Here is a 70,740-nt window from a genome sequence, read left to right on the forward strand (position 1 = left end):
CTGCCAGCCTGCAAATATATGTGCCAGCTTAGGTACGAGTCCAAAACGCCGATGGCATCTTCTGTAAACGATACGGCCCTGGGCGGATCCACTTCTTCCCTCCTGGCTGAGTTACTGCGTGCCAAGGCGACCGCGAGAAGTCGTTAAACACAGTAAACTAAACTTGCGGGTCATTCTTTTCGCCCAAAAATCGAAAAAGGAGTGCACCGGCATCATCCGGGGATGTCACGCTGTCACGGAATGGCAGACCAGCACAACAACGCGGCGGTTGCTAAGTCCCGAGAGTGGAACTGCGCGCCGTGTCTATTTATAAGCCGGCGAGCGCGTGGGCTCCGAAATCTCGGTTACAGGGGCGTCTTTACATTCGTACACGTCGTCGTCACTCGAAATCTATCGCTATAGTTACAACAGGTCACGCGGGCGCTGTGCTGCGACAAGCACTCCGTCGAGGCCGCGTTACGGGCGGCCATCTTCGTCGCCGGCTCCGTCGCCATCGCGGCGGTCTCGACCGCCGGGCTTGTTGTCACGTCCTTTGTTCTCGCGTCGCGTTGCCCCGTGGCCTGCTGCTGCTTGGCCTGGGTCGCCCCATTCCAGCGCGCGGGGTGTGTGTGCTTCCGTAATAACTCTCTTCTCGCACCCCGACGACTCCCTATTCTTGGCTCGGTCGTCCGTCTGGCCCACGGGGAGGCTGCGTGCACCCCTCAGTCCTGGCGGCGCCACCGCTCTCCCCCTCCGTCCCGACAGATGACACCCGTACTTGTTTGCCGCCGTGCTCGACCAGCGGTTCGACTTGGGCCGGGGCTGTTTATTGGCCGCGAAAGCGATTGCCTGTCGAGCTCCCCGTCGCTTAGGATCCGCGCTACGTTATTATTTGAAGTGGCACTCGCCGTTAGCGGTAGAGGCCTGCATTCATCGCTCATTGCGAAGTAAATTGGCTGCAAAGAATTTAGGGTACCGTACAAGCTATACCTGTCGAGGGAGCTGTTTTTATGCCAAAAAGGTGGCGAAAGCGCTCTCCTTCCTTCCGGAAGGTTAAGCTTTTTGCATTGAGTTCCTTGTGGCAGAGAACTTTTGGCGTAGTCCAGAAACCTTTGATGAACACTACGTAGGGTTGCCACCTGCCTGGTTTTGAACCGTCCCGACCAGTTTTTTAATCAGTGAGTGGGCCGGTTGCCGGTCCATACTTAAAACCGGCTGTCATTGGCCGGTTTTCTGGCCCTCGTGCCGTGATTATGTCCGTTTTGGCGTTTTATAAGCGTAATTCAACAACGAGGACAATAAATATGTGTCGACAAGCTGCGCAAAACCATGCGAGCAGAGAAAATACGCGGCCGAGCACGCTGCCTGAGATGGAGGGGGACCTAACGGAGGAACAAAACAACGAAATGCTGCCACCGCGGTCAGCAATTGCGGTTAATTTTCAGTGAAGCACATACAGAGCAGCTTTCCATCAACAGAAATTAAACATTCTATATACCACGCCCCCACCCTTAGGGGCCGTTTTTTTTTTTTTTTTTTTTTTTCGGGGGAAAGGTGGCAACCCTAATAATGAAGTCCCCCTACTTCAAATTTGTTCTGCGCAGTATAAAGCAGGCCAAAGAGCATAGCAGCAGACTTGGTATGTTCCGTTGCGATACAAGTTATGAATCTTCTTGCTAGTGCCATCTAATACGTCTGTTCTTGAGGAGGATTCAAAGTGTTCCACGGGTAGGGCAAATTTGTGGCATAGGGCAAGTTCATTGCGCACCTCCTCATTGCGCTCACCGCACCACACAAGGTAGTCCTCTGTTGTCTCTCCCTGCCAATATGTTACTTCTCGTCTTGCCCCCCCCCCCCACTCCCAACTGTACTGGGATGCTCTGTGTACATGTTTGTGTGGTGTACCAGCAAGCGTGTTGTTCTCCCCCTCCCCCAGCGTCACGTCCTCTGTGTCTGTCCCTTTTATAGGGGGCGCCACACCAACGCAATCAAAGCCCCCTCCGTTCAAGAGCAGTGGCACCGTGTCAGGTGGGCCGCCTGCCTGCCCAAAGGCTGCTATTGCCTCCTCGCACTCCCCTTCCACACACTCGCCACTGCCTCTCTCCCTTGGGACTAAGAGGGGGCTGCTGTGCGCACTACCACACTTCATGCTTTTGCAGCCGGAGACGTTTCCTTGACCACTGTGTATGGAATGTTTCAGATATCAGGGGGGCAAAAGCAATAAATCGCAGTTAGGTATCTTAAAGGGACCATGAAGACAAATTACAACTGTCTTGGGCATCGGCAGAGGAGTGCGAAAGGGGGACCTGCCCCCAAGCCCATTTGCCCTCAGCGCTTGTCTGGTTTAAGCCAGATGTAACAATTTAAGCCAAAATTTCAATCCTTCCACCAAATTGTGTCTTGCGTGACGTCGACAATGACGTATCCAGGGCAGGTTTATAAAAGAAATGTTAGTATGTTGGCTAAGGCTGCCACCCATTGGCGAAAACATAATTTTTTGTTTATCATGGTTACCGTCTCCCTTCATAGATGGCAGAGTGGTACTGCCGAAGAACCAATGTCTCAACATGTTTTTTTTTTCTGACCAGACTTGTAGCGAGCTTAATTTTATTACGGTTGATAGTAGTGGCTTCATGAAATACTGCGTAAGATTCGACAGGAAGGGTCACATAAGTGGCAGTGCTGCTTATGCCAGTTTTGGTCAGTGTAGTGTCAGACAAGTCCCACACACTCGACAGCTGTGCAGCGTTGGCCAGTGTAGCACGTGCACTAGGGCTTCTATGCTTACATGTTCGTTTGTAAACTCCAATGCGGAGCCCAGCATTCTTACTCCTATAAAAAGAATTGTCACTAAATTTAAGCACCAACAGCCTGTTGTGCAAGCTTATAATCCTTGTTTAATCTGTTTATGTATGTGCATTGGATTTCATCTGCCTCAGCCAGTCGCAACAAACTGCCCATAATACTTCATAGGTTCAGCGCGTAAAAGTCGCCAGCGAGTCGCATGGCTGTTGTCCGTTTTCTTCAGTATGCAGCTTATTTTAGTGAAGTTTGCATTAAAAGAAGTGTCAGTGTTACTCTAACGAGTCAATTTTTCGAATGAATCAAGCTTGCATTTTGTTTTCGTGGGCCCTTTAAGCTTTCATTTTAAAAATACAATCATCTTGGGGTCACATTTGGCCGATGAGGGGATGAACTTGAGGGAGGGACACTGAACGAGCATAGTTGAGCCGCCAACTCAGGATTGAGTCTGGATTGGGAAGTTTGTGCTCCAGGCTTTGTGTGTCATCTGATGACACGCTGATGCACTGGAGGAAATTTGAGGACGCCTGTGCATTCAGTGATGCCTGAACTGACTCACCGAAGGATGTAACAGCAATGAAATTGGTTGCCGTTAAAACTGGGAGCACTGAAACGGCATCCTAGCACGTCTCAAATTTGTAAGCCTTTGTGGTAGTTTGTGAGACTACATTATTTGCTTTTCATCCGATCTTTTGGAATAAACTTGGAGGAATAAGAGCTGAGATGAGTTGGAAATACACAGAGCAAGCTCAAACAAAATGTTTGACATTTATTCTGATGGCCCCCTCTGCATTGAATGCGAGAAATCGGTGTCATGACACAGAGGTAGGACATTCATTGATCCCCAAAATTTAATTACAAACTGAAACTTCTACAACAGCCTGTCCCTGCGTGTGAGAAGGCACAATAAGAAGTAATTTTCCTATGCCAGCATGAACAAAGTTTTCCAATAAAGGTGCATTGCGAAGCATACCAGTGGACCTTGTTCTCCTCACCAGTTCCGAACTCCCACACAACTACAAGTTAGAAACAAACCGTGTTTGAGATGGTCTTCCGATAACCACGTCGTTAAAGAGACAGCCTGCTTCCCGATTGTGCTCAGTGCGAAAGATCCCTGTGGCCTCCTCATCTCTTGCAACATTTGCATGCTCCATTTGCACTTGCACTTTGCACTGCAATGCTCGGTCGCTAACCACTTGTCCTACCCTGCCAAACAACTCTTCACTAGTCATGCGAACGGTTTACCCATATTTCACAGGTAAACCAGCTAGTCTTCCAAGCGAGCCTGTGGGGACCTTCGGGGCCGCTGGAAGTTAAGTGGTACAAAAGTTTTGACGGATGGATACACTTACACGCATAGATGCCTCTGGGGCCAGTCTTTGTGCCTGTCTACACACGGCTACGGGCAGTAGAACGTGTAATTCCATATGACTGCTAGGCAGCCAAATCTTGACACTTAATGTTCCCACTCTACTGGACGTACTGTGCACTGTAATGTTGCTAATTTCTTGATGGACCCAGTAACAAATGCCTGGTCTGGCATTTAAAGGACCATTTTGTCCGTACCGCACACCAGGCATGGACTGGAGACGGCTGTTCTCTTTTGTGTCCTGCGTAGTTCTCCGGTCGTTGCAAACAAACATGCGGCGTGAATGGTGGAGATTTTTTTTTTTCCTTAGGCATTACACAAAGGACACGAAGAAGTGCTCATCTGCTTCGACTGCATTTTGGCATCATTGAATGATTGCTTGTTTTTTGTAGCAGTTTATTTACGTCTGCCGCTGTGTAGATCACTGCATGCATTTCAATTTGCCTGGTTGGGATGTTCTGCTTGCTCAGAGTTGTTGGTTCTAATTAACACTAACTTGTCTTTGTTTTACAGAGGTGTGTGTGCTGATTTTTTAAATTACTTAGTTTATCCTTGATTTGTTAGTTGTGGCATAACTTTTGGATGGAGCTTACATCGTTATGTTATATCATTCCTCTGTCAGTTTTTCTCGCTAGCTGCTAAACTTCTAGTATCAAAAGGTAGAAAAAAATGCTGCTTTGAGCACAATTCCCAGTTTGTCAGCCATTGGCTTAGTTAAAGTATGCCTGGAGAACCAGCAGTTGATTAACGCTGTCACATTTTTTTGTTATGGGGGTCATCTTGCCCTGCATAACTGACATAATTTCTTGTCTTTTGTGTGATTCTTCCTTGCAGTTGAGAGGTTCCTTGAGGAGGCGAGGAAGTCCTTTGAACAAAAATGGGCCAGCCCTAGTTCGGTAAGTCCAGCTTCCTTTCCTCTGTGATCGCAGCAGACGGTCTGAACAAGCACACGCGTAGTTGGTGTTGCTTAGCTGCGTACCTTAAAAGAGCCATGAAGACAAAATACAAGTTGGGTTTATTAGAAAGACTGCTTAGTCCCGATAACAATGATACCAATATCATCGCAATCTTCGAACAAATAACGGAGATATTGAAGAAAACGTGAAGCAGTCGCGACCGCCTAGCCAATTTCCCGCAACTTTTCTACGACGTCACGGAACCTTGTTTGTGCGATTGGCGGCCGCCTAACTGAGCTGTCGCGACAACACGACTGGACATCTGTAATGGGGCCTCTCTAGTTCCATTTGACCGCATCACTTGAATGCTAACGTGCAGTTAACGCACTGAAAATTGTGTTTTATTGTTGGCCCGTATGACGTCATTCTTGCTTATAACACTTCACTGTGGTGCAAAACTTGAAAGTTTTGAAATACTTCTTGCTTTTTTTTTTTTTGTTTCGCTAAAAAAAACATCTTTTGTGGCTCTAATGGAGCTGAGTGAGATACTGAATCCTAGTTCTTTCAAATATAAACGAAGTTGTATTTTCTCTTCATGCCTCCTTTAAAGGTCAGCTGTGTTCAAAATTCCACCCTCTTCAAAACCGTACAGTTTGCCTGAAAAGACGGCAAGAACACAAAATATTACAGCTGAAATGCATGGTGTATGCGCGGCGCTAACAAACCATAAAAAATCGCTAGCTTTGAAACTGAAATAGAGAAAAGCGTGGCCATTACAGCCAGGCTGAAATGTCGTGCCAGCTGGCGAGTGGGCGACCAGCTGGCCGTAGCAAACCTGCACGCAAAGCGCTTCATACTCACATCAGCCCTGGGAAAAGTGCACCCAGCGGAGCTTGACCGATTCTCCTGGCTGGCCGAAAGGGGTCCGGCCAATGCAACTTCATTTACTTTCACTTAACCAGCCCCACTTAATGACTGGCTGGCCGGAGGACAAGTACCCGGCTGGCTGCAATGTCGTTTCCGCTTCATGGCTGTTCGCGCGATCAGCCTGCAGGTGTGGCGTTGTCTGCGACGGAGCTATTTTAATAGTTTTTTGATAAACGAGGTATTTTACGGGGCTAGCAGTCATGTTCCGCTTGGTTTGATGGCACGTACTGCATGTTCAAAATACATTTGGTTGAGATGAAATTTGAGGTCAGTAGGACTTTAAATTAGAGGAGCTAGCTTTTTCGCCAGCGAGACACAAGAGAACGGGCACTGAAAGGGGAACGCAACATGAATCCTGCCGCCGATTAAAAGCCCACCCACCGTGCATTTCCCAATTCACGAGCAGCTGTGGTCCAGGGGGAGAACGGCCTGTTGTGGCAGTCCTGAGGGGATCGGAGCGTTTCCTTTGTATCTGCGCAAAGCTAATCACGTACTCTTCTTGCTGGGCAGGTTTTAAATACGGCTTTCCTTTTTCTTCATTGATTAACTCTTGTTTGTAGTAGGACATGTTCCATGACCCTCAGGCCCCCAGATACTGGATGCTTGCAGCGTTAAAGGAGCCACGAAGAGAAAACACAAGTTTGGTTCATTCAAAAGATTGTCTTGTTAGAATCATACTGACACCACTTTTAACGTAAACTTCGCTCAAATAAGCTACATAATTAGGAAAAAAAAAAGGGAATGGCCATGCGACCCACTAGCTCATTTCGAGCAACAGAACCTATGATGTCGTACCAGACAGCTCTGCGATCGGCGGAGGGTGGCAAAAGCAAACGCAAATTAGGCAGAGCTTATAAGCTTGCCAAACGAGCTATTTGCGCTTAAATTTAGGGCACATTATTTTTAAAGCCCTAAGAATGGTGGGACAAACAGTGGAAGTTACGAAAGTACACGTAAACATAGAAGTACTGATGCGTACTGCTGTTGGTACTGCGCGCACTATGCTTGGTTTAGCTGCGCAGGACTGCGGGGCTTTGGGGTTGTTTCAGATGACATTGGCCGATTGACGCAAGCGACGATATCTTACGTGTCCGTATTTGTCGAGCGAGCACCATGTTTCACGAAATGATTGTCTCCATGAACAAAACAAGCCGGGTACAAATACTTTCACAAACAAACCAAAGGCAGAAAACGGCTTGCCGCGGTGTGGTGGTGCCATCTTGGTTCACTAACGGTAAACAAGGCCCTGTGATGTCATTGCAGACCACGAGGGCTCACGATTTAGCGGGAAAATCAAAATTTTAACTTTAAGTTAATTAATTTCTCAGTGAAAAAAAGCATCGTTTGCATTCGGACAGGCACTGGGGGCACTATAAAACACGAATTCTTTCGAATAGCACACACAAACTTGTGTTTTGTCTTCATGGCTCCTTTAAATAGCATTTGTATACCGCTTTGTTTTAAATCATTGCAACCAAATTAGTTCATCTTTGAAACTTTGCTGTTCCCTCTGCTGCTGCAAGGGAATGTACACCCTGACAAAATGAAGAGGTGTTGGGCAGCTAAGGGGCAGCCACTAGTACAAGGGAAAGGCTGTGCGTGTCACCTTTTGCGTGTCCATCAGGAGCCCGTGTAAGAATCACTGCTTTTGAACAAAAGCTTTGTGCCGTTCATTTCAATGCTTTCATTGCCGCGAAGGGTGTTTAAAAGAGAGGCGGGTGGGAGCTATCCAGTGTTCAACATGGCAGTCTTGAATGATGAAGATTTTTTCTCACACCAATGATTTTTAATAGAAATTTCGTTTCCTGAATACGTCGCACTGCCCTTAATATCATATGGGTTGCAAGTACTATAAACGGCTGTTTAGTATGCGCTCAGACAGGATGAATTCATGCACATGGTTAAAGGAGCCATGAAGACAAAATACAAGTTGGGTTTATTAGAAAGACTGCTTAGTCCCGATAACAATGATACCAATATCATCGCAATCTTTGAATAAATGACGGAGATATGAAAGAAAACATGTGAAGCAGTCGCGGCCCCCTAGCCAATTTCCCACAACTTTTCTATGACGTCATGGAACCTTGTTTGTGCGATTGGCGGCCGCCTAACTCACCTGTCGCTACGACACATGACTAAACATCTGTAATGGGACCTCTGGTTCCATTTGACCGCATCACTTGAATGCTAACGTGCAGTTAACGCACTGAAAATTATGTTTTATTGTTGGCCCGTATGATGTCATTCTTGCTCATAACACGTCACTGTGGTGCAAAATTTGAAAGCTTTTAAATACTTCTTGCTTTTTTTTCGTTAAAAAAACATCTTTTGTGGCAGTAATGGAGCTGAGTGAGATACTGAATCCTAGCTCTTTCAAATTAAACGAAGTTGTATTTTCTCTTCATGGCTCCTTTAAGGTGAACAAACACTTTGGCCTTGTTAGGGATGCAGTGCACAAAATTACTGCTTAAAATCAACCTCTGCTAAGATCGGTATAATTATTGTCTATTTAAGTTAGAAGACCTACTGTATTTTTATTTTTTTTATTAGTGCGACATGGTCACAGGGGACGCCACTGCGCTTGAAAACTGTCTTGTGTGCCAACCATCCTGCCAAGGCTGCTTCTGTGCATAACTGTAGCCCTTGTATTTTGTTTTTTTTTTCGTCCCTTGGCACACGACATCCTTATCGTTTACTGTCAGCGTACAAACAGAGTTAGCCGGCTCACATTCCTTGTGGCATCTTTCTCAGTACTACCACTTCCCAGTTGCTAACATTTCGGCAGAAATGCAGCCATGTGGAAATAAAACCTGGTAATGTGCTCCCACGTTTGATTCGCCTACTTGGGAGTAAGTGCTTCATTATATTGCCCCGGTGGTTCATGCCAATAAGGAAGTTACTTGAAGTTACCTGACGTTGATGTTGCGCATGGTTTACACGCTTAACCTGAAGGGTGTCGAAGCTAGCTAGCAAGTGGGCCAAACTTATGCCTTGCGCACCAGCAATAGCTGTGCCCCATTAAATATTCCGATATATCACCCTAGCCATGGCATTTTTTAGTGCTAGGGGTGAAGCAGGTGCCCGGCACGTTGCTACACAGAACCGTCAAAGGGTGGTTGATTTGAACAACACCTGTACACATTCCTGGGACAAAATGGATAGTTGGGTGAGTTTGTGGGTGTTCACGTTGAAGTGGTACGTCGAAAAACAGACAGAAGCGGTATGGCGCCAAACGGACGTCCCCGTTTTCCGCTGTACCACTTCGGTCTTTTGTCTGTTTTGTGCCGTACTGCTTCTGTCTGTTTTGCATTGTACCACCTCAACGTGAACACCCACCAAAACGGACAGAAGCAGTGCGGCGCAAAACGGACGAAGGATCAAAGTGGTGCAGCGGAAAACGTCAGTTTTGCGCTGTATCACTTTGGCATCAACGCACCCCAACGCGCCCAACATTTTGTTACAATACATTTATTGTACCATGGGTCTTTTATGTGTTTTACCAACTATTTCACAGCGTCCATTTTGTGCTTTCTTTCTCTGTCCTTTACATGTTTTGCGCCGTACCACTTCAACATTTCTGGGTTTCTTGAGGAGTATAGTGTGTATAGCGTGCTTTTAAGATACTGCCTAACTGTGAATCGTTTTACAGAAACTTCTACCAAAGGCCCGCGTAATCGTCCGTACTGTTCTGATGTTGTTACCCGTGAGGTCACTTGCCATCTCGTTTCCTTCTCGCAGAACACAGCCAGCCTCGATGACTTTGACCGGATCAAGACGCTAGGCACTGGCTCCTTCGGCCGGGTGATGCTCGTGCAACACAAGGCGCACAAGGACTACTATGCCATGAAAATATTAGACAAGCAAAAGGTGAGGGGCACAGGGTGCAGCCCTGCGGCACACCATCTTTCACTCTTATTTCAGTGGTACGTTTTGTTGCAAAGCTGTTGCTTATAGCAGCAGTGGGACGTGGCGTGGGGCCAGAATGTGCTCGGCCCTGCCGACAAAAAGTCTTTTTTTTGTTTTTGTGTCTGAATCATATTACCAGTACATTTAAAACCATTCTGAGGAATTAGAAATGGTGATAATGAAATGCATTCTGCTCAGAGTAGGGTCTGAGGTTTGCACTAGGCAAGTGTACACAGTTCAATCTGGTTCACTGATTTCCCCTAACATGCACTTTTTCATGATTGGCATCTGTGACATGTGTGTCCTGACTGCGGCAGGACCATTGTTCAGGGTCAAAAGAAAGAAACAGGAGACACAAGGGGCCGACACTTTTGGAAACGTTTATTTCACATGTGGCGTTAAGTACAATCGACGATAGAGAGGCAATAAACAGCACTGCATCGATTGAGATATCTTTACTAGCTTAACAGGCGGGTAGGCTTGCACAGAATGCATCCCCAAGTATCGAAGAGCTATGTCTTTGACCCTGAAACTTTCTAATGATGCGTCTTAGTAAGCTGCATTTACTCAATAACTGTGTCATAGCAGTACACTGCGGTGTTTAATCTGGCACAGAACTTGTACCTCAGAGCACATCGATTACATTTACTAATGTCGTACAGCAGGTATTGACACTCTGTTGTTCTGTTATCACGGCAGTGTGCAGGCCGCCCTTGCATGTGTGGATGGGACACAAAGCTCTCGAAAATTTTACGAAAATGGTTGGTAGGATAAGGCAAGATGATAGCAGTGTCCGTCAATGCTTTTTTGGTCGTGAAACTTCGCCGTCACGCTATGGGAGAGCTTCGTACGCTGCTCAGGGAGGCCGCGCCGCGGCGCTGGCGTTGATAGGAGGGCAGCCGGCGAAGTGGTCGGAGGGAGTGCGGCGCGTACCAGACGCTCCTTGCGGTGTTAGCAGGGCTGGTGGGGTCTTCTAAAAAATCAAGCACAGATAGCAGTCGGCAGTTTTGAGCGTGCGTTCTGCCACATACGGCTTCCCTGCAAGGGCTGCAATCCTGACGGTTTCGTTTCGTAGCCACAATTGAAGGCACAACTACCAACATTCCGTTTCTATCCAGAAAAGTGCCGCCAAACACGTACGCAAGTTCTGCCGCGCACAGCTGAACGCGCGCTGCAGCGGCGGCGGCCCGTTGCCCTCCGTAGGATACCTCGAGAACAGACCGCTGCACAGGGTGGAGACACCCTTTGAACGATCCCGTGCTGCTCCTATTGGGTCGAAGTGCTCAACGCGCTGTTCTTTTTGTTTCCCACAAGACGAAGCAACACGATACAGATACGATGGTCCAAACTTCGCCAGTAAACCGCGTTGTGGAGATAATTACGGTGCGGTTTTGTTACAATGACTTGCTGCGGCGGCGAGCGAGCTAACCAAAATGGCGGCGCAACGCATACGTGTCTCCACTCTGTACGGCGGACGCGTGTCAATGTAGGTACTCTAGCCCTCCGATCTGCGGCGGCGCCTCTCGCGGGAGCCTTCGTCCTCAAACAAAACTCGGCCGGGAGTTTCATGACCAGAAAAGCATTGACGGACTCTGATGATAGTCTGGGATCAACATGACTTAGTACATGTTACGTTGGCTTGCCAACCCAGCATGAACATTTGTTGAGGTTTCCGAGAAACTCTTATCGATGACGATGAATCCTACCAACTGAATACCACCTAAAATTATCTCATGCCGGTTAAGATATCCTGTGAAATATTAAGTGACCGTGGCAGAAACCAAGATGCTGGTAGTAGAAACCATACTCTTCCACCAGAGCCTCTCTTTGCTTGTGGGCTGCCTACTCTATATTTTTTTATTACATAAATATTAAAAACTGTGTCCTCCGTGTTGTCAGATATGTTAAGGTAAAACAGGTGGTTGAGTACTGCATGTTGTTGGACTAGTTGGTTCATCATACTTATACGTAAAACTGCTCATACGGATGGGACAAAGAAAAGAAGAGACTGGACGAGCGACGACTCACAACTAGTTTTATTGAAAAAGGGAGCAACACACGTCACCATCCTTATCACATGATATAGCGGTTTAAAAATTCACTTATTTCCATACAAAGACATGGATGGTTCACTCGCACATGGTTCACCATGCTTCCGAATGAAGACGGCCTCGATTAGTTTCCTTGGCACCTGTATGTACGCTCGCATGCGGGCATACATACATCAGTCAAATGGGCCGCTGTCTAAACGACCGATTACGGGAACACCAGCTGAGTATGCGTAACGAAACGGGCTCCCACCTTCCGCACCACTGCATGGCTGGTTGAAGGCAAGCCACCCGAGCCGATTCTGACTCGGACGAAGGTGCTGAGCAGAAGTTGAGCACAGGTGTCAAGGAAATCAATTGAGGCCGTCGTCATTCGGAAACATGGTGAACCGTGTGCGAGTGAACCATCCATATCTTTGTATGGAAACGAGTGCGAATTTTTAAACTGTTATATCATGTGATGAGGATGGTGACGTGTGTGCGCATGTGCCGGTGGGGGAATATTAGCATGCTGCATTTTCCAATAAAACTAGTTGTGAGTCTGCACTCGTCCTGTCTCTACTTTTTCTTGTCCCGTCCGTATGAGCAGTTTTATGTATAAGCAGGTAGTTGTATTAACGTAGCCCCAAGTTGGTGAAGGAGTCAATAATTGCCTGATGACGATGGCAGATCAAGTTAATGAAATTATAAAAAAGATAAACACGTGCGCACTTCCTTATGGTAGTCGCAAAAATATTTATTCCATAATTTTGTTCCGCATTTGGACACGGTGTTAGTTATGCATTCCAGCTGTACTGTGCAATATTGTTGTGTAATTCACGTATAGTAGGTCCTTAGGGTCCTACCTGGCCCAAGTTGGAGACGAGAAGTTCACCAGCATTACTGATGCTGCGCGGGATTTTTTTTTAAGAATGCACGTTGTTCCACTTTTCTAACTTGCAGACCCGTTACTATTGTTTGGTCTTTGTTTCACTTACTTTCACTCTAAGCTATCAGTGTGGACATCTTTAATTGAGTTTGCTTATAGCATATCAGGGTTCCGGAACGTTGCACTGGGTCTAACCGTGTAGCATGGCCCACAGTCGAAGAGAAAGCACAGCTAAGAAGTCATATCTCATCCCTACTGTGTGGCTTTCTACGACACGTGTGATCTAAGCGAGACCGCAATGATTGACTGGAGCAGATTTTCGTCGCGAGGCTAAACCAGCCTGTCACAGTACTGGCACCCCGATCCACTGAGGAAATAATGTGACGCACTCGCACCTGCCGTTCTCATTGTTACCGCTCATGGGAGCATCCACTATAGTAGGCTTTTTTGTCGGCCTTTGAGCATGCTACCAACCTGCAATTCTTTTTTCCACATGTCGTAAACAACCGCCAAAGTGACCAGGACACGACGTCTTTGAGGGCGCATTGGGGAGGAGAAAGAAACGCCCCGTAGTGTCTCTGTATCCCCGTGGAAGCCACAGAAAGGGGGCGACATTCAGTGCCCGGGACCTGTAGGGGTGCCCTTTAATTCCTAAACCTTTTCCTTGAGTAAGGCAGCGCACATACGTTTGTGGGATCTCGGCAAACTTTGATCGTTGCTCCTGCACGGCAAGGAATCGTGCAAGGCAGTGGACACTGTTGCTTCACAGTTCCTGCGTGTTCAGAAGCTCAGAATTCCGCCATGCATGCCCTGTTCAGAAATTCAGAATGTCACCATGCGTGCTGTGGTGCCACGTACAGTAAAATGCAGCTGATGCGTCCCTTTTCTGGCCTCTTGTGTGGCTAATTTTATAACAGGCTATGATGTAGAGACAGCGTTTGTTCGGGCGTGCGTGTCGCCAAGTCCCCCCCTCCGCAATTGTGTTCCTCTCCTTATAGCCTTCGGCTGTGCTGTAATGGCTAAGGTCAAAAAACATACGAGACTCGTGCGATGTTTGGCTTCTGCACAAGTGTTGTACGAAGCTTGCTTATGCTGCTACTTTTGTTTTTCAGAATTAGAATGTTAACTCTAATCTGTGGTGTATGCTTGGCTCCGGGAACATACCACATGGTCATCATCAAGACCCCGTCCTTTTCCTGACTGGGGCATGAGCCGCTCCTTACAAACGTGGTGGTGTGAAGTGATGAGCAGGATCGGAGCAGTGGTGGTAATCCCTCCAAATCGGGAACAGGTGAAAGAAACGTGGAACAGGGTTGCGTCTATTGAGAGAGGCGGTGAAGTTGAACGACGCGCAGCGGTCTTCGTCGAGGAGGAGCGCAGTCGCTCCATACACGATTGGGGAGGAGGAGTGTGCGTTGATGAATATACCTGTCACCACATTCTGTGCGCTTTTCCCAGAGGAGGCGTGGACCCTGACTGCTTTTGTTGCTCTCTCTCTCTGTGTCTCTTTTCAGGTAGTAAAGCTAAAACAAGTAGAGCACACCCTAAACGAGAAGCGGATATTACAAGCTGTCGAGTTTCCGTTCCTGGTCAAGCTAGCGTACCATTTCAAGGTGAGAGGACGTGGGCTGTTGTTCCCAAATTTGACGGTGTTTTCAGTGGCAGCTTCTGTAGTGGGTCATGTCACTGTGGGCACTGGATGACAACCACTGTGGGCCGTTGACTGCTGCTTTTATTGTCGCATCAACAGCGTAACAAACGTAGATACAGGTACCTAGGTTAGTGTGTTAGCGAGTTAGTATAGCTAGTTGCGCCATCTCACAACGGCTTCCCAAAAGAGTCCATCCAGGAGCCGGGGTGGCTGTTGTATTGGCTGATATAACCTGGCATAGTGTGCCTGTTTACAGCGTTCATTTCCTTCACAATACTGGAAGAAAAAATTCACTTACAAGCTTTGTGATTGTGCCTTGTGATACAAGCTTTGTGATAAGGAGTGGTATGCTTCTGCTAAAGGTCGTACAGTAAAGGCCACCTTAAGGAGCTTCGATGATGATGACGACGACCTGAGCTCACTTTCGCAGGTCTATGGGTAGGCCACGGGTGGTTCGGCTGGCCAGCAAGCTATGTGCTAAGTGTTGTACAGTAACCCTTTCATCACCACGCCTGTTCAAAATCGTTCAATTTGAACGATACCTTAGGAGCCCCGTTTCGTGGCATTCCAGGCGTTTCTAGAACAAGTATAGCTATAAGGGTGAGCCCAGAAAATGCCCTTTCGAGATCAGTTTTGTTTTCATTTTTGCAAAAGAAGCGCGATTTTTGACACACGTTTGCATTAGTACTTGGGTGTGGCAAAGGGGCGTGGTCATCGCACGTCACTGCTTCCAAAGACGAAGGCGTGCCTGCCTTCCCTTGTAATTGTTCTGCATCAGCGTTTGGTTTTTGTTATCAGGACACGAATGGGGAATCAGAAGATGATTTTCAATCGTCAGGTTTGCACTGTGACTGTAATGATCCCTGAAATCGGCTGAACGTATCAAGCAGTGCCTATTTGCAAGGTCATTTTATGATTTTAGGCAGTTTTATTGTCTTGAAAACCGTGAAGAAGGAATGGTTCTAGATAAGACAATACACACATCGATCGTTAAGGAGCACAATGGTACACCTTTATCCCATGGGCCACGTATTGGTATACATTTAGATCGTTCAAAGATGCGGCTGCTTAGTGCACAAAATGTGGTCACATGCTTTCATTCTTCGTTTGCGAATGGGGTCTTTGAGGGTTTGAAAATCAATTGGACGCAGTTTCAGCAAGGTTTTGACACACTTTTGATGCACTGTTGATGTCGTAAAGCCTTTGGGATGGTAAAGTTTTGGTGTATGTGGGTGCCATTTTGGCTCCCATGGCTGTGCTGTTAATTAGGAGGTAGTGGGTATTTTAGTGACTAGGGGCTCGAGCTTAGAAGTTTTCATCTCAAGCCCTATAACCACGTCTTGACTTGAGAGTTCATGGGTAGCACCAGGTAGCAAGCTGAACTAATATTGACGGTTTAGGTTGCAAAACAGAGTGCGTGCTTACTATTGAGATTTGCTTGCATTCTTATTGTGTGATAGGGGCAGAACGCATGCTTAAAATCATTAATGGCTGATAAGTTCTGTGGTAGTGCATGAGCTTGAAGTCTTTTACTGGAATACTTGGCCAACTTTTCACTCCTGTACTTGAATTTACTACAGTCTTCTGTATGAATGGGTGCAACAAGTCTAGCATGCCTTCAAGCTGTGGCTGGAAGCTCTTGTGAATGTTTGCATGAGTCCTTTGTTTGTACCTAGGGTAAACTGCACTTTCAAATCATGTAAAACAAATTTCTATGACAATTCACAGCTGTTTTAAGAGCTAAGTGTATTTTAAATGGTCACATTGCGATCCGCGCGTAGCTTTTTACTTTGCAGATTCTTAATGCAAGTTCTCCAAGTCATGTTCCATTAATGCCAGTAGCTTATAATAGGCCAGGGCAGCAATGATTCGAGTAAATTTATCTTGCCTATGTGGTAGTTGCAACTGACCTTTTTTTTTTTTTTTTTTTCAACGTACGGGTAACCGATTGTTCACTTGCTGCAATTAGTGTGCCAAGAACAAACTCCAAGCTGTAAATTGAATGGTGAAGTCAGCTTCATTCTGAATTTTTGGGGTCCGTAAACTTTAACTGCTGGCTGTACTCCTTGGCACGTGCGTTCCTTACGTATAGCCACGATCACAAGCTTGTGGACCAGGAAAGCGGCAATTTTAGGTTATCTCTCTTCCGGTCGCAGCGCGACCAAGTGCCGTGTGCATGCGAGATGTATAGTTATTGAGGTAATGGAGAATACCCCGGGCTGCCATGCGGCTGAGGAATAACCCGAAATTGCGGCTTTCGGGGTCCATGAACTTTTGGGTGTACATGCTTTACGTGAAAAGCTGAAAGATGGCCCAAGTCACAGACACATGGGGGAAAAAGACGTCAGGTTATTGTAGTATAGAGTCGTTGCTGAATTCAGCATGCTTAGTGCAGTCTTGCCCACCACTCGGGATGGAACTTTCAAAACTCGGGTTTGTGCGAAAGCTTTTCTGCATGGTTAGCTTATGTGTCAAAAACGGCCGGGATATTGGCTGTATGGGATCGAGTGTGCTTCCAGAAAATTTTGCTAAATGATTGTATTTCACTGATGTTTGAAACAAAACCCCCCTCTTCTCCCAGGACAACTCAAATCTGTACATGGTACTGGAGTATGTGCTTGGAGGCGAGATGTTTTCGCATCTAAGGAAAAGCGGGAGATTTTCGTGAGTATGAGCCTCCGTTTTTTTTACTCCCTCTTCTAGGCCTGGCAATCTCGTCAGTCTTCATGGCACGAGAGGCATTGATAAGAACGAGTAATTGACACTTGTTAGCTTCTCGATTCCCCCCATTTAGTTCTAGCAGAAGACGCCGAAACTGCAGCTTTGGTCATACTGGAGCTCTGATAACGGCAGTCTTTTGCTGCACTTGTGACAGGATAAGCTCTAAGATCATACAGGCATTCTGTGAAGTTTAGGTTGGTTATAAAGCTGCTGTTTAGGTGCCATTTGAGTCTAGATGATGGCAAGATGTCCTTAGCTAAAATGTTCTAGTAATGAGTGACCAGCCTAGCTGGATGTGTTCAGTACCAAGGTAAAGCTTTATTGTGCCTGGCGTTTGGTTGCTGCACTGCCGCACTGCAAAGGGCAGCCTCCAGATTTGATGTATCGCTGTAGTGTAACCTTGGTGGTTGAAAGTAGCATAGTTGTTGCAATGCCAGTGTCTTAGACTTAAATCCGTGTGAATCGCACCTGAAAGGGCAGCGGCTAGTTTCAGGGCCTTTGATGAGGTGAACAGAGCCTTGCTATTTTTCACAGTTTCGAAGTATGTCTTCAAACCAACCAGATGAAGCAGCAACCGATGAGTTCTTTGCATAGTGACGTTTTTGCAGCACCAGCAGAGTCCTCGCTTAGTCTGGATGTTTTTATTCCAGTTTTCCGTTGGTTGCTACGGAGTACTCATGATAATTGAGGAAATGTTGCGCTACAAAATGTAAAGCATGAAGCAGTCCTTATTGCAGTTCATCATTGTGTGCACGGATTTTGTTGGTAAATGGCTCAACTAATGAGCACAGGCCTTCATTTTTTTAAGTTGTTTTGCTCCAAGACACAAATGCAATGAACAGACATTTGTCATCTAAATGTTTACCATGCTTCATTTTCTGACCACCTTGTCAGGTCCAGTGCATTACCAACCTACCTCCGATGGTTTTGTGGGAAATTTCTGTTCATTCCGAGCTATTAGTTATGAGCCTACACAAAAAGTTGTGACATCTTTGGGATCAGCATACTGTACCACATGTCTGCCAATTGGCATGGCAACAGCTGAAATATTTAAAAAATATTCAGACAGCTGAGCCCCCTTTTAGGTACAAAAATGTTGTACGAAAGACTGAGTACGCAAATTTTGTTCCTTTAGTAAACCGATTGCGTCTATTCCTCATGATGAGCAACAGTGTTTCACAATGGTAGGGTCCGTTCCTCTGCATGTGATGGGGAAATTTTCTTGATAATTTTATTTTGCGGACGTAGTGGAGTGCCTTGACTTCTTAAAAGCCCGCACAGGTAAAAAAAATTTCTTTTAACCGCATTTAATCGGATGTGATGCATGGGTAAATTCATTTAACAACTACGCGGATAGGAAAGTTCAAATTTCAAAAAAAAAAAAGAAAAGTGAAATAGACCTACCTACCTACGTTTTGGTAAGGGCACGCCCTCGCTTGGGAGCGAAAAAATTGAGGACAATGCCGAGGTTTTTAGGTGCTTGGTGATGTTGTTAGTCATTGCACACTGCACGAGTTGTCAGGATCTTTGCGTTCCAGGGCAGTAGAGCTAAATTCTGGCTAGCGTGCCTCCTTTCCTTGTTGCCAAAGGTTTCGCTCGCTCCTTTCCTCTCGTGCAGTGAGCCGCATGCGCGGTTCTACGGCGCCCAGATTGTGCTGGCGTTCCAGTACCTGCACTCCCTAGACCTCATCTACCGGGACTTGAAGCCTGAGAACCTGCTGATCGACCACACGGGCTACATCAAGGTATACCCAGCCCCTCGGTCTCCTCCTCTTTCTCGGCTTAAGTTGCGCGCCACCCTTGGCTCGGATTGGCTTGGCTTGGTTTGATGAGGAAGGCACCAATACCTCCGTCGAAAGGTTACATTGACCAGCTTAGGGGAAGACCCCAAGGTGGAGTGTGTTTCTGCAAAGGGTAAATTTGACATCCACTGGAAACGCAGCCGTGCAGCTTTAAAATTTCACTGCTGCAATAAAATCCGCTCTAATTCAAGAAGAGATGAGCCAGCCCATCCAGCCGTAGTCGTACGGCTGCCTTTCAGGTGAATGTCGAACATTCCCTCACACCAAAACGCCACATGCAAGCGCAGTTTTTTTTTTTTTTTTTTCCTTTACTGCAATGGCCATTGGGTGTTGTAAGTTAGTTGTACCAGAGTCCTTCGATGCTTCTCTGGTCATGAAACTCCCGGCCAAGTTTCGTACGGGGACAAAGGCTACCGCGAGTGGTACTTTAACAGAACGTGCTGTTGGGCGAGTTGGTACATACTTAAATGGAAGGTTTAGCGCAAAAAGGACGAGGACGGTGGCACCTGTCCCGTTTGCCACCGTCCTCGTCCTTTTTGCGCTAAACCTTCCATTTAAGTACCGCGAGTGGCTCCACCGCAGATCGGAGGGCATCGGGCGGCCGCTGCTGCTCTGTAGCCAGACCGGCAGGCAGGAACGCAGTAGCAGCATGCCCGTTCGCACCAAATTTTTCCGCCCCTCACAAAATGATAAGTCCATTTGAGCGGCCCACGACACGTAAAGCGAAAGCGCACTGCTGATAAGGCGGTGAGCGTCTGTTTTATCTTACTCCGTGGTCCGTTCCCTGCCAAACGCGCTCTGACCACGCCCCCGGCTGCCCTCTGATCAACACCAGCGCCGCGGCGCGGCCTCCCTGGGCAGCGTACGAAGCTCTCCCATAGCGTGACGGCGAAGTTTTATGACCAGAAAGGCATTGAAGGACTCTGGTTGTACCTTTGGATTTTGGATTTACTCAATCCTTGCCCCACGTAATAGCAGCTTCCAGGCGCAACTGCGAATACAAAGCCTTAGGAGGCACACGTGCAGTTTTGAAGCGGCTTCTTTGAATACACCTGCATGCTCGTCCATCTATTGTGAGAGCGCATTCCATCTGAACCTGTCCAAATTGTGAGAGAAAGTGTGGCCCTTGCGCAGGTATGTGTTTATGCTTTCTTTTTTTTGAATTAAATTAAAACTGCATTTTTCAGTAACTTGCTGGACAGGAGGAGGTAATACGGAGGGATGGTGCCTTTTTTTTTTTTTTCTCATGAAGTGAACTCTAATTGGGATTTGAAAACCTACTTACTTGTATCTAAATATGGTACCCCAATTCTAAGCTACCACGATTTTGTACTGAAATTTGAACCTAGCTGAAATCACACCTCTAACTATGAGCAGATTGTAAATTTTGATTCATGAATGTTTTTTTCACTGGAGTACAGATATATCTGGAATTAAATTTAATGAACTGCTTGCTGCTTATCTATGTTCACTGGCTTAACTGAACTAATTTGTTGAGTTATGAATGGCTTCTAGGGAAGTGGGAATGTTTAAAGGAGCCAGGAAGAGAAAATACAACTTCGTTTAATTTGAAAGAACTAGGATTCAGTATCTCACTCAGCTTCATTACAGCCACCAAAGATGTTTTTTAATGAAAAAAAAGCAAGAAGTATTTAAAAACTTTCAAATTTTGCATCACAGTGACGTGTTATGAGCAAGAATGACGTCATACGGGCCAACAATAAAACATAATTTTGAGTGCGTTAACTGCACGTTAGCATTCAAGTGATGTGGTCAAATGGAACTAGAGGCCCCATTACAGACGTCCAGTCGTGTTGTCGCGACAGGTGTGTTAGGCGGCCACCAATTGCACAAACAAGGTTCCGTGACGTCATAGAAAAGTTGCGGGAAATTGGCTGGGGGGTCGCGACTGCTTCACACGTTTTCTTTAACTCTTTCACGACGGCGCCATAGGCGATCGGAAGCCGGCGTCCGATGATTTTAAATGTCCCGCAAAATCTGAAACCCGCGCTCCACAGACAACTATCGCCATCTGGTGTGTTCATTGGCAACGTCTCTTTCAATTTCGGTTTCGTTTGTTTATGTGTCTCGTGTGGTGGCGGCGTAGCAAGAGTAATTTGAACCGAAGGGGGAGGGGAGGAGGAGGAAAAATGGCGTTCGGTTCGCGCCGCGCTCCGCACAGTCGGACTGCTGTAGCAAGCACTTCGGCTGCTCCTGCTGTCGATTTTTCTGATTCCAGCAGCAGTGAGGGATCAAGCAATGATGTGGGATCTTCAGATTTCAGTTAGGAAGACGAAGCTCCGGTTCAGGTGCCTCGAACTTCAACAAGCGCTGGCAGGTAATTTCGTTGTGACTCCGCGCTGTATTTATAAACAAAACGTGCTTCTTATCTGACGACTGCGGTTTTGATTTTGTGTTTGGGGTCTCGAGAACGTACGGGCGGGATATTTTGCCAAATGCACCGCGCCGTATCGCGCTATCACCTTCAAGATAACCTTGCGCTCGTGTCAGATTAGCGCTGCAGGGTTCAGGTGCGATGCTTGTCGAGAGCGCTCGATTTTTTTTTCTTGTTTTTTACCACCGAACTGATAAGGATTTTGTGCGAGGTCACAAAAGAGTATACCGTAATTACCCGATTCTAACGCGCACCCAATTTTCCTGACAAAAAACCGAAAAAACTTGCACCTCCGATTGTAACGCGCATGGAACTGTGTGAGCAAGAAAAACAAATGCGATAGAAACGGGTGATTTATTTCCCGAAGTAATCTCACTCCTCGTCGCTCTCCGCTGACCACAAGATCTCGTCCTCGGTGCCGTCAAGCACGTTCGCGATGCCACACTTCTGAACGAACGTTCAACCATGGTCGATGGGATCGTGGCCCACGCCTCACACGCCCATCCCGCGAGCTTCTCCAGAGGCGCACGCTTCAGCCGACCGCTCGTTTTGAACACGTGAGAGCCGCTGCTGCCATTGCTGTTATCAAGCGCGCAAGTGGAACGATCTGACTATTTGTATGAACTCCGATGGAAAGGCCTAGGCGCCTATGCTTCCTGCGTGCGAAAAATTGTTGCTAAAAGCTTCAGCGCCATCTTGACATGGCGATGGTGATGGGTGGGACGAAATTTTCGCTGTTTCGGTTTCGTATCCGATTCTAACGCGCATGTGATTTTTCGACCTATTTTTCCGGAAAAAAAGTTCGCGTTAGAATCAGGTAAGTACGGTACTTGGATGCACATTTTACATAGACTCACTCACCTTTGAGTGCCCTTGCGGCGTGGCACAGCCGTCAGTTGCGCTAGGTTGACGGGCCCTCAAAAATCCAAAACTTGGTGTAGACTGTTGATTTATATATTGAATCATAGCCAAGGAACGTAGGAACAATTTGTATATCTTAAAATACCTGAAATAATTTTTAGTCTCGGTAAAAGTGCCGATTTGTGTTTTTAGTATACTTTTCTTGGGGGCTTTTTTCTGATTACTTGACAAATAAACTGTAAGTAATTGTACTTTTAACAAAACTGATGCTTTGTGTTTGGAAGAGCAATCTATAAGCTACAATTTCATGCATAGCAAGATTACGTGTGTCCAGTAGCTCAAGAGAAAAAAAACGTTTTGTGGAAGCACTTAAAATCGGCCGTTTTTCCGCCGTAACGAAAGAGTTAATATCTCCGTTATTTACTCGAAGATTGCGATGATATCGGCATCATTGTTATCGGGACTCAGCAGTCTTTCTAATAAACCCAACTTGTATTTTGTCTTCATGGCTTCTTTAATGATGCACACATGATGTAATTGCAGGTTACAGATTTTGGCTTTGCCAAGCGGGTCCGGGGAAGGACTTGGACCTTGTGTGGGACGCCCGAATATCTGGCTCCAGAGATCATTCTCAGCAAGGTCAGTTCTCCGTTGTGTAATGCTTTTTACCCACCTCGAAACAGTACAATGCTCCTTTCAATTTTCTTGACACCGAGGTCCTCAGCCTTGGAAAGCGATTACGGTGTTTGGAATGGGATTCTTTATGGTGGTTCATAGCTGTGGCCACAGACAGTATCTGCCATCTAGAAAAAAAACCTCTGCTCTTGAAAAGAGGGACTGTAGGTAGTAACTTAACTCCTTCCTTACGCGCCATAGGTCATCGGACACACAGTTCCGATGATTTCAAACATCCCACGAAAGCTAAAAACAGCACCTTGCGGACAACTAACGCCATCTGGCGTATCTATTGGCAACTCCATTTTCGATTTCATTATCGTTTGTTCACATTTCGTGTGTGGAGACGGGGTTGAGAGTGAAACTTGGCGCCTGGTAGCTCCAGCAGGGATGTGGGTTCATCGAGTTTTGGCTCTCGTGAAGACAGCCTCAGACTGCAATTCTATACTTTCATGTGTTGGGTCTGGGCAGTGTGCGGTGACGATATTTTGCCAAATGTACCACACCATATCGCATTATCACCTTCACGATAGCTTGGCGCTCGTGTCGAAACAACGCTGCGGAGTGACGGGCTGGATTTTTTTTCGTGGTTTTGCCACTGAAGTGATAATAATTTTGTTTGAGCATACGAACAAGTGCGCTTGGATGCACATTTTGGAGTGGCTTCGCGGAGGGGCACAGCTGTCAGGGTTGTTAGGTTGGTGGGCCCGCAAATATCCGAAACTCTGTGTACAGCATTGATGTATATATTTAATCGTAGCCTAAGAACGTAGAAACAACTTGTATATCTTAGAATTTCAAAAATAACTTTTAGGCTCAGTATTGAATTGCCTATATGTATTGTGTGTATGTGCATTTTTTGTTTTTTGACTAATAAACTGTAAATATTTGTACCTTTCACAAAACTGCTGTTATGTGTTTGAAAGAGCAACCTATGAGCTACAATTCCATGCATAGCAGTGCTAAATGTGTCCAGTAGCTCAAGAGAAAATGTTTCGTGTAAACACTCAAAATCGGCCATTTTTCTGTGGTTACGAAAGTGTTAAGTTTGCTTCGTGTGGTGGGAAACTGGAATTTCTGGCATGCTTGTATTCTGTTCCATCTGAAGTTTTGCTAAATAGCCACTAAATGAAATTCATATTTTTGTGCCTTATGAGTAAATAGACGGAATGATTTGTTCATATAGTTCGTTTGCTGTTATGAGAGCCACTCGAGAGATGGGGCCGTGTCGAGTCGGTTGTAGCGTTCTCTTCTGATTTGTGTTGATCACCCTGTGTGTTGTTACATTGTGGCCATCTGCGAACCCTTTTGTTACCGCGGAAAATTGACCAATTTGAAGTGCCTAAGAAAACGTCTTTTTTTCTTTTTCTAAACATGTTGGTTAGGCGCACGTTGCAGTGACATAAAAGGCAGATGATTCAACACCCTTTCCAACGGTGCCAGTTTTAACAATACTTTTATAAATAATGGTTACGAAAAAAAGTATCAACTTCGAAAGTTTTGTCCACACGTCGAAGAGAATGGAAAAGAAAGAAGTTGTGTATAACAAACCACGAGTATCAGAAAAAAATTAGAATATGCATTTTGTAGATAAACATTCCAAAAACCCATCCTAGAAAGAACATTGAGTTGCGCAAAACAATTTGTCAGATAAAAAAAAATTTCGGCATGCGTTCTGCCCGCACCTTGTGGTGAGAGGCCCAATCTCCCATTTTGGATGTTTTTCTGGAATAAATCTGTTGGTTTGACATTATTATAGGCACCAATTGTTCCTCGCGTGATGTGAAAACACCTTGTCGATGACTACGCCTGGACAAGATTCAGGAAAAGCGAGCGATGTGAAGAAGTCTGCTTGGGGTTGAAAACGAAACTCCGTGGTGGATGCTTGTTGACATTCACTGTCAATATGCTGTCACTTATCCGTCAGGACTTTCACTTGTGGTCTGTTATCATCTTCTAACTCGCTATGGTAGCCCCGCTTGCAGGATCAAGGTGCGATGCGCTAGAACCATGCCCAGCAAGCTTTCATTGAGCAGCTGTCGCACGGTGAACAATGTTCAACACTGTGAGCCTCCCACATTGCAGCGCTGCCTAACATGTTCAAAAAGAAACAATGCCAAGCCGGTTGGAAACTCTGTCAGAATTGACAGTTCTACTAAGCAGCGACACTAGACCTCCGGAAATGCCCTCGTACGGAAACGAAACTGGTCTGCAAACAGCTGGCGGTGTGCAGGGCTGATTGGAAGCACTGTCCTTGTCTGAGCTGATGGCGTTATCTTTCGACTTTCGGCCGGAGCTGTAAGGCGTGGGTGAAGTGAAATCACAAGCGGCAAGCTTTTTAGCTGGTGGCACTGCTTGTCTCATGACGGGTATCGGGCGCAATATTCACATGTGGCACCAGGAGAGCCTGGCCCCGCACTGCACTAGTTAGAGAGGGACAATGATTTTAGTTATGATAGCTGGCAGCGTTGGCAGCACTTCCTCTACCAGTAATAATCGGGTGGGCGCTTTTGGCTCTACCAGAGCACTACAACACTGCATGCCTAAGACGCGTCTCAGTTGCAACCGAGCACAAGGCTGTCGTGTCTTCGCGAATGAATGAGGAATTTCAGCCATTATTTCCGTTTGCCTTCCGCTGTTCCGAGCTCGATTGGAATGCAGCAACCCGTAATTGTGGCTCCTCTGCATCTGCATTGCTTCCCAGTGTTGGGGGTCCCCCACTTTCAATGATTCGGCAAAACAGTAGAAGCACCTTTGAAACGAAAAGAAAATTTGCGAAGCTTGCACAAGTGGTTTTTCAAGGCTGGAGGAGCAGCAGAGCCAGCGGCCCCTCTCCCTTTGTCGGAGACCTGGCTGTTGCGCCTCACCTGGGTTTCTGAACTGGCCGCTGAAAGTTTCCCGTGACTGGCAGGCCCGGATTGTTTTGTTCGCAGGCTTTCACATCACACCTAAAGTAGACCGCGTCAGCGTGCGCTAGAACCCGCGGCAACCAACTTTGCAAACTCGGCATCTGTGGCGCGATTTCGGCGCCTGTGCTCCCCACTTGGGCGCGAACGAATGTGAATTGGTGAGGAGAAAAGCATGCGAGAGATCACGCCACGAATTCTGGGCAGAGTGCTCTGGAAGATCGAGCCAGCCGACGCCGAATGCTTGCGTGTGCTCAGTCTGTTTTCTTGGCTTTTTTTTCTGGTAACGCTGGACAGGGAACTAAAAGCTTAAACAGCTTTGCTGTTAAAATACTATGTGCGCCACCTCTGATTGTATTCCTTGGTGGCCACCTGCAGGGCTACAACAAGGCGGTGGACTGGTGGGCCCTTGGTGTCCTGGTGTACGAGATGGCAGCTGGCTACCCGCCCTTCTTTGCCGACCAGCCCATCCAGATCTACGAGAAAATTGTCTCGGGCAAGGTGAGCGCACGTGCCGTCTTTGCTGCAATGGCCTGCGTCGAGGAAATATCTTCAGAAATTTGAAGGGGACTGTGCATCGACGCGAGCTTGTGTTGGGCTATTGGATCCTGAATGCACAACGTGGTGATGAGTGTTGGAGGAGATGTTGTACAACAGCGAAAGAAAGGAACGACACACAAGCACTTTCCGTTCGTTTGTGTTTGTGCTTTTGTGCGATATTAACTTACACCAACTCGCCCAGTTCGCTCGCTACATTACTCAAGTTCAAGGAGGTGTCGCAAAACTGCTTTTTCGGACGACCACAGAATTCTTGTGAAAAAGTGGAAACATTTGAAAGGCTTGATAGAGCAAATTCGACAGCGTAATAACTTTGTTTTTCACCCTTTCTGTATTCCATACAGTTTTTGGTGCTCTGAAGCGTATGGTGTACTACTTCTGCTAACTTCGCTTTCTGACACTCTATTAACCTTTTTTGCCCTATGAGAGGTTGTGCTGAGGGCATGTGACTGTCCTTGCATGCCGCGTGTTTGCATCAGTGAAATTTCTTGCGAGTTACTCGGACTCTGTATTGAGCATAGTGTTTACAAGTATAAAATTGTGAGGTGTCACCATGCGCTTCCAGGAGTAGTATACAGTGGATTAAAGTTACATATAAACGTTACGCATTAATGTTTAGCTTCCTCCACTCCCTTTCTAGCAAATGCTAGATGCTGCAACTGTGCAAGTAGGTCTTAGACTGCTTAAAACTGGAAGGCCGAGTCATGAGCGCTTCCAGAGTTGTGTTAAGGGGCCCTGAATAGGCTACCGAAGGTGGCCATTTCAATCGCGCAATCGCTAGAGTACCCCTTCGCGACAACGTATACCAAATACAGTGGAACCCCAATAAAATGACTTTCAAGGGACCACGCGAAAGTGTCGTATGGCTGGGGTGCGGGTAAATGCTGGCTTAGTAGGTGGGCTCAAAAGTAGATGCTAAATTGAAAAGCTTGCTCCCGGGGCAGTGCCCACCGCAGTTGAGGGATACCCATCTTACAATGCGCCCCCTGCAAAGAAATGACGTAAAGACACAGAAGCTCAGGGTTCTGCTCCTCCAGTCAAGCCAGATAAACTCAAGGCAGAGCCAGAAGATCATGAGCATGTTGTCTTGAATTCGTTGGCAGGAGGCCAAGCAGGAATTCAGTAAATGCACCCGTACAACTAACGGTGCACAGTGCGCCAGTCAACACATTTCAGTGATTGCGAGGCTTCTGTCACAGGTGGTGTTCCATCGCTCCACTTGCCGAAAAGCCAAACAGGCCGTAGAAGCCGCGAGAGAAGGGGTCAACCTTTTTCGTAGTAACAAGCACCATTCATCACTGAAAAAGATTCGCGCAGATGCTGAGAAAGGCGAGAAAAAGGCTGCCTTCCTGATTTATCGAATAGAAAACTCAAAGGTTTCCATCTTACACCAAAGAAATCGTGAGAGAGTGTGTTGCTTTAGCTTTTGACTCTACCACGTGAGTGCACATAAGTAAATAAGCGTGGTTCGAGCCTGTGAATGTTGCGGACATTTGGGAAAGAGTGTTCACTTCGTGCATGAGCCACCGCAACACCGCAGCGTCCTGCTGGGAAGCGGCCGGTGAGGGGTTGGCTCAGAGCGCCCCCAGAAAGGGGCGGCAAGAGGCAGAAACCGCCTATCCCGCCTCCGACTGCTCTTAATGACTGTTTTTAAGTACAGTTTTTTTCCAAGAGCAATAAAGCAATGGAATATGTTAACAGACGCCACAGTAAGGACGTCATCTACTATAAATGAATTTCTTGAAATTGGGAAAGGCACACACGTTCGCGCTAAATGACCTGGCCAAAAGTGAAAAGATTTGGAAGTCAAAAGATTTGGAAGAACACATACCGTATTTATTCGAATGTAGGCCGGCCCCGATTCTAAGCCGACCCCCGAAAGTCCGAAGGCGCGAAAAAAAAAAAAACTTACCTCGAATGTAGGCCGAATAAAAAGGCGAGGTCAGCGTTCACAAAAAGAAAACACGTTTATTGAACATGATGATGCGGTGCTGGAACTCAATCAGTTTCTCTTGCAAATAACTTCTGGACGATTGAGGTTCGACGACGGAGGCTAAAGCCGAAGTGCTTCATGAATTTCTGTAGCCAGCCCCGACTGGCTTTGAAGTGTGCCCGCGATAAGCCTCGTTCCCTCAAAAGCTCCCTTGCTTTTGCCTGGAGCACTTCCGTCGTTACTGGAAGGGCAGCTGCTCGCTGCGTCTGAACGAAGTCAGCCAATGCCATCTCCATTTCATGGTGACGGCATTCTCGTGGTTCGGTGATTGCCAACCTCGTTGGGGCGCACGCAAATATCCTCTCCCGTTGCGTCCTCCAACGACGGACATTTTTTTCATCCACGCCGAAGTCCCGCCCGGCTTGAACGTTCGACGACAACTCCGCGGCTAAAACAACTTTTCTTTTAAAAGCGGCACTATAATGGCACCGCTTCTGTTTGCGCTGTCAAAACCAAACGCCACACCGCACGCAGGCATGGAGGAAAGAAAAGTTTTTCTTCCTCCATGCACGCAGGCCACTGTCCGCACAATTCAAAATGGCGGCCTATGGCCCTTAAGTGGCTACTGGCTCGTCTAGTAATGGCTACAATACTTTCTTTTCTGGGTAGCGCTAGCACTGTACGCTAGCTCCGCGCTACTTCACTTGGAAATTGGCGCGTATTTCAAAATCCTCGAATCCAAGCCGACCCTGGAGTTTGATATATCAGTATTTCAAAAAAAACTATCGGCTTAGATTCGAATAAATACGGTAGCAGTTTTCACAGTAAATGTTTATTAAGTGTCACCCCTAGTAGTACTTTGCTTTTCAAGTTACCTCAACCTTATCCGTGAGTATGTGAAGATTGAAATCGTAATTGAAGTAAAGGTAAAAAGAATTGCTTCCGTTGTCTTAATGTTTTGTGAGCAAGTTTTTAATGCTAGCACACAGTCTATACGGTCTGCTGATTAGATTTTGGGATGGGAAATCCAGAAACTTGTAACAATGCCTCGATGGGGGGCACCTGTTACCAGTCCAGGCTTTGCTTGTTGCAGCTGCATGTGTGGGATACGGCAGCAAGTTGCTGGCGTAGAGCTAAGTTTGGCCGTGAGTGGCGTCACCATGCTTGGTTTCCACTTAGCCTGGATGGGGAATGCATCTGCAGATGCACTGCGGGCTGTCTATTCACCCTCGCTGGCGCAGGCAGAAAACTGATTCACTGGGTCTCGGGATGTTGGAAAGGCGGCAGCGATCGATACACTTACTATTACTCTGAACGCACATGATGTGATGGGTAGCCTCTTTCTCGACGACAGCTGGTGGCATAGGGACTCCGGCAGTTCGCGTTTCACCCAACAGTTCCGTGCGCAGGACCAGTGGCTGTGCCTGTTTTTCGTCTCTGTGTAGCATTCTTCCGCTGGATTGTTTATTCAAGGCCCAGCATTGCACATGATGAAGGCCAGCCCGAGGGGTTACAGCGGTGCTTTCGTCCGTGCAGGTGCGCTTCCCGTCGCATTTCACGTCGGACCTGAAGGACCTGCTGCGGAACCTGCTGCAGGTGGACCTGACCAAGCGCTTTGGCAACCTCAAGAATGGCGTCAACGACATCAAGAACCATCGGTGGTTCGCCACCACCGACTGGATCGCCATCTACAAAAAGGAGGTGCGCTCCCCGCTTGTCCTCCCTCCTTCGTACGACGGTCTTTGTACGACGGTCGACGCTCGTTACAGTAGATCCGGCAACAACCAGCTTCTGGTTGCAGCAGACCGTTGGTTTGTTTGGTCCCCATGCATTTTAAGGGGGGACGTGGCTTTCAAAATCAACTTTTTTATTTCTTTGTGGATTTTGATGAAAATTGGCACAGCAACTGGAAATGCTTCCGTGATAACACCATAAAAATTTCAAACTAATATCTTGAAAACTTTTTTATGTATTAAATTTTCTTTCTGTTCCGCTTGTACCGAGCTTGAGCGGCTTATAAAACACGATAGAAAACTTGTTCGAAGCGCTTTGCATTCCCAAATGAATGGACGAGGTCGTGACAGTTTTAGAATTTTTTTTTTACAACACAATGTTTTTTAGTTTTTATTTTTTTAGAGGTTAATGTGCAATACGCATGTTGACTGTGAACGATTATTTGAAGAAAAAAATCACAAAAAACAAATCTGGAAAACCAAGAGTGTCACGACCTGAACTGTTTATCAAGGAATGTAATGCAAGAAACGAAATCAAAATAGACCCAGCGGTCACAAAAAAATCCCTGGTACAAGCGACGGAGGTGGCAAAAAAAACTGTTTTGAGAAAACGGCTTCCGAAGTTGCAACATAGGTTTCACTTATCAAAAGTCGTCACGGTTGTAGCCTTTCATGTCCTTTTGAACATGGGGCTTCTGGAATGCCTTGCCTTGAAATTGGAGTGCCTTTTACAGCCTTTTTCTTTCCAGAAAACATCATTTTCAGCTCCTCCGTGAAGAATACATACCCCACTTTGCAGACCAAACGAAGGGGGAGATGGGTTTCAATGGGCTTTCAATGCAAAGTAGGTTAGCTGGTTGGCTGTATCGCACTGAACAGCCTCCTTTTGCAGTGTTGTCACCATGGCAACAAGTTGAGCATTTTTTTTACTTAAATTTGAACATTTTTGGCTTTTTTTTATGTTTTATCATCTTGCCTGGCACAGCAACTTAGTACTCATATGTGCAGGTGTTCATTGCCAAAAGTTTGCATACCACAAGGATGAAAATGAGCTACTTTGAAGCTTGGTAGAGTATTCTGCATAACTCCCAACTTCAATGCAAGAGCATATTTTTTTAATACTTTTGACATTCAAGGCATCCAATATTTCTAGCAGCAAAGCCAATATGCCCTAAGAAATGGTATCAATAATTTCCCTAAAAAATCACTGTTAACTGCTGCGACAGTAACGTACATTTTTAATGCAGAGAACATATTTTTATTCCTATATTACTAACTCAAACCTGTTTGCATGAAAATTACAAGTGCACGGGAAACGTTGCGCAATACGGGCGATATGGCTCGCGCTCATCGCAGCGCACGCTTACCGCGACATATCGAACTTTAATTATACCTGATATGGCTGGTCAGGTCGCTTTTAAGATAAAATCTAACGTCGCAGGCATTAATTACAACTACTGGCGTTCAATCGTAACCGGTTGCCCAGTCATGTGCTGCTCCAATGCGCGTCGGCTATGCCGTGCGCTCCAGCGCGTTTGACGCGTCGACCATTTCTTTCTCAAGGCTAGCGAGTCCACAGTCAAAACACAGCAATAACTAAGCGTGTAAACATCGCAAACCCGACTAAAAGTTCACTTCACGAACCGCTATCGCAAGCGCGCACACCGCGTCACCCTCCGGGGTCTGGCGACGGTAGAGTCGCGCGCACCACGAAGCGTTCGATGACCTCCGCCTTTCGAGCCACACAACTTCCCGTAATCTGGCTCGCGATCTCAGGCATTCCCATCGCGATAACGTGCGTGTTGAATACCACAGATTGAACAGAAACTCGGCCGAGCGAAGCGGCGAAAATGAACTCAATCCGCTCGCTACGCAGCTCAGGCGGCCGCCATCTTGCGTTGCGCCCGTGACATCCAATCAGGAGGGTCGTTGTTCTGAGCCCCGACCGGAGGACCAATAGCGCTTCAGCATCTATTTCTAGCTTCGTTTGTGCGTCGTTTCTTTTCTGCCGTTTGTGCGTTTGTGAATGAACGAAGATAAAAGAGACGAGCGGAACCGGAAAAACGATCGCTCGGCCGATCTAACCATATCAAAATGGCCGCGCCCGGTGGCACCGTTGCGGAGATAGAGCGCTCCGAAAATTGCCGTTTTTTCGCCCTTTTGCGCTGATAGTTTGTCACCGCGCCTGACAAAAGTATTTTTTTATGCCACTTTGCGACGCTTTTCAGCGTAAAAACTTTGCAGACGCATAGAATAGGAAACATAGAAGCCGAATATGCGGGTTTCAAAAAAACGATGTTTTGGTCATTTTTCCGAAGTTGAAAGCCGCGTCCCCCCTTAAGTGGAATCCACTCCACTCAAAGGGACCGGCCTATAGCACACTAAATTTTGGGCGAGCATTGTTTTGGCTGAATACTAATAGCGCACTTTCACAGTGCTGGCACCCGATATGCATTTCCTTTGTTTATTTTGGCAAGAAAGCCACTGCCAGGCAACATTGCTGGCCTAGAACGGGTCGTTGGCGCAGCCAAACCAGTGCCCCGTCCCCGTTCGGGTACTGCATACTTCGGATACGGCAGACAGGATTAAGAGGGTCCGTTGTAACGGGCAAAGACTGTGTTCTGTTAAACCTGCTGCATATATGTTCTGCTCTCGAGGATGTGTTTTCTTGCTTTTGCATGAGCAGTGGTGAGACAGCTGTGCATATTGCGCATTTTTGATACGAAACTGTTTTCCGGCGCCAAGCTGCTCCGAATGCCTGAGAATTCATAAAACTGCGCCAAACTGCTCCGGAACAGAATGTAAACCAAGCATTTGGGGGCTCTTGTCAGTTTCAGTAAGTAAAAATGCCGGCTTGACAACAGGGGGGCTCTTCAATTTACAGCCGCGGACTCACCGCGGACTCCCCGAGAAGCAGTCCGGCGTTCGATTTTCCCATGTATCCCTATGGCTTCGGGGAATTCTCGGACTCACCGCGGATAGTCCGCGGGTAGTCCGAGACTGTAAATCGAAGAGCCCCATGATTTTCCAGCCGCCCCCAAGGTTGCGCTGTTTTTAGCGGTTTGATTGTTGATCAATTCCTCAATAAAAAAAAAACACAAGTCAGTAAAAATATCCCTTTCAGTCACAAATTATTCTATTCACTGCAGAAAAATTCCATACTTGGAGGTTTAGCAGTGTCAAGTGTCTAGAGGTAAGAAAAAAGGTTCAGTCTCTCTAGAATACTACTTATTACGCAAATGGCGTCGTGTCCTCATACGGAGGCACCATTACTCAACCCTGCTTTTCCCTATGCAAAATAATAAATATCCTGAGGCAATTTACAAACAAGGAGGTGAAATAATAATTTCTGCACATGAAAGAGGTGTTTTTAGCCTTTATGAATGATTTACGCCGCAGTAAAAGAGAACTTAAGACAGCAACACACCGGAGCTCCCACAAAACTTGGTGGCGTCCATTTTGAAACGATGTTTATGAGTGCGGTTCCGCCATTCCACATCACGTGGGGCTACCTTTCACTTCCGTAGGTTTCGAACATCAGCGACAGCGCTCTGCAGCATGAACTCTTTTCGTTTTCACGAGGAAAACATATGGAGACACGGTGACTGAAAGATATCCGAGAGATTTTTTTGAAAGTCACATTGTCGGGTTGTACATGTGACATTCTGTGCGTTTCTAAAGTTTTTTTATTGAAAACCATTGCAAACTGCCGTAGAAAAATACCTCTGTCAACCGTGGTGACAAGCTATATGTGTAAGTTGATGAAAAAACGGCCCTTTTTTGAATGCCGGGTCTTCGGAACAGTGCCACTGGGCGCCGCCATCTTGGGTTAGTTACATTGGAAAACATAACCGCCGGCTGAAGCGGCTACTCGTAGTTTAGGCGTTCAATGCACTTCGCCAATTTCTGCTGTGGTTTAGGTTATGCGGGTGGCTGGGTTTTCGCTTAGTCGTTTGATCTGTTGCTGGAAGTTTTCGTGGCTGGAAAAATGGAATTTATCTGAAATAACGTGGTGCCCATGACTCCGCTGTGGTTTGTCCTTGACTGTGAGGCATGGTGCGTGCGTGAAATAAAATTAGGGACTCGTTGCGATGTTATATAAGTTCAGTTATTGCTGCATTTGACAGCGAGCTCGCGAGCGGTAGGATTGGAATAATCGGCATGGCAGGATTTTTCTTTTTTTTTTTTTGCGATAGATTGCTCTATGACATAAGAAAAAGTTTTCACAAGTACAACACTGCGCCCGTTTAACGCACAGGCTACATCACCGCGAAATGTTCAAGCAGCGTTTGATAGCGGGACTGGTTATTATTGTACGGTGGTTAGGTGGTAATAATAATTTACCTATCTGAAGCGAAATGTAGTGCTGAAAGCGAAATGGCTAAACATAGCAGTGTTACTCAAATTACAATTGGGGTGAAATGGGAGGGATTGAAATGGGAGGGCTGTTGTCGTGCAGCGACCGTCAGTTGGCCTTGCGCAACTTTTGTCCTGTCTCTACACTTCTAAATGTGCGTACAACAGTCTGGGATTACCAAAATAATTTCACCACTCAAATGATAAGAACGCTTTATAGTTGCTTAGTTTTTCGGTTTGATATGTGGAAAGGCACTCTACGCTGTCTACGCATAAAGCCTCAGAATTTAAAAAGTTTGTAATAAGGTAGGGCTTTTCAAACATTATGATACTTAGATAGAAAAAAACTTTCTTCTAGGGCTGTTTCAGTATTACGTGTGTTAAAAACCGAATAAAGAGTGCACTTGTCCTCCCAAGTGGCCAAAAATGTAATTTTTTAAGCTCCTAAGATGACGTAATAAATGTCGTTAACTGCTCCAAACCAAGCTGGTTCTGCTCCACAAACTGCTCCCAAATCTGTTTCAGCTGTCTCACCCCTGCATGAGGATGTCGCGAAGCATGTTGCATTAAGAGCGGCCTGTCTGATGTTGCCGCCTGCAAACCTTCCAATGAGCTCGACAGTCTGGGGAACAGGTGCCAAGTGCACATCGAAGGTTTCTCGCTTCCTTTGATGCTAGGTGGGCTGTTCACTCGATGCCGCATCTGTCTAGCTTCCCTGCTGTGGTGGGAGGCATCGTCGTGTAGTCTGGATGTCAACAAATGGAATTTGTTGAGGTTCCAGCCAGACTATGCGTGGTCATTGGGAAATACGGGATGTCCACGTGCATAGTTTGTGTACCACTGTGTACGCACTCGTATGGATTTTCACAACTTTTAGCCTGCCCTGGTGAGGTATAAAAGTAACACTACTCTTTCGTACAAAATAATGTCCGCTGTTTGTATGGCTGCATTCACAGAGACATGCACAATAAGGGGGCGGGAGGAAATAATTTCACGACATAATTTCAAGCCTTATCACGTGACCTTCAAATTTTGCTGCTGCTTTTTTACTTCAGGCTTGTTTCTGGAGTTGGATGAGACAACGAGAGCAGAAATGTTAGCATAGTTTAATCTTATCCCCTAGAAACTTTCCGTGGGCCAGAATTTTGAACCGTAGTCTGTGGTTCGTGCACGCTTCTAGTGTGCGAGCCGCGCAGTAAAGATTTTAGCCAGTCTTTTGCCATGCATTCATACTTAATGCGCAAGTGGCATTGTGCATCTTGTAGGCCACTTGTGGCAACTTGCACTAGGTTTGTGCCACAAAGTCTCTGCGACGCAAGTAGAGTTGCTGTGAATTGCACCAAAGTGCATTGCGTAAAATAAGTTAAATGTTTTTTTGCAGATACAGGGAAAGCACAATAATGTGCATTCCCTGATAATGCAACAACCCACTCCTTAAAGGAGCCATGAAGAGAAAACACAAGTTTGGTTCATTCGAAAGATTGCCTCGTTAGAACCATAACGACACCACTTATAACGCAAACTTCGCTCAAATAAGCTACATAATTAGGAAAAACGGGAATGGTCATGCGACCCACCAGCTCATTTCCCGCAACAGAACCTATGCCGTCACATGGGCTAAGCTCTGCGATTGGCGGAGGCCGGCAAAAGCAAACGCATGTTAGGCAGGGCTTACAGTTTGCATAGCGAGCTAAATGCCCGTGATACATACTGCACATTCTTTTTATGACAAAGAACGGTGGAGTAAACGGTTGAAGTTCCGAACGAACACGCAAGCGTGTGCGCCAATGCGTACGAAACAACCGCCTGGCCGAGCTCGACATCTCGCTGTCGCGCAGACGAATTTTCGGGTTCGAGGCGCTCTGACCTTGGAGGAAAAATGCCGTAAACACCGCGCATTGACGCTCGTATCTTTCTGGTCGAAGCAGAGAGCTCGCGCGAACGGCTTTCCATACACGACACCGGCCAACTGGCATAAGCGATACTGCTACTGAAGTTGAACTATTATTAACCGTAATAAAAATACGGCACATACGTACCAGTCTGTATTCGTCCGTGGCGACGGCGCTGACGAGGCAGCGGTGCCGACGGCAGGGCGTTCGTCTGTTGTGGCTATCGCGGAATGGTCGCTTTTCCGTCCACCGCGTATCCCACAACTCTTGCCGCTCGTGCACTTAGAAGCGTTGAGCGTTCAAGTGGTGTGAGGTTGTTAAATGCAAGCCCGAGCTCCTCGGCGAGAGTTTTGTTCTCCGGATCAGGCGATTCCATGACTAGGGCTGCGGGTGCACTAGGTTTTACTAGCATTTTTAAAATGGCCGCCGTCTCGGTCGACTCCCGCGTGTGGGTGCTATATGGAGTCGACATACTAAGTATCTGTTTCATGGACCGGCCCGTGTGACACCATTGCTCACGTCACCAAATGTGCAATTTTAGCGGGAGATTTAAAATTTTGGCTTAAATTGCCTTATTTCTCAGTGAATAAAGCATCATTTGCTTCCGGGAAAGCGCTTGGGGTACTATGAAACACCTAATCTTTCGAATAAAACAAACTTTTGTTTTCTCTTCATGGCTCCTTTAATTGTGCGAACTTAATTCCTCTTATGCAAAGTTAAGGGGGCCTTAAAGACAATGTACAAGTTTGGGTCGTTTGACTGCTTTGTCGAAATAATGGTTTTTATTTATTTATTTTTTCACAATTCCTTACAAGCTCCTAGGAGCATTGAGTAAAGGGGGCGTAAATACAAAACTATTTGCAAGAGCATTAGAGTAAAATTAAAGGGTAAAGACGATGTTGTACCGAAAGGCAAGAGGGCATAAATCGCTATGTGCATTAATACAGCGGATGCAAGCATATCAACACAGGGTAATACACACAAAATTGCAATACACACATGGTAATACACACATTTTATTGCAGCGTCCAAACAAATAATCAGATGGAAATAAATTAGAGCAAACAAATGGAAAACATATGAAGCCATTTTCGGGCGATGTCTCTATGAGAGGCCTCCATCGGTTCAATCGTTTTATTATTCACAAAAAACAACTGCAAGAGACAAAACGTGCAGTGTTGCAGACGGCAGGAGGTCCCACAGTCAGACTGCATTGGATGGCATCATTAACCTGCAGTGAACGCGCTGGTTGTTGGCCCATATTATGTCACTCCTGCCCGTAATGTGTAAAAACTTCCGTCTTTCAACATTTTTTGCGTTTTCTTGGTTAAAAATATCTTTCTTGAGGGTAGTTCTTTCAAATTAAACGAAGCTTTGTTTCCATGGCCTGCTTAACATGTCCTGAGCATCGTCTCGTACCAAAGATGCATCGCTTTGGTGTGCACTTTTTGTGACCTCGGAACCGTTCAGGTAACCTCCGCCGTTTATTTTTTAACACCGGCATTGTGCGTACCAATCAGACTACCCTCGATTGGACAGGCCGAGACAGCCATGCTGTGATTCGCTGGAGACCAGAGATGATGACCCGGAGAATCGAACAATAAAAGAAAAAAAAAAAGAAAGAAAGAAAGAAAGAAATAATAAACACAATTTTTTTTATCAGAGTACTTCTAGTAGATATAATAAATATATAATAAATAATTCTGGTTATTTATTAATAAATAACCTCTATCATGCAGTAGCCCTGTACAGTGATGTAGTTATGGGGACAGTGGTGTCAGAAGCTGTTTTGGGTAAAAAAATTAAATGGAACAGCGATATGGGGGCGAGATAACTCGGTGTGAGGTTTTGTGATTATCGAGGTTTTCGTTCCAGAATGAAAGGAGTTTTGGTTTAGTTTTCTTTTCATTAACATTTTTTGTTACTTCGATCCATAACAACTCTTACGGACGGTTGACAGGAAATTGGAAATAATTAGTAATAGGGGAAATTTTATTGAAGCAGCACTTGTTGTAGCGTGATTCGGCCGTGGTTTTGCTGCAGCTAGTGCAGCGGTGTAGCTTGCGTTTCAAGGAGCCGTGAAGCCTGTTACCACGCAGCTTTGCCCAGTTCAAAAACACTGGGCAGTGTTTGACAGTAATTGTGTTTGACAGAAAGCATAGCGGCCGTAATTAGAAAGTTGCATCTAAGAGGGGAATGTTTGAAATTAACCGTTTCCTCCACCGCGATAGGACACAGCAAGGTCACTGGGGCACAACTTGGTGTGCTGCCAAAAATGGGCATTTCGTTTGCCAACTCCATGCTGAAACCTGAAGGGGGGACTTTTACTGATCAAACATTGTAATCGTATGTCATAGTGGGACATATCACTTTTATAATCGCGAGGCCATGAGTTTTGGTCTCCCCTCCAGACAACAAATCACTCTAAAGCAGTCACTCTTTTTCAGCATGCTCTCAAAAATATTTTCAATGCACGCTATTTGAAGTAGAGCTTGATGTGAAAACAGCGCGGTAGGACGAAATACACGAGAAAAGAAACCAAACAGGGCGAGCGCTGACTAGTCAGCGCTCGTCCTGTCTGGTTTCTTTCCTCGTGTATTTCGTCCTACCGCACTGTCTTTACATCATGTCGACGTACCAACTCGCCCAACTTTCCGTCCTGCTTAAGTAGAGCTCTTTCACCTGCACGCTGTGCTAAAGAATACCAGTCGCCCCCTTTGAGAGGGTTGCGGATATGGGACGCGTAACTTGAGTAAGTAGCCGTGTCCGCAAAGCTGTCCCCCATACGTAGCGCTGAGGCTGTCGGACTCACCGCGGACTCCCTGAGAAGCCGTCCGGAATTCGATTTTCCCATGTATCCCCATGGCTTCGGGGGATCCGCGGTGAGTGTAAATCGAAGAGCCCCACTGTCGGGAGTGCATTTGGAGACAAAGGCTGCGTTCCAGTTGGCGGACAGCTTGGTGGTCTCGTTTAGATGAAGCAGTCTCGTCTGAAGGAAGCAGAAATGGAACGGCGCAGCGGTCACAGACGACCACCTCGTAGCAGACTTCTTGAGACGCGCATTCCACAGGTTTCGTTAATAATATTGTCGTTACTGTTGCAAACTATGCGTGATTTAGAACATATTCACCACACGTAAATGGTACTAAATATTTCAGTAAAAGGACAAGTTACTTTGTAACAACATTATTAACCGAAAGGTGGCGCTGGTGTCACTTATTAGTTTAGAGAGGAATGTAGCCTGCATTGTTGCTGACTTCGGTGCTGTCTCCGCGAAGCAGTCTTCGTTGACTGCTTTGTTTGAATTGGAGCGGGGCTTAACACGGCGGACTGTCTGTGAAGATGGCAACGACGCCGTGTAAAGGGTAAATTGGAACGCGCCCAAAAAAGGCTGCTGATTTCCCATTCTGGCATACATTTCACCTGGAGCTAGATGTAAAATTTAGCACCCATTCTTTAGCAACAAGATAGCACATTACGCGTTCCCGCAGTGAGAAATGTAACAAGGTTTTGATTGCAATTGCATTTATTGGCACGGACTTGCACTCTGCTATAAACAAGGCAAAAATACAAGTGGCAAAGCAGCGGTCAACGTACAATAAAAACTTGTTATGGGAGACGCTTAGTTATAAGAGACATTGGGATAAAAACATTTTGGTTGATCATTCCATTTTCACCATGCTAGCAACATTGCATACAAGAGACGGTTTCCCGGTCTCGTGTAACGAGGTTTTACTGTAGTGGCATGCACTGCAGTCAAGCGTCGGCGGCGAAATGAATGGTGCAGCGTTTGTTTTGCGAGCGTTTATCTGTCAGCACTACCCTTGCCAGAACCATCGAATTAGAACGAGAACATTGCCAATCAAAGAACAGTCCAGGCTAGCGACGACAGGGCAAAAACCAAACAAAATTGTGCGGCATGACAAAAAGAGCGAACACACGTTCGGCTTGAAAAGAACAAGATAGCTGGGCACTGCCAGCCGCTGCTAACAAGACATGCTCGTGGCAGGGTTGATGGTGGAGGGGGGAGCTGAGACTACAGTGGCTAGAATAGGAAAGTGTGATGACCGTGCGCACTCCTGCGTGACGGTGTTGGAGGAAATTCCAGGTGGCGCTGTCACCCGCTTGCACGTTCGTTGCAACGGCGGCGGAATAAGGAGTACGAATGTGTTTGCACGCAACACCACATCAAGAAAGCCTCTTTGATAGCTATTCTACGTGCTCTCGCAAATTGAGATACAATGAATGTCGTATTTTTAGGAACTACTACAATTGAAGTTTACAACCGACTGGGCGCGCTTTGACAGTCGAATATAGCCAGCTGGCTCTGACACTTATGAAACGCAAATCAGAGAATTGTGGACTGGTAACTGGTAAACATGCATTTTATTTTCGACGTGCTTGTTACAAACAGACAAAAACTGCTCAATTTTGGTGAATTTCTCATGATTCGTTCAAAATTACAAAGGCTCGAAGTCATCAACTTTCTTTGCTCAATGGGCCTTGCCTTTCGGTGCTAGTTCTTTTTTTGTGTGTGTGTGAACAAATTCAAGCATTTCTTTCTCGAATTGCCTTCGGGAAAGCATTTTCAACCTTCTATTCTGCTGTTACATGAAAAAATTGAACTTTAAGTGCTTTTTCCTTTCACGAAAAGGCATGCCTTCTCCTTTTTCAATGCCTTCGTGTAAAAGCTGAACTAAAACAAATTTGATAGTCGTGGCCGGGCAGAGTGGCAGACTTCTTCAGTACGTCAGATGCTTCATAAATGCTCCCAGTGTCTGGAAGTGTACGTGTATGGGTGTAAGGAGCATGGGGGTTCTTCAAACACTGCACTCACAGCGGAGTCACCCTCCTTAGCGTTTTTATTGCTGGGTTGGGCCACGGGTGCGCTTCTCGCTTGACACTTCCTGCTCGGGGAAGTTGTTTCGGCTGGTACTTCGGAACATTGGGAAATTGCGTGGGCACAGCTTCCGGGGGCAACCGAGGCCTGCCTCTGTAGATTGAGACAACTTCTTCATTCATGGTATGTTCAATGTGCCGGGAGATGTACCTTTCGCCGAAGTGTAGCTCGCACACAGCGGTGTTTTCCTTGAGCCGCTTCTCAGTACGTGTTATTGCTCGTCGCCACTGCGCCAATACAGACGCGTGTCCTACGGAATGCCAAACAAAGACAGTTTCTTTTTGCAGGACTTGTATGCCGTAAAGCGGCGCGGCACAAAACTGTGGCTCTGCTTTTGCGGCACGAATGCACCTTTAAACTTGCTACGGCACAGGAAACAAGCGGTGCTTCTCTCTGGTCAAAGCGGCAATCGCATTGCAGACGATCTGCATGCACCTCACTGGGCGACGTGTAAACGATAGCGCGCGCCCCCTCGCGGATCCCTATCGGCGGCTTCAAAGCGGCTCGCAGGCGCTGAATGCCGCTAATCACACTTTCCTATTCTAGCCACTGTACTGAGACCGCGTCTTTTTCTCCTCTCCCCAGGTGGAGGCCCCGTTCGTGCCCAAGTGCAAGGGCCCCGGCGACACGAGCAATTTCGACGAGTATGAAGAGGAGGCCCTGCGCATATCGTCGACGGAAAAGTGTGCCAGGGAGTTTGCCGAGTTCTAAGTGGACGACGAGGAGGAGAGGACCGGTGGGCCACTGGGGAGAGAAGCGCCCTCCCCCTTTTTCACATCCCTGGCAGGAGAGGGCAACACACACCACGGAGGACTCCCTCGCGCTGGCGTTTGTCGGCAGAGATCATAAACCTGCACACCTGGCAACGGGCTGTATTTTTCCCTGGACCGACGATGTCGATGTCTGCTCGCAGGGGCTGCGACGCCTCGCAGCCACGCGCCGCCGCACCCTCTCAACCAGTCTTCTCCTTCTCTGCCCCTCGCGCAGGCGGGGCACGCAACGGTTTTGTCGACACTGTCGACCAGCTTCAAGTTTTCTCTCTTCATTTCTCTCCCCCCCTCCTTTTCTTCTTTTTTTCCCCTCCCGGGGGAGACCCAGTGACGGTCGGGCGATCACCTTGGGCAGTCGTATTTTCTCTGCGGAACAAAGTCTCTCGAGGTTTTCCCCTCACGGAGGAAGGGGGTAGACGGGGAAAAGTACTGTTTGTGGCGGTCTATCCCGCACACCCCACCCCGGAAGCTCTCTTTCTAATCAGTCCCGCAAAACGGTCGGCAAATGCCGCGCAAGCCTGCCCAACTACGCTCGCAGTCGTGTCAGCCTTGCGGAACACTCTTTGCAAGAGTGGGCAGGAAACGTTGTGGAGCGAGGCTTTTCTTTTTTTCTTTTTGCCAAAGTTTCTCAGAGGGCACCGCCAGTGTTTTGTGGAGAGAAGAGGGACAACTACCGGTGTTTTCCTGCACCAAGCTCTCTATACTGTCCGGCCTCTTTTGGCACTGTCTCTGCTTGTATACGAAGGCCTGCGACATTTCTTTTCCCTTCTTTTCTTCTCTCTCTCTCTCCTAGGCATTAAACCATAGTGACGGGGGAAATGGGAAATGTGTATTTTGTGGGGAGGGGTGACGAGGGACAGGCGTTGGAGCCTGGCCCACAACCTTTTATCTCCGGGTCCCGGCACGCGGCTATACTCTTTATAGGCAGCCACAGAGCTTCTGAGAGGCTAAAGGAAGTGCAGAAAATATGACAGCAAGAAAAAAAAAAGTTTTGAAATGTGCGTGTGTGTGTACTTTAGTTTGTCCAAATGGCATCAGATATATTTTTTTTTCGTCCCTTTCACTCCCCCGTGCACAAGCCCAGCTTTGCAGTGCCATTACTCTGTACTACTGTGCTTCAACTGTAACTGCGTCCTTGAGCAATCTTTTTATAGAGGCACACGGGCTTTGGAGCAACGTCACGTCGTCCCCGACTAGTACTGTTGTGCGAGCAGAGGAGTGGGTTGTACCGCAGTCCCCTTTTCATCAGCTTCAGGGGAAGGGGGGTTTCAGAGGGTGCCCGTATAGACCACCAGCACCTGGGGTCTCGTTTTCCGAGGGCAGGGCTGTTTCCTTGTGGTTGCACGTTTCTCACAGACACTGGTCTTTCTTTTTCTTCTTTCGTTCGTGGGTGTCGCATCAGAGTCTGCCCTCTATCTTTCGGTGCGAAGAACCTACCAGTGACCACCACACCTGTTCTTGGTGCACTGCCAAGCTGCAGGCCCCCGCACGCAGTACAAGAGCACTCGCACTTTCGGAACGCTCCCTGGCTTGCTTTCCTTCCTTCGTTTGATGCAACACGCCTTTGGCAGTGGCCCCGGAATGCTTACGGCGCGTCTCCATGGCCAGTCCTTTCTGACATCTGGAGAATCCCACCGTTGGAATGGGCTGCCGAGGGCAGTATTGAATGCACTGGGTGGCTCACTGGAGCTGTGGCACGTGTACACACTGGTGTGACCGTCTCATCGCTGCTCTGTGTCCACGGAAAGAGCGAGTGTCAGGATCAATGTGTGGCCGTACTGTTGGCCCTGTTGTCCCGGTGTTTTTAGGTTTCTCTTTTTTGTGGTTGTTGGTGTTCAGTTGTTTTCCCGTTTTGCACTCGGCCAATAGCTGTTGCACGCTGCATTGCTGGTGGTGCGAAGCCTTTGGCACCTTGCTGCCAGTTCTTCCACGTTTCTTGCTTCGTTCGTTGATGCCCTTGTGCAGATGCATGGCGAGGCATTCCTACGAGCCTCATGGATGACTAGCTTGCATTTCTGCGCTCCTGTTTTTCTCGTTCTTTCAACTTTTCAAGCCCCCCCCCCCCCTCCTCCTTTGGTGGCCACACTTGTAAATAGAGGGATGTATCTGTTTGGTATATGCAATACTAACTACACATGCTCCTCCCCTTCTCTCTCCAAACACGTTTCTCGAGCCAGACATTTCTCCGTTTCGATGATTTCCCGCGTTGGGTTGTTTTGTGCAAGTAGGACTAACTAGCATTTTGGTCTTGAGGGGGGTTGCTGTTGTTCTCTTCTTCGAAGCCCCCCAAGCACCCGTGCAATCTACGCTTGCCCAGGAGGTCTTTTTTCTTTTTTTTTCTTTTCTGCGTGAAGCCGGTTTGAGAAACGAGGCCACTGTTAGGTGTGTGTTTGTGTACCGATTGCGCCGAAAGCGTTGCTGCATAGGAAAGAAGTGGTCGACCGTCTCCTTGTTTTCAGGCCGTGTTTTTTTTTTGGACCCCTCTTTCCCCCGTCTTGCGTTTCAGCAGAAGCCCCTTGTAGGTCATCATAAAGCGTGTCTTGTGGCTGTTTCACATGGCTCTTTGCATACTCACATCCAAAACTGGAAGAGAGACTGTACGTGCAAAATGAATCCTCTTCCACCTGTGCCGTTGATTTCCCCCTACCTGCGTGATCCAACTGGACGGCCTGACCTGCTTTTCAGTTTTTCCCAGTGCTAGCTTCACACAGCAAGGTTGATTCTCTCTCACTGATGCTTTTCTCTTTTGATGCAAACCGCGAGGTTTGACGCTTTCCCCTTGTTGAGTTTTTATCTGTGTGCACGTGTGTGTAAGGCGTCTTTAAACGTTGGATGAGATGCTTTGTTCCTCGCTGTTCGAAGAGAGCTGGCACCGAAATTTGCGACGTTTTTTTCCCTACGTACCGTTCTCTCGCTCATGATTTTTTTTTTTGTTTGTTTGTTTGGAAGGGATACATTCATTGGCTGTACAATTTCCGGCTGGAATTGTGTCAAAAGTGTTCCCACCTCAGATGTCCACCTTTTCTTCCCCCCTGCCCCAAATGTGTAATTTGTAGTGCTGTTCCTGTTTCTGTTGCCAGTGCCCCTTCGTCGTTTTGTTATTTCTTGTTAACTTTGACGGATGTTTACCGGTGTCTCCAAAACAAACTGCAGTATTCGTGCGGGTGGAAGTTGTCATACACTTAGGTAACCTGGCTTTCGTGCCATTCAAAAAAAGCATGATATGGTGCGAGGAAGACCGGCATTGATTGCAAAGGCCGAAAGTTTTTTTTTTTTTTTTTTTGCCCCTTGTTTTTTTTTTTTCTTTCTCCCCGAGTGGAATGCTAATACCCCATTTTTTAGTTCCTCGTCGCGTGTCGTTATAAATTGTGAGTGCACGACTGTGTTTCGCTTACCCTGGTCCGACAGGTGGTTCGAAGCATTGCCAAAGGCCGTGCTTTAGTTGCCGAGTCTTGGTTTTTGTTTGTTTGTTCTGTGGTGTTGTTGCCTCATCCTAGATCATCTTGTCTCATCATTGTTCAACTCCTCCACCCCCCTCCTCCCCCCACACTCTTTCTGGTTCTGTGTGACACGGTGCCCCACACTTGCGAGAACTTAGCAAGAGTTTGTTTTGTTTTTCGATGTTTGCCTCGAAATGTCTTTTTATCTAGTCCAGCTCACAAATTGAGATGTATACAAACACACATACACATGAACATACAGAGAGAGCAGTTCAAAGATTACAGAGAACCTTGGCTTTTTTTCCCCCCCCCCGGTCCGGATGGCGACCCCCCCGTGTCCTCGTATATCATCGCCTCTGCTCTCCCCGATCCTAGTTCCGCAAAACCCATGCCGTCATTCGTTGCTTGCAAATTTTTAGCCTTGTATATTTGTTAACTTGTGGTTGGAGCTGTTCTTGTATTAAAAGTTGTTATACTAAATACACACGCCTGTGCTTGTTCTTCTTTCACCTTGGGGTGAATGCATCAGTGAATGAAACACTCACTCAGTGTATTCAATGCTGTTTTATTTTCAACGGGTAAACCACTCTTGGTCCACTTTTCGGGCAAACATTTCGAGAAGTATAGTACAATCAAACCTCGTTACTACGTCGTACCCCACATTAACGAATTTCTCAAATTTACGAGTATTTTAAGAATCCCCGCCAGATTGCCTATATTTTCGATGTAAAAATATTTCGTATTGCAGAATAACGCACATTATTTTCCCCATTACTATAACTGAGGAACCTCAGTATTACAAACTGCTGAAAGTAACAGCGTCGCCGCAACTCTGGCATGAAACAGAAGCCGCCGTTTCTCTGTATTCACCGAGTGCAGCAGCTATCATCATCACCATGTCGAGTGCCAACAGCTAGTGCCGCCACAAAGCTGGGGTTTAAAGGAGCCATGAAGACAAAATACAAGTTAAGACAGCTTAGTTCCGATAACAATGATACCAATATCATCGCAATCTTCGAACAAATAACGGAGATATGAAAGAAAACGTGTGAAGCAGTCGCGACCCCCTAGCCAATTTCCCGCAACTTTTCTATGACGTCACGGAACCTTGTTTGTGCGATTGGCGGCCGCCTAACTGACCTGTCGCGACGACACATGACTGGACGTCTGTAATGGGGCCTCTAGTTCCATTTGACCGCATCACTTGAATGCTAACGTGCAGTTAACCCACTGAAAATTATGTTTTATTGTTGGCCCGTACGACGTCATTCTTGCTCATAACACGTCACTGTGGTGCAAAATTTGAAAGTTTTTAAATACTTCTTGCTTTTTTTTTCGTTAAAAAAACATCTTTTGTGGCTGTAATGGAGCTGAGTGAGATACTGAATCCTATGCTGCGTTCCAATTCGCAGACAGCTTGGTAGACAGTCTACGAAGCAGTCTAACTAGACGTCTAAAGGAATGAAATTGGAACGGCGCCTCGGTCGCAAACGCAACACCATGGACACCGACCAGCAGACGACAGCGTCGTTGCAGACATGTTGAGATGAGCAAGCCGCAAGTTTCGTAACTAATATTACCGTTGTTATTACAAACGTTACGTAATTTAAAAACTAGGCAAAGTCACCTTCATGACTAGTAAATTTTACTAAATATTTAAATAAAGGAACAAGTGCTTTTGATTCAACATAAAAACGCAAAAAGGTGGCGCTGGCGTCGCTTTTCAGTTTAGACAGGAAGGTAGCCTGCATCGTTGCTGACTTCGAAGCTGTCTCCTCGAAGCAGTCTTCGTTCGAATTGGAACGGGGCTTAACATGGCGTACTGTCCGCGAAGACGGCAACGAAGCTGTCTAAACGGTAAATTGGAACGCACCCCTAGTTCTTTCAAAATAAGCGAAGTTGTATTTTCTCTTCATGGCTCCTTTAATGGGCAGAAGCCTAGCAGGCTTGGCTGCGTTTGCCTCTTTTCTCTCTCGTGTTGGGTGACAGTGGCCGGTCGGTCGTTATTCACGCTAGTTGTTTGTGCAGGCAGGTATTTCTTCGCTGTGGGCGATTCTGCTGCGAAGTTTATGCAAGATCTAAAGATGAATGCAGCTAGGAGCAAAGCAGACTTGAGAGCAGTCATCATCTTTAGTGACGATGACGACGCGAAGGAAGACGACTGTGGTTCAACGAACACAGAAGAAGATGAGATCGTGTCAAACATTGATGTTTTAGTGCACATGAACAAATTCCACACTTCCATTGCTCGGTGCAACGACACACCGTATAGTCGGCAGCTGCTGGCAGTACTAATACGTTTGTGTCGGCTACACTTTTGCATCCTGCATGTACTTCGCTGCTGCCATGCTAGGGGCCAATATGGGCTAGCGACCAATGTATTGCCACAACCTCTTTCAGGGGTAAGTGTTGTGCCACGATTGAACATGGTTTAGGCTTCTTGCAGTGGTCAGTCTGTACATCGTATGCATGTGTTGGTACAGTGTTTGGTAAACCCAGTCTCTTCTCAACGCAGACGCCAGTCGGGAGGTGCACTTTCACCAACTTAGCTGAATTGCACTTCCGCAATAAATTCATGTACATACAGTGACTCCTCAGCTAAACTGGTCATGTCTGACAAAAGTGTCTCCAAATTTTACAGCAACAGGCCTTTCTAGTGCGAGTCGAGACTTGAGTGTGATGAAGTGAGCGCTTTATCAATATGCATGCGCTTTTGTTTTGGTCTGGCGAGAATTTTTCGAAGCTTGAGGTGATGTCCTGCAATCCTGGCCATGTTACCAATGACTGACACAAGCTGCCAAAGAGGTTCTTGTGGCGTTCAAAGTTGGTCGCATCCCCGCATGGGCAACGCTTTCCTCCGCAGAAATTCGTCCAGTTAGGAAGAAAAGGGGAGGAGGAGAGTCCGCACAAAGCAACCCTGCAGGGGCTCCAAGGAACGTAATTTTCGTCTCCACGCTCTCTTCAAGCAGGTCGCAGCCCAGGAGCGTGTGCCATTCATACCATGAGTGCGCACTTCTTAGCTTTGTCACTAGGAAGTGACTACTCGGGCAAGCCATCAATGGAAAATGAGAAGTCAAGTGGAAATTTGTGTCGGTACGGGGTGGTAACATCTTTGCGTGCAGAGACGGAGAAAGAGCATTCTAGCTGACCTGGCTAAAATGATGTAATGAGGGAATCGATATTGTGGTCTGTCATGAGCTATGCTCTCCCTCTACACTTCGTAACTTTGCCACGTTAAGTAGTTTTCATGTAATTTTGTCGTTAGCTAATAACAAGTTTGATTACTTACAAAAATTCTTTGATTCCTTAGAATTTTCCTTTGATGTCATAGTGCTCAGTGAAACATGGTATTTCAACAGAATCGACAGCTGGGCTAGTTGGTATCTGCCCATTCTAAACAGCGCTCGACAACACGACGACGAGGAAGAGGGGATCTTCCAATACACATGGTATTATGGTGAATCTCAGCATTTCGTGCTTGATAGTTACATCTTTTCTTAATAGGCCAGTTGAGGTGGAAGAGTGTCCACGCAAATTTGTAACAAAAGCTGCTGTACCGATTAGAAAGTTTACGTTAGCATCTGTAAATTTTGAAATACTGACAGTTGGTAGTGAAAGATACTAATGTGGTGTATCAACCTCGAAGCGGCCAATTAAACCATTTTTTTTAATTTGTGGAAGTGCTCTTGGACTCTGCATCTTCTAAGGAACGTACTCTGTATTTGTAATTTGTTGAACGTATGGAACCTGCTCGACGGCAACGACTCTCAACACCAGTAAGCATAACATAAATGCAGGAACTATTGCTTGCAATATTGTCACGAAGCCAAAGACTACTTTATTGGAGCGAACTTGTGCTCCCCTAACGACTCGAAGAATACAGGCGGCCAAGCAGCAGTCAACAAAGTGACGTGCGGATGCGAGCGTCGGCGAGTCGAATGCCGCGGAATCTGCTCGGCGGGAATTTATCACTCGGTGCGAGGGTTTCTCGAATGTCTAATTGTACCCACAACGCTGTTGATCAACGAAGATTATTCTAGGCTGGTGACGCTAGTTCGAAGCACTCTCCCTATGTAAGGAGATAACCCGTGCGGCATAAAGAACGGAACATGTGCTTCACTTGTACCACAGATAACATAGCCAGGCCCAGCCAGTCGGCAAAAATGAAACATAAACCCCAAACGTGGTTTGTGGCATTACCCCCCCTCTAAGAGGGCATCGAACGGATGCAAAATAAAAGAAAGTCCAAACAAATGACAAACAAAAAACGTCTCAGCTTGCGTAGTAAGCCTCTAAGCGAACCACCTGGACGACTTCTGGCCGCATGCGTTGTCGTGATGTTCTGGAATCGCCATCGGGGATCACGTAGGTAAATTGGCCAACACGTTGTAGAATACGGTAGGGTTCGAAATACCGTCGTAGAAGCTTCTCACTGAGTTCACGTCGTCGGATGGTAGTTCAAACCCACACATGATCCCCCGGCTGGTACTCGGCGTCGTGGCGTCGGAGCATGTCCAGCATCCACCAGCTGCTGGTCCGTTGTGCGAACTCGAGCGAGCTGGTGGGCCTTCTCGGCACGCTGAAGGTATCCTTGGACGTCGGCAGTGAGGTCGTAGTCTCCTACGTGCAGAAGCATGGTGTCAAGCATCATAGTCGGTCGTCTTCCATAAACAAGCTCGAACGATGCCATCTGCGTAGTTTCCTGTATAGCCGTGTTGTACGCAAACGTGACATACGGAAAGACTTCGTCCCAAGTCTTATGTTCAACGTCGACGTACATAGACAGCATATCCGCGATCGTCTTGTTCAGGTGTTCTGTTAGTCCGTTCGTTTGGGGGTGGTACGCCGTCGTTCTTCGGTGATCCGTGTTGCTGTAGCATAAGATTCCTTGCATGAGCTCCGCAGTGAAGGCTGTTCCGCGCACGGAGCAAGAATTATTCAGGAGGCGCAACTGGGCTTGCTCCAGCGGCGCGATAAAGTCACGGCGCCGGGCACGGCACCGACATGCGCTCTGTCGCGAGGCACCAAAGGAAAAATGCTCGCCGGTTCAAGGTCAGTCAGTGCCGGCCGCCGCCGTGGGCAGACGACGCCGACGAATCCCTCGCGCGACTAGACTTTCATTGGAGCCGGTTTGCGGCGGATGAAGTCATCGATCGCGTTTCGAACATTTTTCGTAGGACGAAGGGGCTTTGATTTTTTCAGAAGACGAACCTACAATAAAAAAACCTGGTTGAGAATCTAGGTATGATTAGTTCCAGTGAATGATGGTTCTTATCTTCAATGCAATTAGTTCATATTTAGACTGCCCTTACTTCGCCGCCCTGTCTGCGCAACATGAAAAGCGCGCGCAAATCTGAGAAGCCGCCCGCGAGAGGAGAGAGCGGCGAGAGTGAACCACTCGTGGCGGGAAGGCCGACGTCGTCTGCTCCGGGATTCCTTCCAGTGCTTCTTTTCAAGCGCGGTACGGCTTGTAACTAGGGCAGTATTTATTAATAACTGGTGCTAAAATGTCGAGCACTTCTATTTATGTACTTTACAGGAAAAAAATCTGGCAATTTTCTCAATAGTTTCGATAATATTACGATTTTTGTGAGTCGCGCCCGTAGAAGAACATGTAAACTTTGACGCTTCTTTCTCCGTGGTTCCGCGGTCCGTGATTCGGACCGTGAACGTCTCGACAGGCGAGTGGACCGCCGAGCTCCACGAAGCTGTGCAATCGGCAACCAAGACGATCGAAACGAACTAGAAGGTCGTCGCCATGGACAGCCGCCTGGCCCACCTGATCGAGGCCAAGCGCTCCATCCAAGCGCGCTGGAAGAAGCAACGACTGAATCGCAAGTTACGCAAAAAAGTGGCCAAAATAAATCGGCCCATCGAAATACACTGTAAGGTCTTGTAACGGCAACAGTGGAACGAGGTATGCAACAAGGCGGGCTGCCGGTCAGGCAAGCTACCCCGCCAGTGGAAATGCGCGAAGACCATCAAGGCCTTTACCCGGACTCAATGGTCGGCTTCCGGCACAAGCTTAGCACGCAAGACGCCATGCTGCAGATAGTGGGAAGCGCCTTGGCACAATACCTTCTGGACCAGAGGATGTTGCTCGGAGCCCCTCGCCGCGAGCTCCCTTCCCTCGCCCTCCTCGCCTGCTGTGCGGCAACCGGGCCGCAAGTCTTGGACACGTCGGCGCCCGAGGGATGGCGCTGGTGGACACGGAGAGCGGTGGGGGGTGATGCCGGGCAGAGGCACGCACGGGAGACTCGGGTTCTGGGCTGCAGAGAGTTCTGGTGTGTGCACGTGTATGCCCGGACGGGCGACAACGAAGTGGACGATGTGAGTAAAGAGTTTGCTTGTACACAACCGCAGTGTGCCTCGATCCTGGGCATGCCGTGGAGAGTAGGCCCACAAGATCAAGGAAGAAATTATCGACAAGGGAAGCATGCAAGACTACAGAGTAATCCTCGGCCTGGACCCTGTTGTGCCAGAGCGCCCGGGCCTAATTCGTTGCACGGGACGACTCGCCGACAGCGGGGCCGATTCACGCCTCGTTCAAACCAGACCAAACCGCCCGTGGCCGACTTGCCCAGAATTGTCTCGCCGCAGCTAGGGTCGCCTCTGCTTTTGCGTCGCCGCGGCTCGGTCGAAGCCTGCATCGGGTGAACGACCAACAACCGACATGCAGCCACACGCCTGGAGGCGTGGTCGCGGAGACGGTGTGGGCGTCGCCCTCCCTTTTCCCAACGTGGCGGCTCGGCTGACTCAACCGCTTCGCTACCATTCCGTCGGATTTCAAACTTCAGCCAGCGAGAGTCCTAATTGGAGCAAACTTCTCGAGGCTCCAACGAACTTCTGGGGTATAAAAACCCGCCCGGAGGCACTTATCGTCGGCATTCTTGAGCGGCATTCTTCAGCGGCACTTTTCGGAGGTACCGTGTGAGGAGAGGTGCTGTCGCCTTGTGCGAGCCATGTAACGTTTGTTTACCCTTGTACATACTGTGTATAAATGTTGTTTCAACTTTTCGTCGGCTCGAGAACTTCATCGCTCTGCTCTACGCCGCGTCGATCGCGGGTACGGGGCAAGGCAACATCACTACACCGGTGGCTGCGCCCAGTCCCAACAGCGGTGACAGCGGCGCTTACGTTTACTTTAAACGTTCCCTAAGAATAAGAAAAAAAACTAAGTAAAAACGGGAACAAACCTGCACCAGCAGGATAGCAGGATAATGCCAATTAAAAAATAAATGAAAGCTGGGATGCGAGTCACAATTAACATTGGTGAGTGCGGTGGGATGCCCAGTCCCAACAACCTGAGACCAAAGCGCCCTCGATAAGTGAAACCAGAGTCCTTCAAGTCCTTCAATGCTTTACTGCTCACGAAACTTCGGCGCTTGTTTCATATAGGGACCGCGGGCGCCACTACAGGCGCCACCGCCGCACGAAGGGCATCCAGCCGCCGCGCGTGCGGCAATTGGCCAGCTCTTGGCGTGCAAACGCTCGCTGCTTTTGGTGTCTGCGCGCTGATTAAATGTGCTTTTTTTCGTAGTAGTTAGCGATGAACAGTGCAGTCATTGTGTATGCCACCTGCCTTCGATGGGGTTTTATTTTTCCAAGTAAATTACCGTGGACTTCGGCCGCGAACGGCAACGGCTTCTGCGTCCTCTGGCACAAGCGCTGCGCCGTCGTGTTTACGGATGTTTAAATCTCTATTGCTTATTTTCTTAAAGCAAAAGTTGTAAATACCACACATACGGTAGCTCCGTAGTTACGGACTGAAAGAAACCAAGTACGCGTTGTTCAGACTACGCTTAATGAATCCGTTGATTGCTCTGGAATGCATAGAACGCTAAAAGAGATAGCCCAATAGAGAGTTATAGCAGATCGGAGAAACGGTTCCGGTACGGTACACGGTACCCGTTACCGGACCGTACCGGGACGGCTCGTTTTAAAGGGGCACTGACACAAAAATTTTGCATCTTGTTTTTTTTGTTGCGATAAGTAGCTAGTGACCTACTTATAACCTGTAGAAACCTCATTTGCTTCAGCGTGCGACGGTTGTTTAATTAGAGGCATTTTCAATGCGGCCAGTCGCAGTTTCGGTTTCAGCGAGTGCCGCGAAACGATAGATTTTGTGGATTTTGTGTGAACAAAGCTGACCACGTGACCGTCGGAGGGATATCACAGTTACAGAGCAGAGCCGCCGTAGCACTGTCGAATCCGCATCGACGGCAGTTTCTGCGAATGCCCCCCCGTACTGATCTCGTGAGGCGCCTAATTAAAAAGCGACCGTGGATGTGACGCAGGCGCTGCGAGTGCAAATGCTACCGCGGCTAACGAACGACGCGCGCCGCTCGAGACGGTGGGTGGCAAGACGCGCGCTGGGAGCAGCCGGCCGGTCTGCCTACAGGTCCGCCTACAGATGTGTTCGGCTTAGCACTGCGGCGGATATTCGAGTGCCGCTCTCGTAAGCGGTGCAGATGACAATTTTTAATGCAACCCGCCATGGCATCATTAACTCCTTTCTCATGTAAGCCACCATGGTCGGGACTTGGGGACAATTTCGTGCAGCGGTAACAAGCTATCACTCGAGCTACCGTATAAACCGGATTATAGGTCGACCCGGTATATAGGTCGATCCCCTACCTTGAGGTGGGAAAAGTTGACAAAAAAAATTATTCGGCACAGAAGCGCACTCACAATGTCTATATTTATTTTCGACGCCCGTCCGTCACTGCCACTCACTTGCCTGCCGAAGTCACTCGTCCGAGCTCTCAGAGTCTTCTGAGGATGACTGCTTCGCACTGTCATCTTCCATGCCATTAGGCGCGTTGCTGATGAACGCTTGTGTAATCATGTCGTCGGGCAGCGACTGCCCAGAGAAGGACACCCAGCTTGACACGGTCTTAACCGGCCCGTATAGGTCTTTTTGTTGTCGCCGGCGATCCACTCATTGTACAGTTCGCGGAGCCGGTCCGCGCATGGCCTCCGGAGCGATCGTGAGCGAAGTTCCCGGACGAAGTCCGCCTCTTTGTTCTCCAACTCGGGGTGCACCGCTTGACGTCCACGGAACGATCGGTTTCGGGGGTTGCACGCGCAGAGCTTAGCTTTCTGGCTCCGCCAGTACCGCACACTTTTCTCCGAAACGCCTAACTGGCGTTGCGCCGCCATGTTCCCATTCTGCTCGGTGACTCAATCGCCGTCAGCTTAAACGCCTCTGTAAACTGGCGTCGACTGCCGCCACTCATCTCGGAACAGAGACGTACAGGAATGTACGCACGCACAATAGACGAGTAAAAGACGAAAAACTAGAGAAAAGCGAAATCAAATAAAGGCCTGATAGCGCGAAAGAGCAGTCCGACACGAATGGCGATGGCGACGGAATACGCTTGCACATTGTTGCCAGACAATTTACATTCTGCCAATGACCGCTATATAAGACGAGGGGTGACTTTTGTGCGGATTTTTTTTGAAAAAAAACTCGACCTATATTCCGGTTTATACGGTACCTGCGCCGGCGTGGGCCACTTCGCGGCCGTGGCCGCCGCCTGCACAGCGACCGTGCGGCTTGCTCAGTGGGCTTTTCGTGCCTCCGGCGCGTTTCCGCATCCAATGGTAATAAACAGTAATAAAAACAGAGTGCCTGGAATCGCTGTAGAACTTTGGTCGCGGCCAGCTGCCCGATGAGCTGACGAAATCACGGCGCCTCCACCGCCAACGATCGGATCGTTCGTTCTCGAGAGCAGAAGCTCCGCCCTCCGGCCCTCCGATTGGAGCGGCGAGCCGGCAGTGCGGAAGCGGCAAACACAAACTCGTGACGTGTTTGGATGTTGTTTATTTACACTTGCTCGTGGTCCTCTGCTGACCGCTCGGTTGCGTTTCGCACACTTCAAAATTGATTTTAAATATGTTCTAGGCTGTATTCACCGCTGATATTTTGCAGATGATGTATATGTGTTCCCACCAATCTATCTCCGAAGTTATCTCGCCTTCAAAATTTTGTGTCAGTGCCCCTTTAAGAGTTATAGCAGACCGTAACTACCGGCCATGCTACCGTACGTGACTGGGAGCGACTTGTGTTGTACGTCGTTTGGCAATTTTTTGTGAGTCTGTGGCGTTTCCTGTGCTGAAATATTAGTTTTCACTTCTCAAACGCGCTAAAGACAGTATTAGGAGAAAAAAAAAAAAAAAAACACGTCTAACGCCCCTACGGAGATTCGAACTGCGACTGCGTGAACATGAAGCAGCGGGCATTTTACCTCTACGCCATTTCAATAGATGGCGCCAGCAGGTCAAGCTGGGCCATAAGCTGGGCTCTCAGTACATACGGCTGGCTTTTTCTAGTTTTTTGTTGTATTTGGGAGTCCCTCGCACTGATACCGCCTATTCCTCACTTGCCGATTTGTAGACAGGCCCCATGTTGCTCTTAATACTAGTCCCCAACGTTTAGCTAGCCAAGCAAAGTGATGCTCATTGTATGTCAAGCTGCAGGTGCCTGTTAGCGCCGTTAGACCTCGAAGTGCAACATTAGGCGCACTGTCAGGGAAATATTGGGGAAATGGGACTATCGCCGTGGAGTCTGAGAGACTTCATAAACGAGCAAAACAGGGGGTTGTATTAATGCAGCACTTCTGGTTCTTAGGTATTGTTCACAGCTGTTTGCGGGTGTGACAACACAGGCGTGCCAGTACTGGGGGGTAGTAGGGGTGGCTTCACTGTAAAAGCTCAAGTATGCCGCAAATTCAGTCTCTCGCAACGAGTGTATGCATCTCAGCAGGTTCAAAACCATAGCCTCTCCCTCCATAAAACACTGCCTGTACGGCTCACCTTAGTCACACTTTCTGTGTGCATGCTGCGCTTCGTGCAAATTTTAGCCACTGCATATTTAAAGTGCGAAAACCAACACCCAAGCACTCCTTACAAGTTGCTAATGCAAAAAAAAAAAAGCTTTTATGTAGAATTGAATGCCACCAAATACTAAAGTTTTGCACTTGGAGTAATGTTTATAGAGTTTTGCGATAAATTCGTGGAACATTGCAGAGTGGCCTGGCTCACCGGGGACTGTTGGGCCATTTGGTGAGGGCACCGCATTGTGTGCTTTATAACGTGCTGCTGTTGCGAGATGCCAAACAGTAATCGTGGCTACCACAGCACTCTCAGATTTCCACGTCACTCTGCACATGTGCAAGAGCTGCCCAGCAGTGCGATCTATTTTATGTTTATAGCAAAGTATGCGCTACGGAACACTCCACAGTCACGGAAGTTAGCAGTTCTGCTGCCGCCAGCGCTGGCTTGTTCACTCAATACGTCATTTAATGTTTTGCCATTAAAAGTACATCCAGCTAGAGCACCTGCATAGGATGTCTCCAAAAGAAGCACGTGGTGGAGTGTATACACATCTCAAATGACGAGCACTGCGCTGCGCAAGTTTGGCGAGGCCAAGGCATGCCTTCCCCCTCCCATTTTGGATTGTGGAAGCATTCACAAGGTCAAAACTTGTCTCTCGAGTCAGTTTTTGTCACCGGAGAGGAGATAGGTTTATGTGTGCTCATTGAAGCAGAGAGGAGAAAAGCGCCACTGTGCTTCAACACTGTGTGTGCACATCAGCTCTTCACAGGTTTACCATAACAGCAGAAAGCACTACTGCAAGGTGCATCGCGTGCCCCATCCTAAAGAGAGTATGGTAAAATGACTTCCACAGCACCAGTTGACACACTTCATTGTCAGGCTGAAGTAATAGAGATGGTGTATACACCTCAACGATGCACTTTGTTCGCATTGCAATAACTTCTAAAACTGCACAGACAAACGTGAGGCTCTCCACACTGTACATAGGGTTCCGCGTTTTCAGTTTAGTAGGATGAGAAAAAGACAAACAGGGGGAAAGTCTGTTCCGTTTATTTTCGGTGCACCTTGAGGGGACAGTCCTTCAAAAATCGAGTTCTGCCTTTTTGCTTTCCCCTTTCGTCGTACAGAACTGCCATGACAAAAGTGGGTTGGGATTGTCCTGGCTTGAAGTGAAACACATCAAATGAAGCACACAGTGTAGTACCTAATGCTGAGGGGGTGAAGATTGGTGGGTGTCCTTGGCAAGTTTACTTTTAAAGAGCGACGTACCTCACCGCAACCACCGAGAAATGTTTTGAGAAAAGACTGAGGTGCAAAAGCACTCACAAGTCCAGTGAGTGAAGTGTCCATTGCACACCGTGTTGAAAACCACAATACTATATCAGGCGAAATGCACATATGCACATTAAGCTCGGGAGTATCCAAAGAAGTGAAATGAAATCGCGTTCGTAAAAGGTACCCTCCACTTCGTCAGAGTGGCCAACCCAGCCAAGCAACAGAACAGCCCCATGCAGGAAGCACACAGATAGACCACCAATGCAGAAAACCTACTACGTACTCAAAAAATTGATTACAAAACAAAAGCTATGCACAAACTCAAAAGTGGCATATATTGAGCTGAGGACATAGCATGGTACTGCATAAAACGGGGGAATTGAAGCAACTTCAGGTGCGAGAGAAATGTTGCTCAAAACAGATTTATTTGTCACAAACCATCACTAAAGAAATTCTCGTTGCATAAATACCATTAAAAGGCATATCCAGCCCCTACAATAAGCCATGCTTTAAGTAGTACGAAGACTCACGAAGACATGCGTGCGCGATGCATAAGAGTCGCCAGAAGTGTAAAATGTCCAACACGTTAAACCAAAGCGGGCACAGTATGACAGAACAAACATTGTGCCATAGTCACAGAAGCACCCATTGCACAAGATACCTTTACACTGGTTAACCGACAACTTAATAATACCATTAATTCGCGCCATAGCACATACGGACGTCATATTTGAAGAGGGGGCGATTGTCAATACAATAAAAGTGCGAATACAACATACAATACATTATAAATGAAAATACGATACAAATAAATAAAATCTAAGCACACTATAGCATGTGCAGTCTACGAGGCAGAAACAGGGCCAAGTGTTATTTGTCCTCAGCTGCTTCTTGGTTTGAGGCTGCACCTTCGGCTTGCCAGCCCGGCGGTGGACATTTTCCTTGTTAAGCTACACGAGAGGGCAAAAAAATACCAGCTTTAAAAGCACGAACATATAGGCACCATTACAACCCAGATTTGTTCTTGTTTCGTGCATTGGTGAAAGTCCCATAGTAGTCTTAAATAGCATGCATTTTCACTTGTGAAGTCAATTTTGCATGCAGGAATTCAAGCGCTAACGGTTGATACTGCGAACTAGGATAACGCTTAGAACATAGCACTTATAAAGGTCCGCTGTCGACTGAGCATGTGCTTCAGCGGAGTGATGAGTAGATAAAAGAGGTTTATAGTTTCCTAATACGCATCCTCATATATTTTGCTGGGTTCCTTTTAGCTTGGGGAGAAATGCTTAGGCAGATAGTGACTTATACTCATCTTAGGTTTTGTCTCTAGCAGTGCACTCAGGCACAGCATTGCGCCGAACACTTGGTGTGATTCAAATACTTGCTTCCTGCTGTGTACCCAGACGAAACAAAGGTGCAGTGCATCACGGTAAGAAATGCCTTTGGCAGACATACCATTGTGTTCGCTGCCAGGGACTCAGCCGATGATGAGGAACGCGGTTGTTCTTTCAACTGGAATGCAGCTGCGTCAATCTATTCGAAGGGGGAAAAAATGGAAGTTCCAAAAACAGAAAAGTAACTCTCTAAAATACAGTGTCACGCAATGACCACAGTTTAGCCAAGCCTTGGAGCCCCATTAATATACTAAATTGTAGCACGCGAACTTGAAAGGGTGTCTAAAATTATCACTCAAAAGCTCCAGAATAGTACGCAATACCATAGCAAAGCATTACGTATTCCAAAGGCATATCAGGATAGCACATACACATACGTTTTTAGGAAGTTGCTTTCTGCTGCAAATATGCATGCCCCAGTTTCCCCTCTAGTATATATATAGCTCGACATCGAGACCATTTAATGTTGGGTTGTCAAAGCAGGTGCCTACAGATTCACTGACAAGTTCAGCCAAAACTGATAGAGCTAGCCACTGCCGAGGTATTTTTTTAACTTAGTTCGAGGCTTGGTGGTTTGTGTTGAAAAAATTACGCCCACCTCCCATCGCGGGAACCCTGGTGTGATGCGACGCTGAGGGGGGTTCAAGCGCAAGCGGAGAGCAACCGTCGACCGAAAGGCCGCCGGAGAGCGGCACACCGGTTATATGCGCAGCGCGCCCGAAGGAGAGGAGACCGCGGAGAGAGAGAGTGCCGCGGCTATGACGCAACACAATCCAACACATTCCACTTTAATCCAATCCAAGCCAATCCAATGCTTCTCGCGAGAGAGTGTTCGCTATCGGAGAGGAGAGGGGGAGAGTGGCTGCGGACAACAACAACGGACGCACGCGGACAACAACGGACGCATGCAGGAAGGACAGGGCCGCCGACAAGAGATGCTCTGAGCGTCGCATCTAAAAAAGTTAAGTGTACTTCGCTCTTATTGCATTAACGCAATGGTTTGTGAGTAAAAGATGACTTTCCCCTCCTGAAGTCACAGAGTGCATGGGAATAGGAAAACGACTTATGATCAAGCAAGCCAGCCAGCTCTTTCAAACTTCATTACAGCAAATCTGCTTGGCGAGAGGGAAACTCTTGTCTGCTTATTCTTGCTCGCAGGAAAAACTATGTTCTTGTAGCAGAAATTTCACTGCGGCAACATTCGTCGCCCGGAGGTTTCACTGCGGTGGGGGCATCATTTTTCCCCACTCACCTCATTTGAGCCTGGCTGGGGAATGGCTGCTGATCCATCAATCGTCAGGCGAACCCTGCTCAGGATTCGCTCATGTGGCAGATTCGCTCATGTGTCTGTGGCAGGCTCCTGGGGAACCTGTACTCCCGCCTCTGTGGGGTGCATCCTATAGGGAAAGCAAGGGATGCTCAGGCTGAGAGGACTCGCGGGAGGCCACCCACAAGAAAGTGGCGATGAGAGTTACATTTGCGATTGCGCTAAGTTTGGCATCGTAGAAGTTTGAGTGCTCGATGCAAGGCAACAGCAGCTTCACTAAATTGTGAGCTTACTCCATGAACTACGACCGCCGTACACGCTTCTCTTGTGTTTCTTGAACAGGTAGCACAAGTTGGCTGAAGGATGCATAATGACCACACTTTCATTCAGACCTCTTTTTTGTGCAAGTTGACTGCATGAAAACGAACCATTATTGAGAGGAATTCTTGACATGCTTTTCATTTAATAGACAAGACTAGCCACACAATATCCCCTAACAAGTACCCTAACAAGACCAGGGGACCAGGGCGACAAGCCGTCTGCAGGCACTATCAATTAAGTTGTCGTACCGTACCTGCTTTAAAAATTTGCAGAAAGTGTGCCTCAGGACAAAGTGGCGCAAGGCTCGGAAGGTCATTTTTTCTTCTATATTCCGACAAATTTAGCATAATAGGAAGAGAAAAAAAAATCTGCAGTTTCCCTATATATGGCTAAGTCTGGAAGTACCAAGCCTGAAAGCATTGAAAATCAGCAGGAAATATCGCTTATAAGTGAAACCTGCACTACTGTCGATTCTTTAAAATAGTGTGGCAAAATTCTAACAAAAAAAGAGCGACTAATTCTCAGTGCAGATACAATGCAGATTTAATGGGGAAAAAAATGGTCACCACCCTGCCCCGAGAAAGCGTTGTAAGCTGTTGTAAACCACTACGAATGGTGATGGAGGAGGGTATGAAATGGTTCTCGTCGTCTCGGCGGGCTAGTCACTTGCGCTCGGCTAGTGTCGCTAGATAAGGGCACAGAGTACGGGCACTTTTTTCCCCCATTGTTCCGTGACGCCGCCATGATCATTGGTCAGTTCGCGTTACATGACATTACATGACATTTTGTTGTTTATGCGTTTTATTCGGACAGGCTTAGCTTGTCCTCCCTGCTCCGCGGCGGAGCGCAACTGACGTTGTTCTTCCGAATGCGAATCAAAGATAACGCGTGTAGCAGCATTTCAGCAGCACAAGCGTGTCCAAAGATGCTGTTTTGCTGCATCTTCAGTAGTGTTGTTAAACAACCGTGCTGAAGTAAACGGCGAGGCTGTAGATGCTCTGGCGGCAAATGCTGGGTCCTGCCTAGCCTGACATGCGCTCGGCGTCTTGGGCAAGAACTGCTCTATTTAGTGTCAGTACATTTTGCCTAGCCTTGAAAGATAATCTGCGAACATAATCTTTACTAGGAACACAGGGCGGGGGGTGGTCCCATTGTTCACAGGCGCCTTACCCATAATGCGGTTTCGATGATTGTTTTGTGGTTTCCTTAAACGAATTCCGAGCTCTATGCTGTATGCCTGATTAGCCCGACGCATGCGCTTGGCGTCCCAAGCCTTGCACATGAAGATGAAACCGTTGGGGGTAGAGGTATAGAGTTTTGCTGCAAAACTGCAAAGGCCTTTGGTAGTCCTGTTCCCTTCGAAATGCTGCTTGTTGCTAGGGCCAAACTCTGAACGCCGCGGTAGCCATAACTAGGAACACCGTAAACAAACACAGAAGTAATCTGGTTGTTACCCCAACTGTCCCTATTGCAGGGTAGCACTGCCTAGTTAGTGCAGTGCCAAGGTCATACATACAATAGAGATTGCCATCATTCTGCCACCCCGAAACCATCACCGCATCAACCATCACGCCTGTTGAAAACGGGTGCCCTTCAAAGGCTTCGGTCCACTGTTCCCTAAGTTGATTGTTAGACTACTATCAAAGCTCGAACACACGCACAATCTTGTGGCAAGTGAAGTGTGCTTTGCAGAGGTATTTTTTGAGCAGCGATACCGATTGAGGAACGATTCAATTGCATCCCTACGCAAGGAGAGGTTGCAGTGCACCAATCGTGGCGTCCTCTCTCTCACCAGTGGGGGCGTACTCCTGGAGCTCGTTCCCGAAGAAGCCCGACACTGTGGTGGAGCACCTGGCCATGTCGCCCACAATGCCCGCATGAAGGGCGCCTGCAGAGCCCTCTGCAGCAGCGGTCAGCTCCGAGCCACGCTGGCAAGTCAACAGGAGGCGGTCGCACGCCTCCCCCACCTCGCTGTCCAAGCTGTCGGCCGAGGCCTTGGCTTCCTGGGCCCGGCAGAGCAGGGCCTCGGTGCCAGCAGAGACTGCATGGGACACGTTGCCGACGCAGTCTGCAAGCCGGCTCTCGGTGCTGGCTTTCTGGTTGGCCAGGGTCTGGAAAAATGCACGACCCAATGCTTCTAAATTAAAATAAAGTTTCCAATTCATTCCAAATCTAATCTAATCTATTCTAATCTAAAGTTCTAAATAAAAATAAACTAATTTTTCTAAAATAAAATAAGGGGTATGTCCATAATGTGAAGGTTACAAATGGTCCAAATTTTGATGGCCAGCACGAGTTGATGCTTTGTGGGGGTGAAATAGGAAACTAACTTGTGAAAGGCAACACTTGGCACATGCCATTACAAGTGCACCATGCACAGCTAAGTATGGGCATGCACGTTGCATGCCCATTAAAATGGTATGCAAGCGAGACTTTTTTTGCCTCTTGTTTACTCCACATTTGCGCACCACAGCTGAAAAGCAATTGGCTGTTACACAACTGAAAACAGTGGCAGTGGGGCAGGGCAGTGCACCAATACCGAGCTTCACAAAAGTTGGCAAGCGCGTAAAGGCCCCATGTACTATCGCGATAAATTGAAATACAAACGGAGCGCGTGGCTTTCATTACGTGCTACGCATTCTGGCGACGAGCCACACATGCGCAGTAGGAACTAGTTACGAGAGTTCGTGTCCAACCGTGATATTGAAAGACCATCGTATTTCTACCATCCGTTGGGCGCTCAGCACTGTTTTCACTCATCGCACCAAGAAAGATAATGCTTGCGTTAGCAGGCACTGAATGCGATGGGAAGACAAACCAAAACGCTAAGGCGCCGAACAATGGTGTTTTCATATCAGTGTTGGACACAATGTTGGACACAAGGTTGGGAGAGTCGCGACTGGTGTAAGGTGAAAAAAAAAAGTGGCTAAAGAGAACGCAAGTTGTCTCTAGCCTTGTGTTCTTGTGTCACCTGCCAAGCAGACTTCCCAGTTTTCAATCAGAAAGGTAAGGTAAATGTGACGTTACATTGAGGAAGTTTCACTGCACTGATCACTTGCACAAAAGGACCTGTCATATCTTCAAATGAATGTACAACAACACATATTATATAGCAGCCCATTCGGGCTACAACAACAGCAGAGAGGGAATCGGAAATGTGGCAAAAACTAAGCAAAAACCACCTGCGAGAAGCGAGCCACTTCAGCAGTCACACTGTGTTCGACCATTGTCTGGATGCTGGAGAGGTCCTGGAGAGACCCCGCTGCCTGCAAAACAAGGATGGGAAGCACACCACAGTTCACACCACCACCACCGAACCCAGCTGTGTTCCTTGCGACCAAGAGGCTGGGAAGTTGCTCCCCAGCTGGTCGCTTCCCAATAAAACTAGCAGTAGTGTATGCTTTGGTACTTCATTAGGACACCTAAGCTGGGTACCAATTTGTTGTATAGAAACAGCAGAAAGCTCGCAATCACGCTGCAAACTTATCATTGTGCTTCTGCATCACAGAGCAAAAATCCCTGCTACTGGACAGGTTTTACCTGCATCTCCACTAATGCGAAAGGGTCGTTTGAACACCATGTGCACACACTCACAGCTGGATGCATAATTACAGACACAAAACAGCGTTGCTTGTCATTGTTTGCACTCATTTTTAGGGTAACCCATCACATGATTTCTATTTTTATCAACATTTTATTTATTTATTATTTATAAACTAACTATTTATTATTTTTATTCATTAGCTATTTTATTTATTTACATTTATTTAGTTAGTTATTGTTTATTTATTGCATACTGTAGAGGTCCATTTAAGTTCCAGGCAGGGTGGGTGTTGACACAGTAATCAAAGCAAAGAATACAATGCAACCGATACATAGGCTCTGCAAGGGAATTCCATTCGGCTATTGTACGAGGGAAGAAAGAATTTAAGTGTGTCGCTTCTAGCGGAATACAATGTTAGGGAATGAGGGTGGTGATGGCGCGTTTGTCGAGTCATTAAAGGGGATAGATACAGTGCGAGGTCAATGCCCAATCGGTTGCTAACAAGTAGCTTTGTCACACAACGTGCACTAAGTTGGAGAGAGAATTTCCTCCACTGGTTGCAGACGTGCACGTCATGTCCAAACACAAATGCGCTATTACTTCGCTACTACGACGCTATTACTTCGGACACAGAAACAAGGACCATGCTTTCCCTATGCTTCTGGCCTCAATTGTGACAAGCTACTATGCACCGAACCTGTGTGTTTAGACACGCGCAGCGTCAGCGTTTGCACCACAGCTGTGCCTCCCAGCGCAAGAAAAAAACAAAGAGAGCGGCGCCACGACACTCGCCTTTCTGATCGAGTCCTCGTAAATCTTGAGCCTCTAGGTGTCGCCGTGCGCGCTGAGCAGGTCGAACAGCTCCTCGTTGTACAGCTCCAGAAAGGAAACCCGGATCGTAAACTCGAGGTCCTGCGACTGCAGCTCTTCGAACAGTCGCTGCAGCGTGCGCGGAATTATCCCCGCTTAAGGGTCCTCCGCCCAGCAGAGGTTGGCGTTGGACCGCTCCCCTTCCTTGGTGAACGTCTTGCCTGTGCCCGTCCGGCCATAGCTGAAAAAAAAAGAGGAAAAAAGAAAAAAAGTTGCTTTGGTCTCTTGGAAAAAGTGCGACGAATGCCCGCGGGGGCGTTTCCTGTCTTGTTACCACACCAATGTCCACCAACGCGGACACGGTGCAGTTGTAGCCCATCATGACCTCGGCTATTGTTGGTCCCATGACCGCCTGGTACACGTCAATCTGGGGAAACCGTAGATACGATAAGTACAGTTTTAATGACGGGACCGTAACACGGCAAGGGCCAGTTGCGGGCTTACCTGCTTCGCTTCGGGTCCAAACACCTTGTCAAAAGTAAACGACTTGCGCACGGCCCGCTCTTGCGCAAGCACGTCGTTGACAAGGATTTCCTTCTTGTCTGGAACGACATCGACCGCCCTTGTAAAGCCCATCTTCATCTCCTGCGAGTTCGGAGGTCTGCAGAAATTGCGGAACAATTAAGCTGCCGCACCTTCTTCCCTGTGAAGCCCCAACAGAGTGCATTAAGAAATGAGTCGTGAAATGCGACGCTGACAGGCCTGCGTACGCTCGATAACGCTTCAAGCATTATGACAAGTGTACAAACTCAGCGGAATCGCACAAACACTTGGATGTGTTGGTTTGCCAACTTTTTTGAAGCCATGGCGCCCGGGAAAAGAGGAAGCAATCCACTCTTGAAAATGGCCTGAAGAAATGCAGAGCAGGTCCGCACTTGATTCTGCCAGCGCCGCCACAGGTTCGCACGCGCCTCAAAGCTCAAAGCTGTTTGAAATTCTGCGCTTCTGCGTTCCGGTCCGGTGCTTTTGTTGCTTTTGCTGAAGGAACCGGAAGTTGAGAAATCATACTAAGCATCATGTGATCAGCCAAAACAAATCCTCTCGCATGGAGGAAAGAATACTCCATGCCCTCTCGCTTCCACCGCCACTACATGCTTGCTACGAAGTTCTAAACAGTCCTACAGTCCTGAAGAGTCTGTACTACTTGGTAAAAAACATTGAAATTCGCCTTATTACATAGTAAAAAAAAAAGAGCCAGAAGAAAAAATTACGCCCACCTCCCCTCGCGGGAACCCTGGTGTGATGCGACGCTGAAGGGGGTTCCATTGTGCGTTTCCGTTGGGTCGATTACTCGAATTGCGCGAGCAATCGTCGGGTAATAAGAGAGAGAGAGAGAGAGGAGAGAGAGAGAGAGCACTCGTAGCGCGGACGACCGTCGACTGAGAGATCGGCCGGAGCGCGGCACTCCGCTTGTATGCGCAGCGCGCCCGAAGGAGAGGAGACCACGGAGAGAGAGGGCGCTGCACATGCGCACAGCGCGCTTGCGCCGCGCGCCGCGCCGCCCACCGGCGGAGCGAGAGGGCGCGCCGCACTGCACGCGCCACAGATGTTGGGGGAGAGGGCGCGCAATCACGGCGAGAGGAGAGGGGCTGAGCGGAGGAGAGACGCAGCTGTGCGGACGCGGACAACGACGACGCAGGAAGGACAGGGCCGCCGGCAAGAGCTGCTCCTCTCAGCGTCGCATCTAAAAACGATTCCAGTTCAACCAGCAACATCGCTACACACACTTGGTCACGTGCAATCTTCTGGCCAATCACAGCGGAAACAAAAAGTTTTTCGCTCTTACTCGCGGCCAATTATCTTGCGACGAAAATTCAAAACGGCAGGGTACGTTTCTGTGCGGAGGAGCCGGTGGGAGCAGTTACAAACGGTGGTGCCACTTGCGAGAGCCGGTGAACGCAAGGTAAACATAAATGGTAGCGAAGCTTCGGGCGAAAAGCGGTTCAGAACCTATTGCCAGTGATATCAATGAGGGGGGGGGGGGGGGAGTTATGGGAGTGGCGATTGAAGCGCGACTAGGTGAGGAGGGAACAAACGCTAATAACAGAAAAACAAATTTTATTCAACAATAAAACAATATTCATATTTTACGAACGATATTTATTTCTCAGTCACATTTATTGAGGCGCAGTGTCAAAATAATTGATGAAAATGTTGTTCATTCTCAAAAACCTTTTTTTTTTGGAGTCCTCTGAAGAACGGCACATGTCATTGCTCTGTGATGCAATCCTTTTAGTGTTCGGAAAGGCGCGTTTACCTTGAAGGCGCGCCTAAGGTTCGTCTGCTAGGAAACGCCCCTCACACGTTTTGGTGGTGCGCATTCGCATTCGTCCTTTCTTGATAATTTGGTGCGCAATTAATTCTTGCTGTGCGTGGAGTTGCGAGGTGCGTTGTATCGTGGGTGGACACGTTTAATACCGTGCCCGGTGGGCACGGTGTTTTACGGGACGATGCTGGCAACGGTTGGAGCGGAGAGCTTCCCTCGGTACCTACGGAAACGATGTGCTGTACAAGGTTGCAACATCAACTTCCGTACGTCCGGCGTTTCACTGCACCACTTTCCTCTCATTTCCACAGGTAACGAGAAACTATACCACTGTTAATACGTGCACGGGGGGTTGTGTAAGGGGACGCGGCGGTGCTTCTAAAAAATGGGTCTAAGGTTTTGTTATATCACAGTTATCTCTTGATTCCACCTCAGGTTGGCTCGGAGCAAGTGGTGTCAATTACTCTAGGACTTCTCAGCGTATTCAAATACCGCAAATATTGTGCGCCACTCGAATTCAATCAATTGGCTTTAATTGTCTATCTCAGTGCCTTCTCTCGCTTGTAGTGATCGCTGCTTCCCGCGCTTGTATGCGCAAGCAATATTTCCATCGCAGTACTGTGTTGTGCTGCTCCGTGCTGCACTGCTGCCAGATCTTTCCTGCTATGTGTTTTTACTTACTGCCGTCACTTTCTTTTGCATTGATTCATTTTTTCTCTCTTTTATTTATCTGTTGCGACACTTGCCTAAGCAATGCAACCAAGAAATTGCAGGCGTGAATCTTTTGTGAAGTTCTGTAGAAAACCATGTCTAATTGATAAGACGCTGGGACAGCTGCGGTGTGCTCGCTGCACTTTCGTGAATCGGCATTCCCGCGGCCCGGTTTTCTGCGTCAAGATGCAGTGCCTAGTTCTTTTCTCTTGTTTGGAAGTAGTTCTGCTGTTGAGGCTTTTATTGCTCATAATGCTATGTGTTACGGGTAAAGTCAATTTTTCGGCGCGTAAAGAAAATCCTAATGCATGTAGTGCCCACGAGCATTTTGTACTTATTTGTATATACGTGCTGATTTTGTACAGTGTGGTAAAGTTGTTTTATGTTTATCCTGGAATATAATTCAAATGTCTTGATTATAGCTTGACTATGCGTTATATCTTCTCTTAGAACTGAAGCACAAAAACCGAACAAGCATTATATAACCTTGATCTATACTTAAAGGCGCCCATGCAACCTGCGTATGTGCGACGCAGTTAAACAACCCAGCAGTGGCGTTGGTAGAAATTTGTATCGCGGTGAAGAGAGGGCATGTTTTTTATATGAAGGGGGGGCCGTGCAGAGTGGAGTGTCATTTTGTGCTCTGTATCCCATGGCAGAAAAAAATTCTGGAAGGAGGGGGGGGGGGGGGGGGGGGGCGGTGCGTGCCGGGTTCCCGGTTTGCCACCCGCTTCAATCAAGGGAAACAACTGATTGCTTTTATACAGCAGTGGAAGTAATGAATACAGAATAATGTTTCAGAGAAAATGCAAGCCGTTTTTATCAAAACCGAGGCGAATCATACGACAGTTTGCTTAAGTACGTTTCTCTAGTCACGAGTCTGTCCTGGTTAAGCTAGCGTTGACTTGAAGCACACCCGCCAAAAGCTCGCCAACTTGCGTCAGATGGCAATGACATAAGCCCTCAGCGATCAAAGGCTTGCTAAAGCTATTTTGAAGTCAAATTTTCGCGCTAATGGGCCCTATTCTCGACTGCACAAATTGCCGGCATTTCGCCCATGTTTTTTTGCGTAAGCACGACGTAAGCAATCAGTGACGTGCTGCGCCTATAGCTATGACGACATGCAGTGTAATTTGACGAGTCACTCATAAAGATCGCTACCAAGGTATCAAATATTGTGCAAGAAAGATTTAAAAACACTTGGCATGTACTATAAAAATTAAGACGGTAGCTGAGGCTGACAAGAAAAACACATTTCTGGAGGTCAAATTTGGAGCCAACACCACAAGGTGATCGAGTAACGTTGATCCAAAAGCGAGCGAAAGGCGGATGTCGAGCTAAAGAACATCACACAATTATTTTACCGTATCTATTTATTTCTTTCAATCGATTTTATTAACATAGCTGGGCTCTCTGCTTCAATGCAAGCTTTGTTGCGTTATCACCTTCCCTGCCGCCACCGCCGCCACGCCATCGTCTGCTGCTATGTTACAAGTTTATGGCGTGATCACAGAAAACGACATAAGAGCAGCGAAGCGCTACGCCTGATAACCGCGGAGCGCACCGATGTCGCCGATTCACTCATTCGTCAAGCTGGGCTGCAATCAGCGCTGTAATGAACTAAATAGTCATTTTTCATTGTTATTTTTCTCTTGAGTTCGATCATGTGACCCAACAGCTTACTAGGACAAGTATGGACAAATGCCATGCATTGGGTTCTCTTTAATTGTCATGGAGAGGCTTGTACTGTCCTCTTATGTTGCGGTTACGCCAAACAAATTATTTTTATTTCATTGCTAAACGTAAAAGCAAAATACTGCATGTTATTTGTATGTTCCATGATCGCTGACTTGGAAGCAGTTGAAACTATAATTTGTTTCGGTAGGAAACACACTTTAAACAGTGCGCATGCGAAACTGCGCCTGCTGCAAATTGCCGCACATTTCGCGGCGCCGTAAGCCGGGGCAATATTGTGCCCTATTTTGCTTGTATTTTGCGACAAAAACAGCCGCCATTTTTAAGCTGTTACGTAGCATTACGTCACTTTTACGCAGGCTGAAGTTGCCAATGCATGACGTGATCGTTCCCGCCAACTGTTTAATTTACGTCACCTCTTCTCAGCCAATCACAGAGGGGGTGTGTATTACAAGCAGTATTGTTGTTGAATACCGAAGACAGGCTTACGTTGTCAAGTTCGCTGCATTTAGTCTGGTTTTTCATTGCCGGCCAAGAATTATGCGCCTTTAGTAACGAGAAATAAGGCAAACTTTAGAACTGGTGTCTGTAGACGACATGAAACGTCAAAATGACGACAGCACACACAACCGCTTTGTCAACCGGAAGCACGTGACCAAAATTGAAAGCCAATCAGAAAAGACTTCCGGAAAATTGCCTGAATTGCCGGCAATTTGTGCAGTAGAAAATAGGGCCCAATGCCACTTAAATGACGTCACTTTTTGACCGGATCTTGCGTCACGTCTGGTTTATTTTTTGTTCCGCCGGAAGTGTTCCCTCCTCACACAGATGGCGCTAAGCCCCATGAGCAGCTTAAAAGCCGCCATTTTCTGAACGTATGGGCTTCTATGGAAGCTTCGCTACCAGTTACATTTACCTTGGTGAACGTTTGATGCATGTTTGATGGTTCTTTTGTTTTAGTTTCCTGAAAGCATTTTAAAGAGTCGGTGGCGTTCTGTTTCTCCGGCGTCATGGCTTCAAAAAAGTCCGGAAACCAACATATTCAGGTGTTCGTGCGATGCCGGTGAGTGGCAACCGTAATGTGTACGAACGAACGTTATCCCATGATAACAACGCCCGCAACAGTCAACGACGCTCTTCTTTTCCAGCAGCGTGCCGTACTCACGG

At 47.4% G+C, this 70,740-nt stretch overlaps 3 protein-coding genes across 3 annotated transcripts; 1 reads left to right on the plus strand and 2 right to left on the minus strand.

Annotated features, from left to right (window-relative positions):
- The first annotated feature begins 1,985 nt into the window (after positions 1-1,985).
- On the plus strand, positions 1,986-45,870 carry LOC144163647 (cAMP-dependent protein kinase catalytic subunit 1). Its single transcript, XM_077694445.1, has 10 exons — positions 1,986-2,007; positions 4,985-5,046; positions 9,712-9,840; positions 14,310-14,408; positions 17,028-17,110; positions 18,786-18,912; positions 22,769-22,864; positions 26,185-26,307; positions 29,834-29,998; positions 41,764-45,870. Exons 3-10 carry the CDS (start codon positions 9,778-9,780, stop codon positions 41,887-41,889), a joined length of 882 nt encoding a protein of 293 aa, XP_077550571.1. The 5' UTR covers positions 1,986-2,007; positions 4,985-5,046; positions 9,712-9,777; the 3' UTR covers positions 41,890-45,870.
- Positions 45,871-57,313: 11,443 nt separating this feature from the next.
- On the minus strand, positions 57,314-63,749 carry LOC144163640 (uncharacterized). Its single transcript, XM_077694440.1, has 5 exons — positions 63,670-63,749; positions 62,280-62,598; positions 60,152-60,296; positions 58,961-59,038; positions 57,314-58,452 (listed from the first exon to the last, which is right to left on the minus strand). The coding sequence occupies exons 1-3, from the start codon at positions 63,712-63,714 to the stop codon at positions 60,211-60,213; spliced, it is 450 nt and encodes a 149-aa protein (XP_077550566.1). The 5' UTR covers positions 63,715-63,749; the 3' UTR covers positions 57,314-58,452; positions 58,961-59,038; positions 60,152-60,210.
- A 1,107-nt stretch (positions 63,750-64,856) lies between these two features.
- On the minus strand, positions 64,857-65,711 carry LOC144163639 (kinesin-like protein KLP2). Its single transcript, XM_077694439.1, has 4 exons — positions 65,346-65,711; positions 65,195-65,268; positions 65,013-65,082; positions 64,857-64,970 (listed from the first exon to the last, which is right to left on the minus strand). The coding sequence occupies exons 1-4, from the start codon at positions 65,481-65,483 to the stop codon at positions 64,857-64,859; spliced, it is 396 nt and encodes a 131-aa protein (XP_077550565.1). The 5' UTR covers positions 65,484-65,711.
- Between the last annotated feature and the right edge of the window lie 5,029 nt (positions 65,712-70,740).

The sequence above is a fragment of the Haemaphysalis longicornis genome, unplaced genomic scaffold (genome assembly GCF_048455015.1).
Source record: "Haemaphysalis longicornis isolate Haplotype H1 unplaced genomic scaffold, Haemaphysalis longicornis Haplotype H1 scaffold_127, whole genome shotgun sequence".
Taxonomy (NCBI): domain Eukaryota; kingdom Metazoa; phylum Arthropoda; class Arachnida; order Ixodida; family Ixodidae; genus Haemaphysalis; species Haemaphysalis longicornis.

Coding starts and splice junctions, on each gene's coding strand:
- LOC144163640 (XM_077694440.1), bottom strand. CDS start 63,714: ATGGTCGAACACAGTGTGACTGCTGAAGTGGCTCGCTTCTCGCAG. Junction 62,599..63,669: donor AAGTGGCTCGCTTCTCGCAG/GTGGTTTTTGCT, acceptor GCATTTTTCCAG/ACCCTGGCCAACCAGAAAGC. Junction 60,297..62,279: donor CCAGGAGTACGCCCCCACTG/GTGAGAGAGAGG, acceptor CTTTCCCTATAG/GATGCACCCCACAGAGGCGG.
- LOC144163647 (XM_077694445.1), top strand. CDS start 9,778: ATGCTCGTGCAACACAAGGCGCACAAGGACTACTATGCCATGAAAATA. Junction 22,865..26,184: donor CAGAGATCATTCTCAGCAAG/GTCAGTTCTCCG, acceptor GGCCACCTGCAG/GGCTACAACAAGGCGGTGGA. Junction 26,308..29,833: donor AGAAAATTGTCTCGGGCAAG/GTGAGCGCACGT, acceptor TCGTCCGTGCAG/GTGCGCTTCCCGTCGCATTT.
- LOC144163639 (XM_077694439.1), bottom strand. CDS start 65,483: ATGAAGATGGGCTTTACAAGGGCGGTCGATGTCGTTCCAGACAAGAAG. Junction 65,269..65,345: donor TTGGACCCGAAGCGAAGCAG/GTAAGCCCGCAA, acceptor CGGTTTCCCCAG/ATTGACGTGTACCAGGCGGT. Junction 64,971..65,012: donor CCAACGCCAACCTCTGCTGG/GCGGAGGACCCT, acceptor CGCACGCTGCAG/CGACTGTTCGAAGAGCTGCA.